General features: G+C 42.1%; 1 protein-coding gene, 2 long non-coding RNA genes and 1 pseudogene across 7 annotated transcripts; 2 read left to right on the top strand and 2 right to left on the bottom strand.

The window, feature by feature from the left end:
* Nucleotides 1-1,988: 1,988 nt before the first annotated feature.
* On the bottom strand, nt 1,989-13,922 carry LOC110220247 (sialic acid-binding Ig-like lectin 10). Of its 3 annotated transcripts, XM_021004215.2 has the most exons (11): nt 13,471-13,922; nt 12,766-13,149; nt 9,076-9,360; nt 8,256-8,303; nt 7,774-8,028; nt 7,292-7,339; nt 6,143-6,403; nt 5,767-6,051; nt 5,152-5,245; nt 4,940-5,036; nt 1,989-2,181 (listed from the first exon to the last, which is right to left on the bottom strand). In XM_021004215.2, the coding sequence occupies exons 1-11, from the start codon at nt 13,505-13,507 to the stop codon at nt 2,035-2,037; spliced, it is 1,941 nt and encodes a 646-aa protein (XP_020859874.1). In that variant the 5' UTR covers nt 13,508-13,922; the 3' UTR covers nt 1,989-2,034. The 3 variants fall into 3 exon arrangements, with proteins under 3 accessions (XP_020859874.1, XP_020859876.1, XP_078002033.1); XM_021004217.2 differs by lacking the exon at nt 8,256-8,303; XM_078145907.1 differs by lacking the exons at nt 1,989-2,181; nt 5,152-5,245 and having other exon boundaries at nt 4,944-5,036.
* A 127-nt stretch (nt 13,923-14,049) lies between these two features.
* On the top strand, nt 14,050-15,379 carry LOC110220249 (small ribosomal subunit protein eS26 pseudogene; annotated as a pseudogene).
* A 25,416-nt stretch (nt 15,380-40,795) lies between these two features.
* LOC110220250 (uncharacterized) lies at nt 40,796-71,262 on the top strand. 2 transcript variants are annotated; one of them, XR_002327818.2, is made up of 4 exons: nt 40,796-41,131; nt 61,541-61,949; nt 66,861-66,957; nt 70,598-71,262. It is a non-coding gene; the product is annotated as an uncharacterized LOC110220250 (long non-coding RNA). The 2 variants fall into 2 exon arrangements; XR_013482630.1 differs by lacking the exon at nt 61,541-61,949 and having other exon boundaries at nt 40,819-41,131.
* On the bottom strand, nt 42,375-51,586 carry LOC144454273 (uncharacterized). Of its 2 annotated transcripts, none has more exons than XR_013482628.1 (5): nt 51,445-51,586; nt 49,111-49,204; nt 48,900-49,002; nt 47,910-47,979; nt 42,375-47,313 (listed from the first exon to the last, which is right to left on the bottom strand). It is a non-coding gene; the product is annotated as an uncharacterized LOC144454273 (long non-coding RNA). The 2 variants fall into 2 exon arrangements; XR_013482629.1 differs by lacking the exon at nt 51,445-51,586 and adding an exon at nt 50,053-51,296.
* Nucleotides 71,263-72,089: the final 827 nt, after the last annotated feature.

The raw sequence follows: 72,089 nt of genomic DNA, 5'->3' as shown, positions 1-72,089 counted from the left end.
TGCTACACAACCCTTCATACATGCAATGTCACGTCCTGATGTTCTGTCCCACTACATCTATTAAAAGCATAACTCACCTTATTGTGCATTGTTTTATTGAACTTCACAGATCTTGCTTTTTTTTTTTTTACAAATTGAAAGTTTGTGGTAATCTTGTGTCAAGCAAGAGTATTGGTGCCATTTTTTCAGCAGCATGTGTTCACATCATGTCTCTGTGTCACCTTTCGGTAATTCCCACAATGTTTCAAACTTCAAACTTCAAACTTCAAACTTCAAACAACATACAAGCTCAGGCTTGATTGGTCCAATCTGCTGAGGCAATGACTTATAAATAATTTTCCTTCCTATTCTCCAAGAGATTAGACATGGGGTTGGGGAATAATGTGTTGTTGCCTTTGCACTGTTAAATACTTCCATCATAACATCTTTCTGTGGCTATTTCCTGAAGTAAGAACCAGATTCAAAATGCATTGTGTGTTTTTGTGTAAGCATATATAGTACATATTTACAGAAGGCTCTGAGGGAATCAAAGAGAATAGACTTCTAACAACCCAAATCTCTATGTCATTGCTCCTGCTGAAGGAGCACTCCAGTTGAAGAGAACATATTGTCACCCTGATGAGCAGGTGACTGAGATGGTAAAAGACCAAACTTGCCCATTGAAGAATGAGCAAAGGGAATCCAGCAGATTGGCCTGTCTAGGGGATATACCCGGCTCTTAGGAGAGGTCATTGGTTTGGCAACCTGCCTAGCCTATCTAGCAATAAGAAGTCAGTGGTAGGGAGGCCTTCCTAGTCTTGTCTGGAGCCCAGCTGCCAAGTGGCCTTGAGCTGCTATAAGGAGCCCTCTTGGCAGCCCCGTGACCCACCTGATCCAGGCCAACAGCAAAGTTACCCTTCCATGACTGTAAGAATTCAGCCCAGGCTGGGCACCACCCACAATGGCATATCTTGAATCAAACTTCAAGAGGACCCTATGGAGAAAGACAAGACTTGGGGGCTCTACAATTCCAGAGCTGTGAGTTGCCTTGGCCACATGTGCCTCCTTGACACTGGACTCTGTGTCCATTCTTCTCTCCTCCTCAGGGACTGTGCATATGTGACAGAATGGGCCCCAGATTTGGGGGGAGGATGCTTTTTAACTACTGATCTTTCTCTGCCATGTTCTGCCATGCCTTTGATTTAAAAAAAATTAGGAGAAATCCACTTGTGAGAGTTTATGAGTTTGTGTTAGGAAGATGGTCACCCATTGGATTTCCATTAGAACCCTAAGGGGAGTAGCAGCCAGTGATTTGTGGACCCAAGGTGATAGGACCAGTGTGAGTGGAGAGTGAACCCAATAAGGAATGTTACACTTGTATGTGTGCATCATGACTCCTCAGGTGGATATAAACTGGGGCCAGGGACTGTTTCATTTTTTGACTTTGTGTCCCCAGTGCATGGCGCAGTGCCTAGAACATGATAGGTGCTTAGTAAGCACTTTTTGCTTGTTGACTAGCTGATGGATTGATGTTAGGAAAAACAACCAATCAGAATGAACTAAAAGTGGAATTGACTACCTTGGGATGGAGGAGGCTCCCCATCACTGGAAGGTCTTTCAGCCAAAATCTGGTTTCTTATTTTGGAAGAATATTGTAAAGAGGGCTCCCACTCCGCTAAACAGTTTGGATGAAATTGGCTTTGAGGTTTCTCTCAACTCTGCTATTCTGTATTCTAACCTCCTTTCAAGCTCTGCTATTGTGTATTCTAAGCTTCCTCCCACATTCTGTGTTCTCAGGGCCCTCCCAATTCTTGGCCCCCTTGACAAGACATGGCTACCTGGAAAACACCTCCTCTGTCTGCTTCCTTGGTTCTCTAGAGCTTTCTCCCTCTCCTCCTAGGTTTAGAGTGAAAAAATACCTCCGGTGTCAGGGCATTTCAGGGTCAATCGATAGAGCAGTCAAGAGTCTGAGGCCTTAGTCTCCCGACAGAATAAGCACCTTCCAGGCATAGAATGCATTCTCTTTATTTCTTCTCCCACCCTATTCGCCCCAGATCAGAACTTGACCTCCGAGTACTCAGTGGATTCCTCTGGGTTCTTCAGGTTGGGTCTTCTGAAGTTAATCGATGCATAATGCAGCTCCTCTGGTGGGGCTTGGGTGACTGGGTCAGAAGGTGGTGGTCTGGGGATTCTACCCTGCTTCTGTAGGAATAAGGGGCAAAGGATCTATCATGAGCATGGGAATGCTGGGGGTCTCAGCCTGACCACAAAAAGTCATCATGGTCTGGAAAGGAAATTGTCATGGCTAGGGAGTAGGGAGTCATTCTCTTTGGGCAGGTAGATGTTACCTGCTTGCTAAATCTTTTCACAGTGAGTCTGAGGGAATCTTGGACTGGGAGTCAGGGGGACTGGGCTTGAGACTAACTTCTGCCTCTAACTCCCTGAATAACACCCCCCCACCCCACCTCACCACCAGACCTCAGTTTCCTAGTCCTGAAATGAAGATCAGTGGAAATTGTTGGTCCCTAAGCCTGTACTTCTGTGACTTTTTCTTTTGATAGAGTCAGTTTCCCCTTCTGTAATAATAGCTGATGTTTATATCCTACTTTAAAGTCTAACAGATGATTTACATATGTCACCTCATGGGGGTCTCATAACCCTGTGAGATAAATATTATAGGTATTAGTATTTCCATTTTGCAGATGAAGACATTGAGGCTCTGCAAAGATGACATGGGCAGTGGGGAGAAGTAAGGGGAAGATGCAGGGGCTAAGTGTTTCAGCCACTCTCACACAGCAAGCAAGTGTCAGAAGTTGTCTTTGAACCAAGGTATTTGTGACTCCACATTGAGTCCACTCTGCCAAGCTGCAGCTGCGCTAGAGGATGTCTAATATTACTGCATGACCATGGATAAGCCCCTTGCCCTCTCTAAGTCTCGGTTTCCCCTGACAAAGAGGAGGGTTGGATTATGTGATATATAAATTTGAGTTTAATTCAGACCTATGGAAAATGAGTGGGGTTGGATTAGGTAGTCTCTAAGGCTCTGCCAGTAACTGACTATGTAACCTTGGGTAAGTCACTTTCCCACTCGTGGCATTCCATAAAATGAGGGGGTGGGATTATTTGTTCCCTAAGGTTCCTTCCAGGTCTAAAGCCTATAAAAGCTGAGTTAGATGAGGCCATTTTTCTCTCTGAACCTCAGTCTCACCTTCCATAAAATTGAATAGGGGTTAATAATGCAATTCTAAGGTTCTTTCCTGCTCTGAAGGGGAGGCACAGTTGTGTCTTAAAAAGAACTCTGGATTTAGAATCAAAAGACCTCAGATTTGAATCTCAGCTCAAGCAGAAAGTAATTTGGATTAACTCACTCCCTCACTTTCAAATTCAGTTTCATTGTTTGTGAAATAAGGAATTTGGAGCAGCTGATCTCTGGGGGTCCTTCTACTCCTAAAGCCATGATCCTGGATGAGGCAGAGGATGGAGGTGTGTTGACTCAGAGCCTTGCCAATGGGTAGAATTATGGCAGGAAGGTGATAACTGGGACCAAGCAGGCTACCACTTTAGAGAGGAAGGAACAGAGTTTTCAGGCCTGTGAGTAACCTGAGAGACCACCTCGTTCTAGCTGCCCATTTTTCAATGAGAAAATCAAGGACAAGAAAAGGGAAAGGACTTGCCCTCCACATCCTCTCCTTGACCTCTGTTCTTAACTCATACGAAAACAGCTTCAACTAGATCACTCAGCTGAATCCATCCTCTCCAAAGCCACCCACAATCTTTTAGCTGCCCAATCTCATGGCCTCTCCTCTATTCTCATCTGTAGTTTTTGGTAATGTTAACCACCCTCTCCTTTTTGATACCCTCTCCACTCTGGATTTTTTATGTCACCGTTTTCACTGAGTTCCCTTGGTCAGACCTGTCCTCAGTGCCCTTAGGTAATCTGCCATTCGCGTCATGCCCTCCAAGTCCTTGACATGGGTCCTTTCCTCATCTCTCTACAGTCTGCCACTTGGTGACTTGATCAGCTCCCATATTAGTCATGAGTCTTATCTCCCTACCCTTGCATCCATGCCCTCCACTCCACTCACATAGCCACCCCCTGAGTTCAGATCCTTCTCCTTTCTGCTGGAGTATTGAAAGCATCTCCTAGTTTGCCTCTCTGCCTCCTGTGTCTCCACATTTGCTGTACCCTCCTCATATGATTCCATCTTTTGCAAGTGCAGCTTTACCCATACCTGACAAGCCCTCACTCTGGCCATTCACCTCTGCCTATCAGAACGCTGAGCTCCCTTTCAATCAGGAGCCATGTCTCCCAAGACGCTTATCTGGATTCCTCCCAGTAATTAATATTCTCACCTTTCCCAATTACTTTGTATAGATTTCATATACTTAATAGATGAAATAATGTCTTTTATCTGTGTTCATGTTGATTCTTCTTCCCCTCCCACAGTAGAAGCAAGAACTAATTCATCTCTGCTTTTCGACCCACAGAGCCAAGCATAGCACCTGATACCCCTTTTCATCTTTTCGACCAGACCCATAATTTTTGTCTGCATAGCTAACTAGCTTCCAATGAGGCTGTTCCCCTATCCATAGAAATCAGTACCTGTTCTGAAACAAACCTAGAGAGTGTCATGGGTCATTCAGAGGTAAAGTAACCTGCTTGAGGCCACACGCCAATCTGTGACTGAGGCCAGCACCCGGTCCATTCCTCCATGCTTCCTCTCACGCCTCACACAGAGCAACGGTTCATAAAATATTTGTTGAATGGAACTGAAGCCAATCCATACCCATCACTGCACAGATGGTGAAACTGAAGCTTAGATTTGGGGAAGGGACTTGTCTAAGGTCCCATAGCCAGTAAGTAAGTGGCAGAGAGCATTCATGGATTTCTTCAGATGCCAATTAACATGAGGTTTGGTGGGTGGGGGTGGGACTTCAGTACCAGGGTCAGCTTACTCACCATATCCAGATTAACATAGTCCGCCTCCATGTTGCTCTGGGAGTCTGTGATCCCTACCTCCCCAGTCTCTAGCTGCTTCATCCTCAGAAACTTCTTACTGAAGAAACAAGCCCAGCATTGCATCAAGGTCCCTGATCAATCACTCCCCCAACCTTACAGAAGCCCCCCTACCAATCACCCTTCTCAGCTCCTATGCCTTGCTCCCCACTCACTAGGCGAGCACGAGGCAGAGAATGAGAAGGGCCATGATCCCAGCTCCCAAAAGTGCCCCTTTGGAGAATTCGAGGGCAGCTATACTTGTTCTATCTGCAAAAAGACAAGATTGGATTGATTGGCTCTCCTGTCTGCCATGCCCTTCCCCCTCCCCCTTCATCATCCCTTCTGTTAAGGCTTTTAGCTTTTTTTTTTGTAGTGTTCTTTACAATTCTCTAGTGATTTGTGTGATGCAAATATTAGTATCTCCGCTTTACAAATTTGGAAATTGTGACTCAGAAAGGGGAAGGAGCTAGCCAGAGGTCAGGCAGCTGGTCAGTGATTGTGCTTAGAAGTTCAGAATCACAGAAGGGTCTTTCTAACAGTTCAGATAGCCTTCTGGTGCTTTCTAAATCTCTGATCCCAGAGCCCTCAGACATTCCTGGCCACTGACTCTCCTTGGCTACTTGCAGGTAGAGAGCCATCCCCTTCCCGTAACTAATTACTTCCCCCCAACACACACTCTTTCCCTGACTCTGTTCCCATACCTGGATTTCCCTTGCCCCTGATCCTATATGTTCCTCCTGGGTCCCATTCCCCTGAGGGGCCCAGGCTCCTGCCCCTCCAGGACTCACCTGACACCATCAGGACAAGAAGACTGTGAGCTCCATGTTGATTCCTCCCCTCACAGCGGAGGCTGAGGTCAAGGTCCCACTTCTCCCTCAGGATCAAGCTGCTGTTGGTCCAGGCCCCAGAGGTGGTGGACATTACCTGGAGGAGGTCATTGTTGCCATTGTCTTCTACTGTTCTCTCCCCCACCCACCAGATTAAAGATGGGGTGGGCTCTGCCTGAATACAGCAGGTACAGAGTAAGCCCTCATCAGCCCATGAGCAAAAGGGGTCGAACAGCCTCGGAGGGTCTGTGGGGAAGGACAGGAATAGGGATTAGTAGGGTTCACTCTCCAACCTTCTGGGCCTCAGGCATCCAGCACCCCATTCCCTGGAACTCACACTGCACAGAAAGGTTCAGGGAGATGTGCTGGGTCCCCCATGGGTTCTGAGCTTGGCAGGTGTACTCCCCTCCATCTCCTGGCTGGACATGGGCCAGTTCTAGACACAGGATCCCAGGACTGGAGGGAAGGGAAGAGTTCAAGGGCTGGCTCCCCTTGGCCCAGTTCATGTAGGCAGGGGGACTGCTCTCTGCAACACACTCCAGCTGCAAGGACTCTCCCACCAGGACCACCAGAGATGAGGCATTTCCCAGGATAGCAACTGATGAAGACCACAGAGGGAAAGACTTAGAAGCAGAAGGAACCTTAGAACTCATTCCATTCAAAGCCCTCTCTTTACAGAGGAGGAAACTAAGGCTCAGGGAGGGACAGTGACATTCCCAAGATCACACAGTCTCATAATCACAGAATCTCAGAGTCAGAAGTGACCTCAGGCATCTTCCAGTCTACCCCACCCTAGAGCAAGAATTAGACCTATAACACCTTCAATAATAGGTCATCTGACTCCTGCCCAAAGACCCTTAGGGACAGGGAACCTAACACTTTTCTGGGCAAAGCCATTCCACACACACAGTCACACATATACACAAACACTCACATACACACACACACACACACACACACACACACACACACACACACACACACACATATATATCACACATACACAAATGCACACTCACATACACATACACATATATACACATCCTCTCTCACACACACACACACACATATATATATCACACATACACAAATGCACACTCACATACACATACACATATATACACATCCTCTCTCACACACACACACATATATATATCACACATACACAAATGCACACTCACATACACATACACATACATACACACCCTCTCTCTCTCACACACACACACACACACATATATATATATCTCACACACATACACAAATGCACACTCACATACACATACACATATATACACATCCTCTCTCACACACACACACACACACACACATAAGCACACGCTCACATGCACACACACATATACACACCCTCTCTCACACACACACTCACACATACATACACACTCTCTCTCTCTCTCTCTCTCTCTCACACACACACACACACACACACACACACACACACACACTCACACACCCCTCCCTGTACCTGTTCTGTTTGGCCCCAAGGCATTGACCTTCAGGTTCTCCGGAGCATCTGTAAGACACACAGGGCGTTGGCCTTTGGGGGAAGTCTGATGCTCCCCAGGGCATAGAGAGAGCAGTAATGAGACCGAAGGCAAACACTGTCACCCAAAGTACCCAGGCTTCAAAACACAGTAGCAATTAAAACACCATTTAATAGTGTAAATCCATTCCCCACTCACCAAACCTTTGAGGAATATAATGTATACGTTATCCACCACTACCTATTTTACAGATGACTTGTTCAAGTCCTCACAGTCAGTAAGTAGCGTAGTGAGAGTCTTTTGAAAGGCCTCCTGATTCCAAGTCCCTTTTTCCCCTCTCGCCAAACACCGCATGTTCAGTCTCTCGAGTACCGCGCTCACACGCCCAGGTCAGATTAAGCACTGATCACTGCCTTCTAAACTCCTCACTCACTGCCCTCCTCTCTGAAATGGGATGACTCACATAGCACAGAGAGGTTTAAGGAGGCATGCTGGGTCTCCATCCGGTGCTGAGCTCGGCAGCTATATTCCCCTCCATCCTTTACCCCAAGGTGGGGCAGCTGCAGGACCAGGGTCCCGGCATCTGAGGACCAGGAGGAGAGCACCGCTCGGCCCCCATGAGCCCAGCTCAGGATGGCCGGAGGGTTGCTGTCAGCCCGGCAGAGCAATCGCAAGGACTCATCCTTCAGGATAGAAAAGTTTAACGAGGACTCCACGCCTGGGATGGGGGGGAGGGGCGAGGGGGAAGGGGAGAGAGAGAGAGGGAGGGAGAGAGAAAAAATAGAAGAGAGGAGAGGAGAGGGAGATGAGACGAGAGAGAAGGTCAAGGGCATTGTCTTCTCTGGCCATCTTGAACTTTCTGGCCTTTTCCAGTGGAGCTGAGAAAACTAGTGTCTGCATAGCCCCAAGGTTTCTCCTCCCCCACCACCCCTCCCTCCTCCATACCTCCTCCGTTTTCCCGATCAACGCTGATTCCAAAGTTCCTTAAAGGATCTACAACAAAAATATGAGCTAGCTGTAGGCAATCGGCCCACCCCCTGTGACGGCGCGCAGGCACACACCACACACACACACACACACACACACACACACACCCTGTAGAGTGTGGCCTGGGTGATAACTATCACTAGTCTACACTGAAAACTGCTTCCCTTGGAGCAGCCCCAGGCCGGAGGGAAAGGATTGTTAGTCTTGTTATCTAGAGGAGAAAGCTGAGGCTCTGAGAGACTGTCACTTGCCTGGAGGTGCCCGGCTAACAGAACAGGACTCTCCTGGCTGCAGAAGCCCTGCAGTTATGACCGTCCTCCTTTTGGGGAGGAATAAATTGAAGCCAAAGGAAATAAAATGACAATTCCTGGAATAACATGTTGGCTCTGACGCTTCTCTCCTCCGATCTTGGGAGAAACCGTCCGCCTCATTGAGAACCACGTCTGCCTGCTCTGTCTATAATGTATATAATGCAGGAAGAGGGTGGACCCGGAGGCTTCTGAGGCCTGCTACATCTCGGCCTGAGGACCCTCCGACAAAATGATGAGCCTGTCGGAGGGGCTGAGGAAGAGTCAGAGGCGGATTCAAACCCAGTATTTCTGACGCCAAGCTTCGCACAAATTCCTCCGTGACATTCCTCATGCGCCCCAGTGACTCCTACCTGCCAGAGGATCCTGGGATTCTGCTTCTCAGCCTTAGATTCCTTTCGACCCCTTCACTGGCATGACTTTCTTACTCTCTCAGACCCAGGTATCCTCTCCCCTGCCCCAACACTCACAGGCCACGTTGAGAGGGACGGTTGTCTCTGTGCTCACTCCAGCCCCAGGGAAGGTCATCCGACAGGTGACTCTGATGCCATGGTCCTGGGATGTCGGGATGAAGGTCAGCTCAGAGAAATACGGAGTCTCTCGACTAGGTCCCCGGTTGGAGAGAGCAGCCCCTGTCCAGGAGAAGGTGGGGGGTGTACCCTCTCGACAGACCCAGGGGGCTGCACACATCAGTGTCACAGAGTGCCCAGGCTCCAGGATCCCTGGAATAAAGATGTCTGGCTTCTGTGTCAGAGCTAGGGGAGAAGAAAAAGAGTGAGCCAGACCGTGGAGGAGGGACATCACCTCGGTTAATAGTCTAAGGACCAGGGGTGGTGTGCCAAAACACATGGGCTCACTAGAGCCAGGTGTTGAATTTTCAGGGTTGGCTTTTGCACCTCAGAAATTGGCAAACGCTATAAATAGAAGGTGACTCGTTATGCAATGACTAAGAATGTTAAACTGAACCCTTCTCAGCATTACGAGGATCTAAGACATCTCCAGAGGCCTCGGGATGGAAAATGCTGTCCACATCCAAAGAAAGAACTATGGAAGTTGAATCGCTCTCACTTATTTTTACCTTCTGTTGAGTTTTGTCTCATCTTTCTGATGGTTCCTCCTATTGGTTTTAATTTTTACTTACAACTTCACTAATGTGAAAATATGTTTAATGGGTATGTAAATGTAAAGCCTATGTCAGATTGTGCGCCGTCTTGGGGAGGGTGGGGGGGAGAGAAAAAGGGAGAAAAAATTTTCAACTCAAAAACATATGGAAAAATTTTTTTTTAATAAAATAAAATAAAAATAAATAAAAACAAAAATAAAAAATAGAAGGTGACTTATTGATTTGTTAATTGCTAAGAAAGTGAAGGGGGAAATGTTAATACTACAGATTAATCTTTTTCTTTTTAAAAAATTTATTTAGTATTTTATTTTCTTCCAATTACATGTAAAAACAACTGTGTGTGTGTGTGTGTGTGTGTGTGTGTGTGTGTGTGTGGCAATGGGGGTTAAGTGACTTGCCCAAGGTCACACAGCTAGTAAGTGTCAAGTGTCTGGGGACAGATTTGAACTCAGGTCCTCCTGACTCCAAGGCTTCACCGGGCCACCTAGCTGTCCCTACAAACAACTTTTAACATTCTTTTTCAAAACTTTGAGTTCCAAATTCTCTACCTTCCTCCCTCCCCACCCCGCATTGAGAAGGCAAGAATTTGATATGGGTTGTATACATGTGTAGCCATGCAAAATATATTTCTGTATTAGTCATATTGTGAAAGAAAACATAGACTCCCCCCTCCAAAAAAAAAAAAACAAGAAAAAAAGTTTAAAAGTATGCTTCAATCTGTATTCAGATGTCATCAGTTCTTTTTGTGGGGATAGATAATATTTTTCATCATCAATCCTTCAGAGTTTTTTTGGATCATTATATTGCTGAGAATAGCTAAATCATCCACGGCTGATCAGCTTACAATATTGCTGTTACTTTGTACACAGTACATTTCACTTTGCATCAGTTTATGTAAGTCTACCCAGGTTTTTCTGAGAGCATCCTGCTCATCATTTCTTATAGCACAATAATATTCCATCACAATCAGAAAGCACAGTTTGTTCAGCCATTCCCTGAGTGATGAGCATCCTCCCAATTTCCAACTCCCTGCCATCAGAAAAGAGCTGCTATAAATATTTCTGTACATACAGGTCCTTTCCCCTGTGGGTTTTTTTTTTATCTCTTTTTGGATACAGACCTAGTAGTGGTTATCGATAGGACAAAGGGTATGCGTGGTTTTATAGTCCTTTGGGAATAGTTCCCAATTGCTTCAAAGAATGGTTGAATCAATTCACAACTCCATCAACAATGCATTAATATCTCATTTTTCTCACATACCCTCCAACTTTTGTCATTCTCCTTTCTGTCCTATTAGTCATCCCAATAGGTATGAGACAGTACCTCAGAATTGTTTCAATTCACATTCCTCCAACTGACAGAAATTTCTCATATGGCTATAGACAGCTTTGATTACTTCATCTGAATACTGTTCATAACTCTTGATCATTTATCAATTGGAGAATGGCCCCTATTTTTACAAATTTGACTCAGTTCTCTATATATTTGAGAAATCGGGCCTTTATCAGAGAAACTTGCTTCAATTTTTTTTTACAGTTATGATTGCTAAATGTATTTCCCTCTATCTTATTCCCACACACACACCAGTTTAATTTATTCTCTCCCTCTCTCCTTTCACCCTATTTCTTCTCAAAAGTGTTTTGCTTCTGACTACCACTATCACCCCCCTTTCTCTTATTCCCTTCCCCTCCTACTTTCCTGTAAGCTAAGACAGATCACTATACTCAATTAAGTGTGTATGTTATTCCCTCCTTGAGCCAATTTTGAAGAGAATAAAGTTCACTCACTCCCTTCTTCCCCCATCTTCCCCTCCACTGTAAAAGCTTTTTCTTGCCTCTTTTATGTAATTTACCCCATTCTACCCCTCCCTTTCCCTTTTCCCCAGCATACTCCTCTTTCTCACACCTTAATTTTATTTTTTTAGATATCATCCCTTCATATTCAACTCACACCTCTGCCCTCTGTCTATATATACTCTTAACTGCCCTAATGATGAGAAAATTCTTGTAAGCTACAAGTATCATCTTCCAATGTAGGAATGTAAACAATTTAACCTTATTTAGTACCTCATGCTTTCCCTTTCCTGTTTACCTTTTTATGCTCCTCTTGAGCCTTGTATTTGAAAGTCAGATTTTCTATTCAGTGCTGGTCTTCTCATCAAGAATGCTTGAAAGTCCTCTATTTAATTGAATATTCATTTTTATCCCTGAAGGATTATACTCAGTTTTGCTAGGTAGGTGATTCTTGGTTGCAATCCTAACTCCTTTGCCCTCCAGAATATCATATTCCAAGCCTTCAGATCTTTTAATGTAGAAGCTGCTAAATCTTGTATTACCTCAGATTAAATTTAAAGATGTCATATATTATTTTAAAATTCAGTCAAATGTGGAAACATATTTTGCATGATTGCACGTGTATAACCTATATGAAATTGCTTGTTGCTTCAAGGATGGGGGGAGGGAGAGAATTTGGAACTCCAAAAAAAATTTAATTGTTTTTTCACATAATTAGGAAAAAATAAAATATTATTAAAAACGATAAAAATTAAAATTTGGAATCAGATTGTTAAAAAGTTATGAGCACACCCCTGCTCAGGACCCTGCCACCAGAATGTCCTTTTCTAGGACCCATCATGATCCCCCCTTTCCCAAGAATCTTCTACATGCCAAAGTCTTGAACCACTCATCCCTGCCTATGGTCCTGTTTCTGCCTGGAGAAGAACCCACCTTATGTCCCCCAGTTGGTGCTGATCATGAGGCTGTCCTTCAAATATTGTCAGACTCCTCACCTTGTGGCCCTCCAACATCCCTGACCCAGGATGTCTAGAAAAGCCCAGGGTACATACCCTCTTTCATCTCCCATACATACACTCTATGCTCTCTCCTCAGCCTTTGTCTGCTTGAGTCAACTCTCACTTGGCCAGATGGCCTGTTTTCCCCTTGGGACATGTAACAAAAGGAGCTTCCAGCCTGGTCTTCCCCCACAGGCTCCCACTGTACTGTGCCCAGGGTCCCTTCCCTGTCCCAGAGATCCCTACCTCTCACATTCAGAGTGACCTGATAATATAGGTAGCTGAATTTTTCTATCCAACTCTCCATGCGGAAGAAGTATCGTCCTTCATCCTTTTTCTGGACATCTGTGATTCTTAGGGAGCAGTTATCCTCCATAGGGTCCCCGACTAGGTGGAATCTTCCCACATCCTCCTTTTCCACCTTTTTGTTTTGGTCATTTGTGGCCACAAGGACATCTTCAAGAAAGTAGGAACCTTTCCTAAACCAGTAGCCATAAATCATGGTAGAACGAGTCCTGATCCAGGAATCAGGGTAGAAGAAGGTGCAGGGGATATAGATGCAGAGCCCTTCCTGAACTGTCTCTGACAATGACACCTCCAATTTGTATCCTTCTTTTTGGGATTGGGACCCTGTGGGCAGAAATAGGTACAGAACACAACACTAAGCAGTTGATGATGATGATGATGATGATAATTATTAATATTAGCATTAAGTGTCACAGGTTTTAGAGAACAAAGAATGTCAATGCTGGGAAAGATCTCAAGAGATACTTCAGTCCAGCCCCATTTGAAGATCAATTGGGAAACTGAGGCCAAAAGCAATTTCTGTAACTTGGCCAAAAGTTCCCCAGCCAGCTCCAGGGGCAGGACTCAGGCCAGGGTCTCCTGGCTCCAAGGCCAGCCTATGAAGGCATTCTTGGACATCCCCATCCTTGCCCTGTTTTCACTCACCCCTCAAGGATGACAGCAGCAGCAGCAGCAGCAGCATCTCTGAACCAGAAGAGGTACAGGCTCTCTCTAGGCACTGTCACTCCCCAAGCCTCATGACTTCTTCTGTCTGGCCAGCACTAAGGCTCATGAACAAAGCAGAAGTTGTAAAGAGAAAAAGGAGGCAGGCCCACAACCCTGGGAAATGATGCATCAAATGAGTGGGGGTTGGGCCCCCGACATGAACTTTTGCTCACATCTAGCCTGGTTGCTCAACTCCTCCCTCAACCTATCTTAGATCCTACCCCTCCTTCCCCCAGCTAAGACAGATAGAGCTGACACTGTCCAGTGTAAGGGGAGGGAAGGAGGAGGGAGTCTGATCGGGCTTTAGCCCTGTGGTGGTGGGGGGAGGTGAGGAGTCGAGGGTTTGGAGTGAGAATCAAATGATGGGGAGAACAGTCAGATTTCTCTACCCACCACTCACCCTATGAAAAGGAGGAGAAGAGGAAGGAGAAGTGAAAGTCCCAGGCACAAACCTGTGACAAGTGGAGATTCTGAGTAGTCCAGGGCAACAGCCCAGAGACTCTGCCTGGAGGCAGAGCGGTCTCAGCCCAGGCTCTGGGAAATCAGCCCCATGCTGAGACTGAGGCTGGAGAACAGAGAGGGGCAGAGTTGGGTGGGAGGTCAGAAGAGAGAATGTCAGAGCTAGGGGAGAACTAGATGGGAGCCCAGAACATGGAATGTCAGAACTGGGAGAGACAAGTCCAAGAGTCACTTAACTAGGTCTGATCTCCTATTTCAGAGGCATGTGATATCCTTCCATAGGCACTGGTGATACAAGGACAAAAATGAAATGGCCCTCATCAAGAAGTCTGTATTTACTGTGAATGTAGCTGGGCCTTCTGATGACAGAGTGCCCTCTCAACACTGAAGGTCTGACGCTGATCTGGGAGGGGCAGGGTTGATGTCGATAACTGTCTCTAGGGCTTTCCCTGCAGTGGTTGCCGGAAGCTTCCTTTTCCCAGATAGGACACTGGCAGTGTCTTACAGGGTTGGAGGATGGGGCTTTGGAGTCTGGGATCTGGAGACAAAGAAGGAGCTGGAATAGAGGTAATAACCCTCAGGTCCTCACTTTATGGCATGCAGGGACCAGAGGACCAGAAATATGCTACAACTATGACCTTGGGTAAATGATTTCACCTCCCTGTGCCTCAGCTTCCCTCTCTGTAAAATGACTAATTCAGGCAAGACGTTTTCTACGTTTTCTTTCAGCTGTACATGTCAAAGTCCTATGTTACCCACAGACATGGCCATACCCTTCATATTGTTACATCTGTCAAGTATTCCATTTCCATGTACAACTACATGGACGATTTGTCTTCTAAAACCTTCTGGACTCTGACCTCCATGCTCTTCATTCTGTTGAAACTTCTGTCTTTGAAGTTATCAATCAGCTCTACACTGTGCAATCAAATGTCCTTTCATGCTTTTTCGGTTCCTGGCTTTCAAGATGACCAAGAAGAGGAGGAACAACGAGTGCGCCAAGAAGGACGGCGGCCACGTGCAGCCCATCCGCTGCACCAACTGCACCCGCTGCGTGCCCAAGGACAAGGCCATCAAGAAGTTCGTCATCCACAACATCATGGAAGCCACGGCCATCAGGGACATCTCCGAGACCAGTGTCTTTGACTCCTATGTGCTGCCCAAACTGTATGTGAAACTGCATTACTGTGTAAGCTGCGTGATCCACAGCAAGGTAGTGAGGAATAGGTCCTGGGAGGCACGAAAGGATCGGACACCCCCACCCAGCTTCAGACCTGCTGGTGCTGCTCCCAGACCCCCTCCAAAGCCTATGTAAAGAGCTATCTGCCCCCATCAACATTCCTGAACTGGTCAGAGGAAAATAAAATGGTTGGTCAACCTTAAAAAAAAATGTCCTTTCCTCAATCCTTACCCTTTGACCTTTCCTATCAACCACCCTCTTCTCCTTCTCTCAGTTTTCATGACATTGCTCTCTCCTGGTTCTCCTCTTACCTGTCTGACCCTTCTTCAGATTTCTTTTCTGCATTCTCATCCAGGTTATGCCACTAATCATAAGTATCCTTAAGACTGCCCCGGCTCTCTTCTCTACTTCCTCTAAACTGTCTTGCTTGGTAACTTCATCAGCTCCCAAGAGTTCAAATTATTATCTCTCTTCAGATGGTTCCCTAGCTATAGAATTAGCCCTACCTTCTCTCATGAGCTCCAGTCTACATTAACAACCACCTCTTTCACATCTCAGATTGGATGCCTCATATACATCTCAAACTCAACATAGACAAAATGGAATTTATTCTTTTTTGCCCCAAATTAGCTCTTTGGATTACTGTCAAGAGTTCCACCAAATTCTTAGTCACTAAAGATTACAACCTAGGAGTTATCCTTGTGACAGGAGGAATCTGAAATGACTAAAGAAACAAAGGTTCTGAGCTTATGAATTTATTAAGCAAAGCATGCCAATTTCATAACAGATTGGGACCAGGCCTCCTCAAATTTGGCGCTAGACCCCAAATACAGGGGGAGACAGATTTTTATGCATTAAAAGATAACAATATGCAGGATACAAAACAAGATGTATAATTAAGTCATTTGGTTCCCAATTGGAGAAAAGATCAGAGACTGTCTAAGTCAAGAGAGGAACAGGTGCAGTTCCCTGAAATCACAACAGGAGGTGTCCTGCTCCCTCACCCAATTGTCTGTATTCAATTGGTGGAACATACTAATTGACCAGAACAGGGCCAATTTTCAGATTAAGACATATGGGTTTCTTGAGATGGATAATTATGAGAAAACTCCTTTACATCAGTCTTTGGATATGAGTTTCTAGTCAGTCATAACTTAGATCCTTAGTTAAGGTTTCTAAGCAGCAGGTAGGGGTGATCCAACTTCCCAGTCATGCATGGCTAGGTTCAAACAATGCATTAAAGTTTTCTCACAATTCTCATAATTGAATAAAATTTTCTTATAAGACAGAAATTGGACTAGGCCCATAATTGAATAGAAAAGGAACTGGGCTAAATTCAAAATTGAGTCACATGGGGCAGCTAGGTAGTACAGTGGATAGAGGACCTGGATTCAGGAGGACCTGAGTTCAAATCCGGCCTCAGACAGATAACACTTACTAGCTGTGTGACCCTGGGCAAGTCACTTAAACCCATTGCCTAGCCAAAAAAAAAATTGAGTCACAAGATGGAGTCAGTGTGATTCATTCAATTCCCTCAAGTCACCATTTTGATTCATGGAGAGGAGGGGCCAGCTATGAGGTTTTTTATATATTCATAGTCAAAATTACATAAGTTGGGTTACAGACCAAACCATTTAGAAGGCTCACAAGATATTAATTTTGAGAGGGAAGATTTACATGTCACCAGGGTAACTAAGAAAACTCAACATGAACACCATGAAACAAAAGTCCAAAGCGATACAAAGATGATCAACAAAATTGAATAACATCAAGTCTTCTTGTATCCTAGTAACCCACTCTCAATGTCCATTTGATCATTTTAATCTTTTCTTGAGTCACACGTGTCTCACATAGTCATCTAGTCCCTGGAAAGATCTTCCCTGGACATTCTGAAACAGCCTAATTCTCAGGACAGCTCTGAAGAGGGCTCTGCTTCTCTTGTTCCAAATCACTTATAGAGATTCCTAGGTAATTCTGCTAAAATCTGCCAGTAACAAGCTCAGTACAATTTAGTACAATCTCTTCCATTTGGTTCTCCAAACCTGAAGCTTTGGAGAATTTCAGTTTTCATATAACACTTGCTGTTTTATCTTCACTTAAACCTGATGTAAGAATCTTAAAAACTAAAAAATTCCTGAGGGTCTAACTTGTAAAATGAACCTTTCTATCTTTTAAAATTACCAGATACTTTAAAATGGGAAAATAATTTCATTTTCTCTACAATTATTAGTGCAATTTTATATGTAAGATCCATAATCCAATTTTGACAACTTATTATTAAAACATATTCAAAGTCTGAATTTTCATACTAGATATATTTGAAAGTCAATCATATACATATAGTTCTTAGAGAAAACAGTCTAATCCTACTGCTTTCTCAAAATTTACCACTCCATTTATTTAGAAAACTTTTGCATTACATCTTTGTCTTATTATTTTGTCTAAACCCCCTTTTGGGAGGATATCATCCCTATATTATAATTTGACCACAAATACAGATTAAAATTGTAAGATTTTTCATACTTGTATCCTAGTATAATAACTCATAGATGTTAGTATCAATCTATTAACCAACAGATTTACTATTGTACTTACAAAACACTTCTACTGCTCACCTTGCCCTGATTATAGAAATTTACTTTGAAAAGAAAAGGAAGGACATAGGCATATGTATATACATATGTGTCAAGACTCATCTCCTCAATGGCACGACTGACTTGAGATATACCATAACAGGGGGGGAAACTCCCTTAGCTCTGTTTGATTCCAGGCACAAGTAATATCTGACAGCTAATCATGGAGTCACAGAGTATCAATAGCCAGTCTAAGGACCATATAGGATATAGCACAATGGGGAAATCAAGTCAAGAACATCCTACTTTAGGTCATGCCAAGATCATCCCCTCACTTTTTTTCCCAGGCACAGACATCCACTTGTAGCAGTTCTCAGGCTGCAGCACATGCCATTTTCTACTGTTAGTGTCATGACAATTCAGACAACCACCCCTGTAATCAAAAGCTAAAATAAAATCATAGGTCCAAGAAATTTTTCCACAAATATCAAACTTTCACAAATCACAGGTTAGGGCTTGTGAATATTACTAATTTTCTCATGTTTCCCTAACAGCTACATTTAATTTATCCTTTACTTATGGATTAAAACTAACTATGTTCTGAGATTTCAGACATATAGGAAATACCTGATGGTGACTTATATTAATGTATTGAAATTACATCTTTAAACCACCCCATGCCTTTTAGCAAACTTATTTTACAATATGTAGTCAGTAGGGCCGTTAAGATCTTATGACCTTACCCAAATACAAAGTCTCAAAGGGCCTACATCACAAATAAGAACATCTTAAAGGGTTTGTGAAACTTTTTTTTCAAACAGCAAATCATCACCATCATCATCATCTATTTTAAAACAAAATATAACCCATTAAATATCCGTTTTCAAGTATCTTTTTTTTACCATGTTCTTTTAATAGCTCAATTCATATTCTAACTACACAAACTAAAAGGGAAGTTATTTGTCTCTGATTTCACAATATAAGAAAAAATTTTAGAAACATAGCATACACGATCTCATGATCTAAAACATGAAACAAAACTTATTACTAGTCAAATGACATCAATTCAGTTTCTCAATTATCTTATAGAGAAAATCATTAGTCTTATTATCTTTGGCATTTTATAAAAATCATACCTAGAACCTGATATAGAGTTATCAAGTATGGAGTAATTACATTCAATTAAAGAAATATTAATAATAGTCAATACTTATATCATGCTTACCATATACAGTCATTCTGTTAAGCATTTGATTATATCATTTGTTAAGCACAATCATTAGATCATTTGACTCTCACAACACAGCTAATAAGTTTCTGAGAACAGAGTGTAAATCAGATTTCCCTGCATTTTTCCAGCATTTTTTTTTGCATTTGATGCCATAATTAATAGGAGAATACATTTCACCACATAATAATTTAGTTACAAGACAAATCTAACCAAATAAAATCTGAATTTACAACCACAAAATTCAGAGTCAAGTTAACAATTAGATCATTTTCAAAGGTTCAGGGTAGTACTCCCAGTTTCCAATGATTTTTTTCTTTATTTCCTTTTAAATCACCCAGAAAGCCAAATCAATTTCTTTCATGTTCATAACCCAGCCCCACCGTCTCTTTCCCACAAGGCTTTTCAGTTACAACCCAGTGAAAAAGACAGGGAGAGATTCCAAGTGGCAGCCTTGTATTCTCATCCTTTTGCTTTGGAACTCATGAGATTCTAAAGACTGGGGAATACACTTCCAGAATTGTCTTTCGGGGACCAAGTACTGTGTTTCCTAATCATATCCCAAGCTATCTAAATAGCGAATCTTTATTCCATAGAATTCCTCATTTGCAATTTAGAACAAAATTTTGCACAACTCTGATTAATTGTAATACTGGGTGGATTCCTTACTGTATATCCTCTCTTTTCTAAGAGAACCCATAACGTCACGGGTGGTGTCTTGATTTGCACATGAATTGGATTTAAGTGAGGCAGAGTTACACAAAGTCATCAGCCTCACTCTGTCTTCCAGAGTCACTGAAGTTCAGTGGCAAGACAAAAGTCAAGATGACTTGTGATGATGGCCCAGGATGACTTAGTGTCTTTGATGTCTGACCGAGCTCTAAGTGCTCCACAGCACCTGCTTCAGCCAGCTTCATGACCATTAGAACAAATTGCTCTCATGCACCCAATTTGCCAAGGGAAGTTTTCACATGCTTAAGGTAGACATCCCCTTCACTCACCAGTGAGTCTGAGGTCCCTTGCTTACCCTCAACATGATTTAGCTTGTCTTCCTAGTAAGTATTAGTGCAGTGCAGTCACTGGACATGCCACAGCTTCTTGGAGCTGAGGGTGAGAATTGGGTGAAAGATGGACACCAAAGGTAAATGAGCAGCCCTGAAAAGGGCTCAGCAAGCCCTCATACCAGAGGTGCTAATCTTCCCTGACACCCTGATAAAGTGCTAGAAATGCTACCTATATAAATAAGATGGGGGGTGGAAATCAAGGAAATGAGCAAGGCAAAGAAGAAACAAAATCATCACTTTTTGCAGATGATATGATGGTATACAACTAAAATTATCAATGACTTCAGCAAATTTGTAGGGTATACAATAAACTCATAATGATCAATGTCATTTTGTAAGTTATCAGGGGACAACACCAATTGTCTTGACCTATGTCTTGCCACTGAACTCTGATGACCCTGGAGGAGTGGGGCTGATGACTCTGCATGGCCCTTCATCACTTGTGTCCAATTCACTTGCAAGTCAAGATGTCAACCTCCTGATGTCATTGTTTCTCTGCAAGAATGAAGGATGAACAACAATATAAGTTATCAAAAAAAAGCGGAAAGATAGAAAGAGAAATTCCATTTAAAATAATTGATTGCACAACATATGGAATCCATGAGAGCCTACCTACCAAGATACACCCAAAAACAATTTAATACACTTTAAAAAAAAATGTTTACACTGTCCTTCTAACTCTCCAACCCGTTCCACCATGACTCAGCTGCTTTCTCACCTAGAACTACCCTCAGCATGTGGAACCTTCTTACCCTGGAGTATCCTTCAGCCAAGCTGCCCCACTCCTTTCATTGACAAATTCCTTCAAGGGCCTCCATTTTGTGAAAGGGCACATGACATCCATGTTTCATTCTCCTCCCAGCAGACTCTTTGAATGTCACCACCATGCCCTCTCAAGGGGGACCTTCTTTTCACCTCATCCACTTTTTGTTTGTTTTTTGTGTGTTTGCTTTTAGAGTGTAAACTCTGTGAGGGCAGGAGACTCAAGAGGCATGGGGAGGGGGAGGATTGGTCTTTTCTTTTTTTGCTTGTTTTTATATCCATGGTGCTTGCCACAGTGCCTGGTTTATTGTAATCTCTTAATAAATATTTATTATTTGCTTATCTATAGAAATCCAGATCAGAATAATTGGAGAAAAACCAACTGGTCATGGATAGGATGAGTTAATATAATAAAAAGTATGTATTATTCATATTAACTTACCAATTTAGTGCCATACTAATTAAGCTACATTACTTTAGAGACCGAGGAAAAGAAATAATGAAACTCACCTGGAGAACAAGAGGTCATGAATTATAAGGGAAATAATGAACAGAAAAAGTGGAAAGAGGACTTAGCCATTCCAGATCTGAAACAATAATAGATGGTAAGGATCATCAAAACATTTTGGTACTGGTCAGAGAGAGACAGAGACACAGAGAGAGAGAGGATAGATAGATAGATAGATAGATAGATAGATAGATAGATAGATAGATAGATAGACAGAGAGACAGACAGACAGACTAGGTAGATAGATGACTAGACAGACAGACAGACAGACAGACAGACAGACAGACAGACAGACAGACAGACAGATAGATAGATAGATAGATAGATAGATAGATAGATAGATCCATCAGTGGAAAAGATCAGGTATTTGACAACACGGAAAATCAGAGGAGTGTGCCATGGTAAGCAGGCCATAGTTAGATTAAGTGAAGCAGAAAAATTTTAGGGCACCTTTTCTATCCATCTCCTCATACCAGGAGGTGAGAAGTGCAGTCCTTTAAAAAGACTGCTCAGACACACATAAAATCCCACCGGTGCTTCAATCCAGTGAGAAAATGACTGACCCAGTGGCCTGGGCCACCTGTGTGCAGGACTGTGACTACAGCTTCCAGTGTATCTACACTTGCCACTTGCCACAGGACCTTGATGTAGGTCACCCAGCTATTAAGTGTCTGAAAGAGTCCAACTCAGGTCTTCCTAACTCCAGATCCAACGTTCTCTTCACTCCTACACTTAGCTGCCCCTCTAGAATCTTTCACCTGACTGATGACATTTTAGATGGCCTAGGTATGCACCAACCTTCCCCCCCATCAATCAAATGTAAATAGATGATAGATGGGTATAAATGGATATATGTGTGTGTGTGTGTGTGTGTGTGTATGTTTCTATATCCATAGATGGAGCAGCTAAGTGGTATAATGAACAGAGTCCTGGGCCTAAAGTCAAAAAGACTCCTCTTCCTGAGTTCAAATCTGGCCTCAGAAACTAACTAGCTTGTGTGACCTTAGACAAGTCACTTAACCCTGTTTGCCTCAGTTTCTTTGCCTATAAAATGAACTGGAAAAGGAAATGGCAAAGCACTCTAGTATCTTTGCCAAGAAAATCCCAAATGGGGTTACAAAGAGTCAGACATAACTGAATTTACTAAACAACAACAAATATCCATAGATACATAGATATAGTCTATAGATAGGTATAGACATACAGAATTATCTGCCTGGATTGAAGAATGATGAAGAACAAATGTGGCCCCAAAGAAGAAATTAGAGAAGATACCACCTCCACTCCTTTGCAGAGTGGAGGATTCAAAGGTGTGAAAGCTGCATATATTATCAGATATTTTAAAATTTATTAGTTCTTCTAATTTTTTTTTCTTTCTTCTCTTTTATTCTTTAAAAATTGCTATGAAGGATGTCTCTATGGGAGGGGATAAGGAAATGGATGTTTGTGGAAATACAGGTGATATAAAGACAAAAAATTTTAATAAAAATTTATTTTTGAAAAATGCTACCGGGTCCGTAGTTCCTCTATCAGGTGTGAATTAGTCCCTTGAGAAACCAAGGAATTTGTGATCAAAGGAAAAGTGATAATTTCACCTAAAGGGGACCTTTGAAAGCCAGTTTACTGAGACAACGAAATAGAACAGAAAAAGGGCCTAGGTCATTTACTAGACAAGTAGAAGATGAATGGAGCTGGGAAAAGAGCAGCTGAAAGATACTACATATTAAGAGTGGAGAAACTTCAGGTACAAGCAACTGAAACCAAAGGGGACTGGTCATCTAGAAATCAGCCTGCTTGAACCAATCAAGTATATGTTGGACAGGATCTCCATTGCTGAAGTCCCTTCTCGCAGTTCTAGATAACTTATCTAAAGGTGACAGCCCTGTATCTCCTTTCCCCCTTGATCCCTTTTATGAGAAACTGAGGATTCTTCCTCCAGCTAAAGTTATTTGTGTTTCATTTCTTAAAATGTTTACTTTATCTTTATAAACAATAATAATTTGGTTGCACTTAATGTGAATGCAGTTAGGAGAAAACTACTTGGAGAAGGCAGGCAGGTGATCCTTAGCAAAGGGCTAGAGAACAAAACACTGAGATATTCTGCCAGAAGTACTGTCTCTGGCTGGGGGCTCAAAGCTAACAAAAAGATAGAGTTAAATACATATCTTTTGACACCACTTGACAGAGTGAAAAACGAACATTTAGACTGGAAAACCCATCTGGGTAATAAGTCAGTAGTAGGATGAGGAAAACTGTTAACTTTTAGAAAGCTGCACTGGACCTAAAGTCAGGAAGATCTGAGTTCAAATTTGGCCTTAGATACTTACTAGCAGTGTGACCCTGGGCAAGTCACTTCATCTGTTTGCCTCAGTCCCTCATCTATAAAATGGGGAAAATAATAGCATATACCTCCTAGAGTTGTTGTGAGGATCAAATGAGACACTTAGCACAGTCCCTGGCATATGGTAAACACTATGTAAATGTTAATTGTTTTCATGGTGGTGGTGGTGGTGGTGGTGCTGCTGCTGCTGTTCAGGCAAGGAGTTTCAAATCCAGGACTGTCGTGAGATAAGGTAGGGCAGGAGTAGGGGGCAAAAACAGAGGCAGGGGACAGACACAAGGAAAGGTTTTCTGGGAGAGGCCAGAGTCGCGGGCTGATAGGCTGGGCTGCTCTCCTTACTGAATCAGCTCCTGGTCTTGCTCTTTGCGGCCACCTGCTGTTTCTTTACAGAATTGACAGAGCTATGTGTGATTCTCTTCCCCCAATCCAATCTCATTAGGAAGGAATTTTCATTTCTAAAACTAGAGGGTCACAGGCTATCCTTGTTCCTTTGCATTTTGAACCTCAAAGTTGCTGATACCCAGGCTAACATGCAGAAGGAAACCTGAATTGTTAATACTAAACCTCTCTGGTTTTAATCTTTTTCTTTTACTTTCTCAGTTACCACTCTTTAAATTCAAACTACTCTTTTAATTAGAATGAGAAAATTCTTTTCAACTCCCTTCATGACATGCATATTACCAATTTAGATGCTTAAATTGGGCAGCAGTGCCATGGAGGCTGGTCAACACATTCATTCATTCTTTCTTTCAATCCATAAATATTTATCAAGCAGACACTTCTGAAAGGGATAAAATTTATGGGCTCCCTATATATAAACAACACTGAAACTCTCGCTTCACTTTCCCAGATACCATACTTCTGTTATTATCACCTATGATCACACTTGCAAACTCAAGATGAGAAAAAGGAAGGCTGGACAGCCAAATAATCTAGTGAAATCTAAATCCAAATTAGAGATTCACAAATATTTTGGGAAATTGCTGGAGAAAAGTTCCCTAAGGTAGCAAGATTAAGGACAGACTACGTAGCAGAATTGACCATCTGTCCACACAAACACTGCATTTGCTATTCTCAGATACTCCTTTGTTAAGCCTCACAGCATCAGTGATAAAGTGAAGATTTTAAAAGCAGTTAAGATATGTCTAATATTAACAAGCACACAGTCTATGCAAGAGCCCCATGATGAAGTCAATGGGAGCATGGGGGATACAATAGGTGCAAAAGTCAGGGAAGTACAAGGTTGAGGCAAAGGAGACATGCAGTACAAGTGCTCTAGGGAGAGTTCAGAAATCAGGGAAGATGATCAGGGGCTGGGCTCAGGGGAGGCTAAAGGAAGGAGGCAGCCTGAGAAGGCACAGAGGAGGAAGGAATAGGGGACAAGCGCATCATGCATGCAGAAGGCAGGTCAAGAGCAGGTCCCAGTCATCACAAACCATCTTTGGCCCAATGACATTGCATCTCTCCAGCTATTCGCAGTTATGGCTATTTGCTGATGTCAGGGATGAGTCCAAAGGGCTTCATTCTTCTGGAGGCCTTCAGTAGGGTCTCCACTGTCCAGCTGGGTCTTTGGGGCTGGTCAAGAAGGATTGACTAGCAAGTCCTGTGGAATGGGTGCTGAGATTTGCTTCTCATTCTTCTGTCTGCAGACCAATGAGGAGGCTGTGACATATAACCCTCCCTTCCTATTTCTCAGCCTCTGCTGCTTCTTCCTTCTCTTGGTCAAACAGAAGGAAGAGGGGGAAGTCTGCTCGCTCTCTTCCTCCTCTTCCTTCCCCTCCTTTCAAATCCTGAGGAAACTGGGGCCCAGACAGGGAAAGTAATTCAGCCAAGGTCACCCCGCAAGTGGAGAGCAGAGTCTGGACTAGAAACCAGGTGTCCTAACTACCCGTTCTGGGATCCTTCCCCCAGGACAGTTCTCTCTGCTCTCCTGTGTCCAGGGATGTGAAGTGACAGCTGGTGGACCTGAGGTCAAATCCTGGCTCTACACATTCTACCAATGCGACCTCGAGCAAGGTATTTCCTCACTCTAGGTCACACTCCTCATCAATGAAATGAGGGAGGGGACAAGATGGTCTCTGACAAAATGATGAGTCACTTGGATGGGCCGCAAAGGATGGAAAGGCCTAGAGTCAAGAAGACCTGAGTTCAAATCCAGCCTTAGATACTGACTAGCTGTGTGACCCTGGGCAAGTGACTTAATCTCTGTTTGCCTCAGTTTCTTCATCTGTAAAATGGGGATCATAATACCACTTACCTCCCAGAGTAGTTGTGAGGATCAAATGAAATGATAATTGCACAGTGCCTGGCACGCAGCAAGCATTATATAAATGTTAGCTATTATAACTGTGATTATTATGTAACTCCAAGTCTCTCCCCGAAACATGCTAGATACTGCTTTGTTCTTTTCAGGGATCTGTACCTTCCAAGGGACCCAAGTGTACTGGTTCTCAGCCTTAGATTTTCCCTCCCTAATTCTCCACCTACTGACCAGATGTCCCCAGCACCCACAGGCCACATTGAGCAGGATGGTCATCTCTGTGCTCATTCTGGCCCCAGGAAAGGTCACCCAACAGGTGAGGTCAGTGCCATGGTCCTGGGGCTTTGGGGTGAGGATCAGCTCAGAGAAACAAGGGGTCCCTCAGCCTGGTCCCAGGTGGGACCATCTCTAGAAGGTGGGAGATGTCCCCTCCCCACTGACCCAGGGAGCTTCACACATTAGTGTCATGGAGTGGCCAGACTCCAGGACACCTGGAATTTAAATGCTGGGCTTCTCTGTCAGAGCTGGAGGGGGTTGGGGAAAAGAAATTAAGTGAACCAGTTCCTTGAGAAGGATCTTGGGAAGGTCCTAAGGGAAACCCCTCTTCCCTTAGCTAATAGCCTCAGCACCATCCTTTAAATGTCCCTAGGAGATCCTTTCCTAGGTCCCAGGTCTGTCTCTCCTTCCCCAGGGATCTCCTGTATCCCCAGGACATGAGTGACTCAGTCCTGCTCTTGGGGCCCATTTCTGCAAAGAGAAAAATGCACACTGTAACCTCTACCTGGTGCAGGCTGGGGGTGGGGGGGCCTCTTACCTCGCCAGATTCCTTTCCTCAGATGCTGCTCCCTCCCCCAACACCTTGGATTCTTTTCCTGGCGTTCTAGGTTATTCCCAAGGTCAGGGCCACTCAGCTCTGCCTAGAGTCATTTCTCCACCTAAAGAAGACCACAGTGCATTCCCTTCCTCAGCTCTGATGCCTGTCTTTGACCTCCAAATGTCCTCTGGTTTTGCTCTTCCCTCTGACTGGGATCCCCACTGTCCCTGTGGCCCATTCTTTCCTTGGGACCCTGAGAGTGAGGTGATGCTAGCACTTTCTCAAAATGTCCCCTACACTCCTCACCAGGGGCCTGGGAACCAACTGAAGTTACCTTCTCCAGAGTTACCTGTGATCTTTAAAATTTTTCAGTTAGTGTGTCTGCCTCTTTGTGCCTCTAAAGAAAACCCATTTAGGGTTTCTTAACAAAGATATAGGAGTGGTTTGCCATTTCCTTCTCCAGCTCATTTTATAGATGAGGAAACTGAGGCAAACAGGGTTAATTGACTTGCCCAAGGTCACACAGCTAATAAGTGAGGTCACATTTGAATTCAAGTCCTCCTGACTCCAAATTCAGCAGTCTATCCACTGCACCACCTAGTGTCCCAGTCTTTTAATTACCAAATCTAATGGCCTTGCCTCAGTCTTCTTTCCCGACCTTTCTATAGCTTTTGACCTTTTACCCCTGTATATTCTCTCTTTAAAAGCCTGACCAGGACAAAGTGCAGCGAGGCCAGCCCTTCCTCACTCAAGGAAACTGTGCCATTCTTAAGGCAGCCCAAGACTGCACGGGCTATTACGGGCACCATATGATGGTGGGCACTCAGTGCTATTCTCTAAAAACAACAGACCTTTTTCAAACACACCGCTATCTAACCAGGCCTCCCCTATTGTGTACTTAATGAGCCACTGCAGTCATTTTCCTGAAGTGTTGATCTGACCCTGTCACCTTCCTTCTCAACAACCTTTAATAGCTCCCTGTTATTGTTTCCAGGCTCAAACATAAAGTCTCTTGTTTGCCACAACCTGGCCCCTGCTTACCTTTTTAATCATCTAACACTTTGATCCCCTATGTACACTCTACTTAGCTATTCTCAAATGGGCTACTTCCTGCCCCATCTCTGAGCCCCTGTACCACCTGGCCCCCATTTCTGGCATGTTCTCCTTCCTCATCTACACTTCCTGACTTCCCTGGCTTCCTTCAAGACTCATCCTAAATGTTACCTTCTGTAGGAGGATTTTCCCAGTTTCTCCCACCCCCATCCTGCTGCCAGTGCCAAGGAAAGCAGACTTCCAACTACTGGTGCTACATCAGAGAATTTAGGAACAGGGAGAGTAAAGCAGATCATCAGAACACTATGGCAGAAAGGAACTGTGCAGGACTTCACCAAGCCTGAGGGAAAGAGCACAGCATCCAACTGGGGCCACCTTTGACCACCCAAAAGGCAGCTGGGGTACAGACCTAAATTGGAGAATTGTGAATTGCCCAGTGTGCTGAGATGCTTTGAGATCCAGCCCCCAAGGAAACCACAATAAGAAGGGAGGGAGTCAGGAAGTGAGTGATGAGGGAAATAAGGGCAGGGGAGACGGTGGAGGGGGAGACCTAAAGTACCAAAGATTTCAAGAAGAAATCTCAGAGAACCTTGAAAATAAACAGAGATATCAATAGGAAAAAATAGTAACAACAGAAGGAAATATGGTCTCCAGATCTAGTACATGACTTCTGGTATCTATGAATAAAGACCCGATAAAAAAAAAAAAGGAAAATGATCCAATACTTGATGAGACAACGGACCCAGTGAAATGTGGGGAGAATACTGAACCTCAATGCACTGTTTCTGAGCAATTGAAAAGATCAATGAAAATTGTAAGAGCCAAATTTATGTCCTGCAAAGCAAAACTAATTAGCAGAATAGAAATGCTTAACTCTGCAATGGTAAACAACCAAAGAAATGAAAATGAGAACAATAGTTTAGGAATGTAAATGCACAGAAATGAAAGACAACCTTTAAGAAGAGAAGCAACACAAACACATTAAAAGAAAATGTGTTCACTACAAAAGCAAAACACACAGACCTCAGACAGGCTGCTGTAGAGACAAACCTAAGCAAAATACACCTCCCAAGAGAACACAATAGGACAAAAAAAACACCATTAACTCAGAATGGACGAATATAATAGAACAGTAGTGCCCAGAACTTCTGAACATAGAAAGAAACATTGCAGTTGAAAGAATTCACAGATAGTTTCTAGAAAAAAAAAAAGCTAGAGATTCTAATTCCCTTCAGAAACAAGTTCTATAAGACACTGGGAGAAAGACCTTTAAATGCAAAGGAAAGGACATTGGAATAACGCAAGACTATTCTAGAAAAAGAAGGATAAAATGAAATAATGCATTTCAAAGCGCGTTAGAGTTCAGGATGCAGCCCAGGGTAACCTCTCCTGCAGATCTTAGCTTAACTGCAGGACAGAAGACAGATATTGAATAAGAAGAGTTGGAAACGTTTGGGAAAGAAAACCAGAATGGAAGACATTATTTGCTCCTTGATCATCCCAAACAACAGAATTGTGGAAGTGAGTAAATGTAGCAGGCAAGGACAGCCGTGGCAAAAGAGCAACAACAGGGACACCAGTAAGAGACTCTTTTCCTAAATGTGCAGAAGGCAGAAAACTAGTGGAGGTAACAGTGAAGAGCCTAGTGACACCATGCCTAGAGGTGAATCAATGCTTTTCAGGGGAGGAGGGGGAGAAGACTACATTACAGTATGGGAGGGTGCATAAAGTGGGGAGGGGAGAAACAAAGGCTAGAAATGGGGGAGGGGTGACCTCTGTTGTCTCAGAAAGAGAAGAACCTCCAGTGGAGTGGGTAAGGAGGAGGGAGGAAGAAAGGAGCAGGGAGAAAAGACTCTTCACTTTGAAGGAGACTCCACAGATTGATTCTGGGGTGAAGAGAGATGGTCGGTGAAGGGAGGAGAGAACCTTGTGCTGGATGAGGCCTGAGGGATTTAGTACTTGAAAAGCCTGCTTGTCCTGGGAATTATTGGGGAGAGGGGGAGACTTCCTGTCCTTGGAGTGGTTGGTTTGTCCTCAGCTCCTCATATGTAGAGAAGATGGAAGCAGTTGGGTCTGAGTGCCCAATCTACAAACAACATGAAGCTGTTCCAGAAGTCTAAGAACAGCCAATAATTTAGTCTGTTGAAGAGGAAGGAGTGGGAGAAGAGGAGACTCTAAAAGGGGAGAGGAGGTCTGCCTGGGGGAGTGGGATGATTGTAACTGTCAACAGAGGGAAGAACGCAAAATGGCTTCAGCCTCATTTGCCTTCTGGTTTTTCTGCCAAGGAGCATGAGCAACCTGGAAATGACAGAACGAAGTTGGCCAACAGGGAGATGATCCTTAAGATAACTGAAGAGGTGGTACAGCCACATCTAGATGCCCTGGATGAATGCAGGACCAGATGATCACATCCTTGGGTCCTGACAGAATGGGCAGATGGAACTGCAGAGTCCCTGTCAGGGATCTCTGACCATGGAGAACAAGAGAAACTCTGCAGGGCCAACAAAAGGCAAATGTCTCGATGTTCAAGAATAAGGAAAATAGTCTGAAGACTCTGGATCTGGGAGCCTGTTTTGAATTCCCAGGATAATTCTGTCTGGTTATTTTTAATGGCTAATGAACATAGAGTAAAGGAAACAGTGATTCCAAAGACCCAGGCTCACCTCACTAACATCCTTGTCAGGGTTACCAAACAAATAGGTTAGGGGAATGGTAGAGACATAATTTCCCCTGATTTTGGAAAAGTTGTTGATAAAGAATCACATGCTATTCTTGCGGAAAACATGGATGAAAAGTAAACAATAAAAAAATTGCACCAACCCAGGGCTGGTCTGGAGGCCACGTCGAAGGATTAGTTGTTAATGGTTTAATGTCAGCATAGAAAGAGATCTGTCATGGGATAAACCATGGATCTATTTGTGTTTAGCCTAGTGCTATTGACCTTTTTATCAATGTCAACCTTTTTATCAATGACTTGGGTAAACCATTAATAACACGCTCTTCAAATTGGCAAATGACACCAAGCTGGGAGGGATAACCAGCATACTGGATGAAAGAGTTGGGCTCTAAAATGATCTCCACACAGGCTAGACTGATGGGCTGAATCTAATAAGATGAAATGTAATAGCCATGCAAATTTCATGTGGAGTTTGGTTGAATGGCATCCAGTGATGCAAGACTGGATCAGAAGAGGTTTTGGCTACTGAGATCCAAACACAGCATAGTAGGGTACAATGATTTAGTCATGGGGAGTCACATGCAGCCTCTCTCACTGCCACAGTCTCATGGGGCATCATGCTGTGGGGGGCATCCCAGAGGAGTAGTGGGATGCACATTCTCTCAAAGGCCCAGAGCCTCTGGGGGCCCAGGTTTGCACAGCATTTCAAACAGAACATGTTACAGCAGCCATCACATCACCAGATAAGCAATGACATCAAGCAGCACAGACCAAAATCAACAGAATAGCTTCTAAAAATGAACTAGGAAAGCCTACTCAGGATGTGGAAGGGGGAATTACAGGCACACTGGATCATCAAGGTTGTTGGAGAGCTTTAACAACCAGTTCTGGCTAGAACTGGGTATAGTTTGAACCGTAAATACACCTGAGTTGTATAACAGGAGACAATCCCAGGAAAGTGGGACAAGAGTCCTCTCTGGTTCTTCAAAAAGAGAGAAATATAAAGTCTTACACTTCATTTCAAGAAATAGACTTTGTAAGTACAACGTGGAGGGGAAACTAGATAACCCTTCAACTGAAAAAGATACAGGGGTTCTGATTGATTGTAAGATCAATAAGAGACTGCAGGCAGAAGTGTCCAAAAATGCTAATGAAAACTTGTGCTTCTTTAATGGAGGTATGTCTTCCAGGACTATAGAGGAAAGGAAACAGCACTTCTGGACTATACCCTTGTCAGGGCTGCATCCAGTTCTGAGCACCACATTTTTAGAAGGCCACTGATATAAGCTGGAGGGTTTCACCATACCATGTGAGAAACATTTGAAAGAATGGGAAATTTTTAGTGTGAAGAAAAAGGTACTTGTGGAACATGATAGCCATCTTCAAGTATATGGAAGGATGTTATTTGTGGGAGGGAGGGGAAAGACCTATTCTGTTTGGCTCCAGAGGTCAGAACCAGCAGCAGTGGATGTAAGCTGCAAAGAGGAAAATGGAATCAGATGCCCTCATTCAACTCTACTCCAGCTTGCTCTCGCTCTCTCTCTCTCTCTCTCTCTCTCTCTCTCTCTCCATTCTCTCTTTGTCTCATCTGATCTATGTTATAAGCTTGTCTTTTTAAGAGCTATCATTTATATAATGTTTTCAGCTTTGCAAAATGCTTCACCTTTATTGTATCATTTGATACTCATAAGAGGCATCTAGGTAGCGTAGTTGATAGATTGTTAAGCCTGAAGTCAGAAAGACCTGACTTCAAATCTACCCTCAGACACTTCCTAGCTATGTGACCCTGGGCAAGTCATTTAGCCTCTATCTGCCTTAGCTTTCTCAACCATAAAATGGGGATAATCATAAAACCTATGTCCCAGGGTTATTGTGAGAATCAAATAACATAATATTGGTAAAGCACTTAGAACGTTGCCTGGCACATAATAGGCTTCATAAATAATTGTTTATGTCCTTTTAAAACTTAAGTAAGAAATGAGTTCCATATCAATTTAGATCATTTCTACTTTTTGCTTCCTCCATGCAATTGTATTTTCTCCCAACTTCATTCTGCAGAACTGCCCATCTTTGCTGGGCCAACTTGCTCTACAGATTTTGAGTTCACGAGATCCTGCCTGTATTCTGACTGAAGTTTTTGAAAACCATCTCCTAAAATCTAGGGCTCCCATCATCTTGTGCTCATTTTTCTCTAACTTTATTTCACAGTTTTAAAGATGGAAGGGTCCCTTCCCCCGAGTTTTCTAGCATTCTTATCTTAGCCACCACTTCCTCTTTATGGATTGGAATCAAGTAAAAAATATCACTTTCCACTGTCACTTCCTTTTGAAGAAGGACATTATGACTAAGGCCAGCCCAAATTTTTTCCACTTCCCTATTTTGGGCAAAATAGAGAATTCCATATTTATGTGGTTAATTGAAGTGTCCCAATACTACATGGCTATGGCTGCATGTCAAGTTTATGGCAAAACCTCATATACTGGAGTCAGGGTCAAGATGGTGGAGCAAGGGGTAACATTTTTGCCTTAGCTTCTCCACAAAAATATAGAAAATGTACCAGACTGAATTCTGATCAGGAAAGCCAAGGGAAAAACACAGGGAGTCACTTTTGCGGCCAGGGCAGCTTAGGGAGATAGAAAAGTCTACAAACACTGGGTTGGAGGCTGAGCAAGAAGGCAATGCAGAAGCAACGTATTAGTGGCAGTGGTAGTGACAATGGTAGAGGTAGCAATGTGGGTTACAGAGGTGGCTACAGTGGAAGCAGTGGCCAGGAACATTTCAGTGTCTGGAAACAGTAAGGGGACTGAATATCAGGAAAGCAAGAACCTTGGCAAAAAAGAGAAGGGACATCTGTACTGGCACTGGGAACAGGAATGGGTGCCATTTGGCAGCTCTGGCAGCCATTGCCCAGACCTGGGTCACAATTCCAGGGCAGAGATTAGTGGTTGTGAAGGAGCAGGGGCCCTGTCTATGCACGGAGTGGGTAACAAACCAGAAACCTAGCAGAGAGGGGACTCAGTTCTAAGTATCAGCCCTACACATAAGCCTACAGTTGAATAAACCAGGGCAAGAGACCAAACCCAGATGGAGTCAGCAGTTCAGTCACTCTGAACCTGTGAGATCTTCCAGTGAACTAACAGGGACTAAGTCCAATAACAGGCTAATGAAACTCAACCACATACAAGCCAACATGCACAAACCAGGGTCAGAAACTTGCAGAGCACAGCCCAAGACGGCAGTGAATAGACTTCTCCCCAGATTACACCAGAGAAGCACAGAAAACTTCTACAGGCTCCCAGATCAAGCTGTAAAATCAGCAGAAGGACAAAAAAGATGGAAGCTCCTACCCCCTCCCAACCCCCCCCAAAAAAGTGAGCATGGCTCTACTCTAAAATCAAGTCCAAAATCAAAAAGTAGACTGGGAAAATGAGTGGAAAAAAAAACCCTGGAATTATAAGCTACTAGGATGACAAGAAGTGCAAGACACAAACACAGAAAATAATGGCTTGAAAATGTCTAAAAGCAAAGTCAAAGGAAAAAATGCAGATTAGACACAAAACCAATAAGAATTGCCAGAAGAATTAAAGAAAAAGGTAAAGAGGAGCCAAAAAAATGCTTTTAAAAATCAAACAAAAGCAGTAGAGGGAAAATGGAAAAAGAAATGAGAGCTATGCAGGAAAATTATCAAAAGAGAATCAACAGCTTGACAAAAGAAGTACAAAACCTGACTGAAGAAAACAACTTCTTAAAAATTAGAATTGGCTAAGTGGAAGCTAATGAAGGTATGAATTATCAAGAAAAAATAAAGTCAAAAATTGAAAGAAAAATAAAAAAAGTGAAATATCTCAAAGGGAAAAAACAACTGACATGAAAAACAGATTGAGGGAAGATAATTTATGAATTATTGGACTGCCTGAAAGTCATGAACAAAAAAAAAAATCCTGCATGTCATATTTCTTTTTTTCTTTTCTTTTCTTTTTTTTAGGCAATTGGGGTTAAGTGACTTGCCCACGGTCACACAGCTAGTAAGTGCCAAGGGTTCGGTCTAAAGCCAGATTTGAACTCAGGTCCTCTTGACCTCAGGGCCGGTGCTCTGTCCACTGTGCCACCTAGCTGCCCCTGGATGTCATATTTCAAGAAATTATAAAGGAAAACTGCCCAGATGTCTTAGAACCATAGGGTAAATTAGAAATTGAAAGAATCTACCAGTCTTCTCCTGAAAGAAACCCCCAAATGAAAACTCCCAGGAATATTATAGTTAAAATCCAGAACTCCCAGGTCAAGGAGAAAATACCAAAAGCAGTCAGAAAGAATTCAAGTACTGTGGAACCACAGTCAGGATCACATAAGATTTAGCAGCTACCACTTTAAAGGAGCAGAGGGTCTGCAATATGATATTACAGAAGAAAAAGGAGTGAGGATTACAACCAAGAATAATGTATTGAGAGCAAATTAGTATACTCCTATAGGTGAAAATGGAAATTTGATCAAGTGGAGGGCTTTCTAGCATTCCTGATGAAAAGATCAGAGCTGAAGAGAAAGTTTGACATTCAAACACAAGACTCAAGAGAAGCATGAAAAGGTAAACCTGAGGGAGAAATCATAGGGACAAAACAAAGTTAAACTGCTTACGTTCTTTAACGAAGAAATGATACATGTAATCCCTTAGAACTTTATTTTTCACCAGGAATCTTATTGGGAGTCTACTTAGAGAGCCTAGGTGTGAGTCTATTATGTTGGAATGGTCTCAAAAGAAGAATGGAAAGATGAGAAGAGGGATGCATTGAAGAGAAGGAAAGGAGAGGAAGAATAGGGGAATTATTTCACATAAATGGGGTGTGCAAGGAAGAGTTTACATAATAGATGGGGGAAGGGGGAGGAGTGGGCAACACTTGGAATATGGTCTCATCTGAATTGGTTCCAGGAGGGAAAATGAACATACACACACAGTTGTATGTAGGAATTCATCTTAATCAACAGGGAAGTAGAAAAGAAAGGGGGTTAGAGAAAGGGAAGAGTATAAAAGGGAAGGCAGATTAATGGAAAAGGTGGTCAGAAGCAAAACAGAGGATAAGTATAGGGTGGAGGGGAATACACAGTTAGCAATCATGACTGTGAATGTGAATGGGATGAACTAACCCATAAAATGGAAGAGGATAGAAGAATGGATTAAAAACCAGAGTGCAACAATATGTTGTTTGCAAGAAATACTTGAAACATGAAGACATATAGGTTAAAATAAGGGGCTAGAGCAGAATCTATTGGGTTTCAGCTGAAGTATAAAAGGCAGGAGTAGCAATCATGACCTCAGACAAAGCAAAAGCAAAATTTACTTAATTAAAAGAGGTAATCAGGGAAATTACATTTGCTTAAAGGTGCCATGTACAATGAACATCAGTACTGAATGTATATGTACCAAGTAGTATAGCATCCAAATTCTTGAAGGAAAAGTTAAATGAGTTACAGGAGGAAATAGAAAGTAAAACTGTAATAGTGGGGGAAATGGATGAACAAATTATAGGATATGAATGTGATGGAATACTATTGTGTTGTAAGAATTGATGAAGGAGATGGTTTCAGACAAACCTGGGAAGATTTATGAAGTGATACAAAGTGAAGTTAGCAGAAGCAAGAGAATAATTTACACAGTAACAGGAATTTTGTGAAGATAATCAACTGTGAAAGACTTATTAACTCTGGTCAACTCTTAGAAACAATGACTTAACACAGTTGCAAAGAGCTCATGATAAAAAATATTATCCTTCTCCCAATAAAGAATTGATGGAGTGTGAGAATTTGAAAATGAAATTGAATTTTAAAATAAATACAAACATTTTTAAAACCTCGTCTATTTCTTTCTGCTGTCCAGGTCATCTGGAATATATTCCCTAAATACTGTGACTTTTGTTTGTCTCATCATTGAGCCTTTTGCAAACACTTTCCAGGATGTTTCCTCCCTCTAGTTTCTGAATCTACTCATGTGATAACATCTTATATCATTATCTAACCTCTTCTTTTGGAATGAGGTATATCCTTCAATTGAAAGTTATGAGTCCTATTACACAAGATCTCAATGCTAGTTCAGAAAGTGTGTTTGTCTCCTTGAATTCACCTTACCTAATTGCCCATTTGTGCATTTCCACATAAATTTCTGTTACCCAGCAAAGGCAACTGTGGCTTGCCTGGGGCATCACCTTCTTTGGAGGTATCTAGTCCTCCTTCCTCCCCTCTGTCTTTAGTGAGTGGAAGAAAACCCCTCAGGTCCTGGTGTGAAAAGACTTGTTTGCTTAAAGATAATGAAATTAGTTGGAAGGGCTTTTATTATAATGCGAAGGTCTCAGTTCTACTTGGCTTCCATTCTCTGAAAAGTTTTTTTAGACTAGAAAATACAAATAATCTAAAGATTTTACAAAACGCTCTGAGCCCCCAAGCCAGATGTTTATTGCAAAATCAAGAGAATGATCCTCTGGACAATTGAATTCAGTACAAAGAGTTATGCATATTTCCTTTCCCTCTGTCACACTGTCCTTAGCAAAAACATAATCTCAGTTTAAATTATTTCATCTCTATCCAGAAAACTATTGTTTAAATAATCAGTAAGAAAAATATTTAAATAGCATGGAAACAATGGAAACATTGTGTAAATAATATCACCAGTAGCATAATAATAAAATAAAAGGGAGAAACAGAGTGGAGTAGATATATTATTCTTCTAGCTTTTTCTCTGAAAAGCCAGAATTCATTCATTCTCTTGGATTCTCTAAATAAAGTGAGATGTCAGGAAAAGAAAAAGCCTCTAGCTACTATAAGCTTCAGAGTCAATCTCCTGGGAAGAGTCATACATCTTCTACAGCCTCTGCTACTCCGTACCACTGCCACAACCTGCCACCTCATCTGCCTGTTACTAATCTCTCTCTCCAGTTCTTCCCCCATTATTCTCTCTTAGACTTCTCCAGAAAGGTGTTTTTTTTTAAAATTCCTGCTGTGCTGGAAAATTCCACCCTCCAGTCTTGCTCCTGCAATAAGAGTTCTCTCTTCTTATTTGTGGCAGAAATACAGCTCCCAGGGTCTTTAGGGACATAAGCCCCTTGCACAGCAGCCAGTCCAAGCCTTGCAAGAAGCAACATCACATGTATAGAGTCTATGTCTGTCTCTATTGATACCTTTTTTCTGGGAAATTGGCCCCTGGGTACTACAGAGATTTTCCACTGCTATCACTATGTTGTATCTGCTGCCCTTATTGTACCTAACATGACATAATAGAGGTGTGGGTTTTTCTCTGTACCTTTTCATCTTCAATTTAAAGATCTCTTACCTGGATTCAAGAGACTCTGGGAAAATCTCCATGGCATGGAATCCCATGGCATGAAGGGAGTTCAGTGGCCATTGGTATATCTAGTGCCAACCAGACCCCCTCAAAAGGAATCTCTACTACAACATACTCAGCAATTTTATGTAGACTAACCTTGAAGATCTCCAAGGAGGAGAAACATAGTCCTTCCTGAGATATCCCTCTCTTTGGGATAGCTCTAATTGTTAGGTAGTTTTTCATGATGTTAAACCAATGTCTGCCATTTTGTAATTTCTACCTATGGCTCCTATTTCAGACCTCTGGTACCAAACAGCATACAACTAATCCCTCTTTCATGTGACAGCCCTTTGAAAACATAAAGATAATGGTCATGTCTTTCCTGAGCCTTTTATTTTCCAGCTACACATCCACATTTCTTCCTAGTGATTCAAAAATTGCTGAGACCCTTCGCAGCACTGGCTACTCTCCTATGAAAATTCTAATTTAATGACACTCTTAAACTGCGATATTTGCAGTATTCCAAATGTGAGATGATCCAGGCAGAGTAAAGAGCCACAGTCACTAATGTCTCTCTTAATGCTGCTGAGCACTACATGAGGGTTTTTGTTGGGGGGGGGGGTCCTGCCATATAACACTATTGATTCATATTCGGCTTACAATTCATTCAAATCTTTAGAATTTTTATCAATAAAATTCTATTGAGCCATTCCTCCTCCATTTTGTACTTGTGAAGATGATTTCCTAAAGTTAAGCATAATCAATCAGTAAACATAGTTGGAGAAGGCTTCTGTAGCGAGGGAGATCAGTAATCAGAATGGAAGAGGGAGCACATGCCAGGCTTGGGGGACAGCCACAGAAAATGCCCAGAGCCAAGAGATAGAGTGGCTTGTTCATGGAACAGCCCAGAAGCTAGTGTCACTGGACCAAAGAGTAGGTGGTAGAGTAAGGTGTAAGAAGACTAGAAAGATAGGCAAGGGCTAGATTATGAAAGTCATTGAATGCCAAATAGAGCTTTTTGTATTTGATCCTGCAGGCAATTGGACGTTACGTGTATGCCTGCCAAATTGTTTCTCATTAGAGTCAATCCAATATTCTCTCTCGATTTTTTTGAACTCTGTTAGCTAACTGTACCAACTTAAAATTTTGATGAGTGTGCCATAAGTCATTGATAAAAAATATCAAAGAGCGTGAGATCAAGCACAGATCACTGGGCTCTTCACTAAAGACCATCTTTCCAGGTTGGCATGGAAACATTGATAACAACTCTTTGAATTAAGCCATTCAACTAGTTCCGAATGAACCTAATTATGTTTATATCTAGACCCTATCTCCATTTATTCCCCAAGAATTATATTAGCAATTCTTTTACTTTTTAGCAAATATTTTACTTTTAGTTTTTTAACTAACTCTTATGAAGTACACTGACTTCATCATTCCTATATTTTAAGCTATGAGTCTAAAATCCAGTACATCTGAGACCAAAGACCTACTGATAAGATATAAGGATGTTGTAAAGATAGAAAGGAGACCAGGCTAAGCCAAAGGCATGTGAATAGAAAGATGGAAAGCTGTTTTCAGGGGATCTAGAAGGAAACTGAGCTATACCAAAAGTACTGGGGTAGGAGGCTTAAAGTGTTGAAAAAAATCATGCAGTGAGACTAGCTAAACCAAAAGCACAAGGAAAAGAAGGTGTGAAGTGAATGTTATTACAAAATGTTATTGGAAATAACAGGAATATTATTGGGAACTGGGACCCTGAACCAAAGAGTAAGCATGGCTTTCATAGAATGAGATCAAGCCAGACACTTTTGTCTGAACTAGATTAGCAGGAGATACAGATAACAAACATTTAACAATGATGATGATGACGATGATGATTACTATCATACTTAATGACAGTAACCATAGCTACCATTCCTAATGCGCTTTAAGGCATACAGAGTGCTTTGTATATGTTATCTCATCGAATCCACACAACAAGCCTGAGTAGCAGATGTCATTAAATTTCTCAGTGATATGAAGCATTTGATATGCAGTATCTCATTTGATCACAATGATGAGATTATGAGGTAGGTGCTATTATGAGATCCATTTTACAGATGAATTTGAAGGCTAGGTAAATTAAGTGACTTCCCCAGTGTCACACAGCTAGTAAGAGTCAGAGGTAGGTTTAAAATCCTGGTCTTCCTGGATTTTAAGTCCAAGCATTTATCAGAGTATAGAAAGTACATTGGATTCACTCTCTCAGAAGGCCAGATACATTTCCCTTTCAGGATTATAGGGGCGCCACTGAGGGATTGATAGGGGCAGCACAAGGGAATCAAGCCCCCTTTCTATGCTCCTCCCACTGTTAGCCCCCAGTAATTAACATCTCAGTTCTACATAGCCACTAACATCAATTAATTTTTGCAAAGAGATGTGCGCTTAAAGTTATAACAGGAACAAAAATACGAATACTCAGTGCACACACTTCCCTATATCACATTGATCTCTGGGGATAGAACATTTGGGTTTAACCCAGTTACTATATGACATTCATCCCACCAAGTTCCCATCCAAATGCGTAATCATTTCTACTTTGAGTTTTCATCTCAGCTACCACTGGGCTGGGTCCTGAAGGTAGCTCCTCCATCCTTGATACATGGATGTGTGCCTGGCTAGAATTGGGTCCTGAAGCTACCTTCAAGACTTTCAGTCCCTCCTTGGGACTTTGTTGGTGGGTTAGAATGCATTCTAGACTCTTGGATTCCTAGAGTCACATACTCATTCATTCCCAGATGACTGTCTTAACCTTTCAAAATCCTAGAAGGTTGTAACCCTCAACCTCAACAAAAATGAAAGAAAAACACCAAGGAAAAAACTGAAGCCTGTGCCACATGTCAGCTGCAGAGGGGAGAACGCCACAAGCCTTATAGCATTTTCTCACACTAGATGCCATTAGTGAAGTAGTCAAAACAAGCAGAGAGATTCAACCAAGAGAACATTGGTCCAACCAACAGAAAGGAAGAGGAAGAAGTTAAGGCCTGCAGAAAGAGCCTCTAGTTCTGGTTATGAAACTGCAACCAACCAGAGGCCACAATCCACCATGTGGTTAACAGATTAGAACTATTTATAAAGTGTCTACACATTCCCCAAAGTCTCTCCAAAGAACATCCATGACACAACTAGCCTAGGAGCGGGCTCCCACAACCTTTGTCACATGAAGAAATGCAGCAGCCAAGCACATCGATGCAGTCTGAGCAGACCCATGAGGACTGGGTTTATTGTTCAGTCCCCCATTGCAATTGCAATGTTTGCAAATTGTATACTCAGATGTCAGCAAGACCTTGGACAAAACCTCTGATGCCGTCTTTGTAGACAACGCAGAAAGGTGAGGCATTAATTTTGTCTCTGACAGAGTTATTTCAAGTGGAATTGGCTACCTGAAGAGATAATGTGTTCTCTGTAAATGGAAGGCTTTCAGAAAAGGGCATATCATCACCTGTTGGGGATGTTGTAGAAAAGGTCCAGTCTCTAAAAATGACCTGGACTAGGTCCCTCCTGATCCAGTTTGTGGGAGCCCAGAGCTGTGGTCCAGACCTCCAGATTACAGTAATATGAGTCGTAGAGGAACTTCAAGGTCACTTAGTGTAACCCTTTCATTTTATAAATAAGGATGGTAACACAGGGAAGACTCTTTTGAAAAATTAGTCAAATAGAGTTAGGTTGATTTTAAATGGCTGACCCATACTTTCATAGGCTAGAAGTAACAGGAGTAGCATTTGAAGCTGTGTCTTCTGGGGTTGGACATGATGATCTCTAGGGCTCCTGGGTTCAGATCCTAATCATGGATGTTTATCTTTTGGCCAGAAACCCTGAGGGTCTTCCCCTCGCAGTTTGATTTTTTTTTTTTTATTAAAAGGGCCATCCCATGACTCATTTCTTAAAGAGGCCTATTCACTGAATGGGCATTACCTCATTCAAAGTGAGAACCTGAAAAGACTTTAGCCATGTCATCATCTCCCTGACATCATGGTCCCCTTTGAGAATGAAGGACAAACACAACCTGTGAATAGTCTGAGCTGCCTGAATGGGTACCCAGCTGGCCAGTTCCAGTTGGATAATTCAGCTCATTGTCCCCTCTCGCTCTGCCTCTCTCTCTCCATCTTCCTCTCCCTCTCCTTTTCCCTCCCTCTGACCTTCTCCTTTTCCTCTCTGGGGTTTACTGGCTAGATTTCTTTCTCAAAGACCAACCCTTAAACCCAATTCACTCTGGAGCTCATAATGAGATTGGACAACAATAGGTCCCTGCCCAAGCACCACTTCGTGGTTATTTGGGGGCCCTCCTTGCTCAGAGTAAATAGTAACCATTTCTCTTTTGACCAGTTGGCACTTAGAGTAAGACAGGGAAATCAGTAGTCAGAGTGGAGAAGGGAGAGCATTCCAGGGCAGAGAGAATGCTCAGAGCCCAGTTAGAGAGGAAGTTGGTATATGCCATTTAAAAATGCAAGTGAGAAAGGAGATGGGGCACTTATGTAGCATCCCCAAACATTGTGTAAAGCTGTGAGTAGATGAGATTAATTTATCACGTTTGGTCTGAGGGGACAGAATTAAGGGCAAGTGTCACAGTGGGCAAAGTTTCACAGAGGCAAATTTTTATTCCAATGAAAGAAAGAAAAAAAAACCCAGCAATTGGTGTTGTCCAAATGTGGTTACCTCCCACCATTAGTACATTTACATATCTGATAGACTTAATTGCTAGAACAGAAGCTGACCTGATGGATAAGTGGGGGTGGGGAGGATGGCACAGCATGATACAGGTGGGAAAGCATTGGTTTAGGACTCAAAGGACCTGAGTTCAAATCTTACCTTTGACCTCACTACCTACATAACCTTAGACAAATCACGTCACATCACGTCCCTAGCTCTCATTCTCCTGCTACATAAAATGTTTCCTCTGTATCAGCTCTTCTTTTCTCTTTATCCCAACAGAGATGCCAATGTTTTCACTCTTACTTCCTTCACTCTTAATCCCCCTTTCACCTTCTTGTTGGTATATAGTTGCTTTACGTCTCCTTCACCCATTAGACTGTGAGTTCCTTGAAAGCAGGGGCTATCTTTTACCTTTCTTTGTATCCCTAAGGCTTAGTACAAAGTAAGAACTTAAGAAATGTTTATTGACTGACTGTCATTCAAGATTGTTGTGCCTGTGACTGTTTTCTTATCAAAACTGCCTTCTCTCTTAGTCCCCTAACATCTACCCTTACTTCATCTCCAATCTGTCCCATTTCCCTTTCAAGTTTAATGTATTTCCAAATGGAAATCTGGTGGAAGGGGAAGGGCAAACTTGCTATCTATTTTCCTTTATTCATGATGAAAGTGAGAAAACATGAGAAATTTAGATCCCTTAAGGCAGAGGAGTGAGAACCACTTAGAAAGAATCATTTGGATGAATAGGAGGCCACCTCTGCCCCCTTGGCCACCTTTTTGGATGGAAAAGGACCTTATGAATTTAGAAGGGTCTGTAGGATGGAGGATTTCCTGTCTTCCCATGAGCATTTTCTTGTTCAGTCTTTTTTTGGTCATGTCCAACACTTCTTGACTCCTTTTAGGGTTTTCTTGGCAAAGATACTGGAGCAGTTTGCCACTTCCTTCTCCAGCTTATTTTACAGATCAGGAAACTGAGGCAAATAGGGTTAAGTGACTTGCCTAGAGTCACACAACTCGTAAGTATTTGAAACTAGATTTGAAGTCAGCCAAGATGACTCCAAGTTCATCACTCCATGCACTATGGCACCACCTAGTGGCCATTAGCATCTTATCAGTGTCCATAGGACATTGATTCAGTGTTTGCCTTGGAAGCCAAGATCAAAAAGGTTGAAGATTCAAGACTCTACGAAGAACCCTGTGAAAACACTACACCATAACTAAGAGGAACATTTTGAAACTCCAGAAAAGGGACTCCCAAGAACTTTGAATTATTTTTTTTCTATGTGTGTTCTCTGAACCTTAGTCAATTTTCTCTGGGCACCATGTGCATCTGTGGGAAAGTCACTCACAGACATTTGAGGAACTAATGTATTTGACCTCAACTGTCAATTGTGGTGGGATGCACACCAGTGAGCATTCATAAGAACTGGAGCAAAACCCAATTCCTAGGGGCTGCTGCCCTGGGGAAGTTAGTAGACAGGTTCTGAGTCTCTAAGTCAATGAAAGGGGGAGGTAAGATGGTGGATCCAAAATATATGTGGCAGAAGTGTCCTCTAACCTCTGACATTCTGCAGTCTGTGATCCCCTGGTCTAAATAGCCAGGGCTTTATCCCCTTGACAAGCACCGTAGAGAAAAAAGGATTGACTTCTTGAAAACAAAACCTCTTCTACTTCCCTGATCCTCTAATGCCCTCTCTCTCCACTACTGAGGCATGCAGAAGGAAAAGTGCTTCCGAAGTCAGGCTGAGCAGAGAAGAAAAGGGCTTGAGGCATGGGCTTCCAGACAGAGGCCCTTCTATGCACTGAGTGAGAAGGCATTCTCTTTACTTCTCCTTCCCCATAGTCCAGATGCTTCCTCATTGAACCTGTCTTTGAGGACTTGGTTTGGGCACCATGGCTTTCTGGGTTCTGGCTCTCTGGGTCACCTGAACCCTGGACGGATGTGTAGTACTGTCCTTCTGGGGGCAGGGGGTGGGATGGGGTGTTGCGTAGCTTGACAATGGCTGGCATCACTTTGCTGATCCTGTAGGGGTGAAGGACAAAGAATCAAATATGGGCCTGGGAAGGATCTTAGCCTGACCATCAGAACCCAGCATTGGAAAGGAAACTGTCTTGGTTTGTGGATGGGGAGTCTTTCACTTAGGGCTCTTTGGTGCACTTTGCTTATGCATGTGACCCACCTGTCCTGGGAGGAGAGAAGAGGTCAGGTAAGTGGAATGGAGAGAGTTGTTAAGAAATACAGTGAGGAGGAAAAAAAAGAAATAAAGTGAGGGGAAAATCTTGGGCTAGAAGTCAGACGGTAAAGTTTCAGACCAGCCTTTTTCCCTGGGTGAACATAGGAAAGGATCTTCCTCTCCTGAGGCCTCAGTTTACCCTGCTATAATAATAGCTGATTTTTGTGGTATTTTAAAGTCTGCTAAGTGATTTGCATACCTCTTCTCATTGGATTCTCAAAATAATCCGGTGAATAAGGTGTTAGAGGTATTATTAGCTCCATTTTACAGATAAGCACAATGAATCGCAGAGGCATTAAATGATTTACCCAGAGAAAATCCCATGAAGCATCAGAATTTTGCTCTGAACCCTCTTCATAACTGCACATCCAGTCTACCCTGCCAAGCTTCAATTGAACTTGAGCATTTAGATGTTCTTGTGTGACCTTTATCCTTTCTGGGACTCAGTTTTACCCGAAGAAAAATTAAGAGAATTGAACTAGGTAATCACTGAGATTCTTGAATAAATTTCTTCCCGTTTGCGCAGTAAAATGTAAAATGAATGGAGTGGCACCAACTATGCCTTAAAGCTATGCCAGTCACTGGCTTTGTGACTTTAGGAGAGTCCCTTTCCTTCTCTGAGCCCTAGCCTTCTCCTCTTTGAAATGACTTCTCTACCATTTCTTCCAAGTCTAAAACCTAAAAAAGGTGACTGTATGACCTTGAGTGAGGCCCTTTCCTCTCTGGGTCTCAGTATTATTCTCTGTAAAACTTAGATGGGTCAATCCAGGTGATCTCTAAGCTTCTTTTCTGCTGTGAAGGGGAGATACTGTGATGCCTTGGAAAGAATACCGGATTAGATTCAGAAGATCTATATTTGAAAACACTCACTCAGTCATGAAGTGCCCTCAGCTAAGACACTTCCTTTCTCTGACAATTTTTAATTTTTTTTGTCTGTGAAGTGAGTAGCTGGGACTAACTGATTTCTAAGGTACCTTCTGTCCCTAAGTCTATGATCTTATGATCCCGTTACATATAGGGGAGGGAAGAGGAAGGGAGGCATGTCTTGAATCAGAGCCTTTCAAGAGAGAGAATTATGGCAGAAAGGAAGTGACCAGGGCCAAACACTTTCCCACTTCAGACTCTCAGGGATATGAATGACTTTAGAGACCAGCTATTTCAAGTTACTCATTGGAAAAACAAGAAAATTGGGGCCCAGGAAAGGGAGGAGACTCACCCCTACTTCCTCTTTTTATCCTCTCTTCTTCCCATCAATCAAGTTTCTGATCTTACCACTCAGCTGAAACTTCTCTCCTTAAAATCACCAGGTTGGGCAATTTCATGGGTGAACTTGGGCAAGTCACTCCACCCTGTTTGCCTCAGTTCCTCATCTGTAAAATGAACTGGGAAGGAAATGGCAAACCACTTCAGTATCTTTGCCAAGAAAACCCCAAAGGAGGTCACGAAGAGTCAGACGCAACTGAAAAATGACGGGGCAACAAAAAGATTATTTAATATTTTAGATCCCCAAATCCACCCCACCCCCTAACTTCCCTATTTCTGTTGAGGACACCACCACTGGATCTTCCAGTTAGTCATACCAACATACCAACCCAGATGCATGATTCAGCATCGGGCTCAATTCCTCACTCCTATACACACACACACACACACACACACCATTTCTCCCATGTTAGTTACCAAGCTTTGTATATTCTGTCTCCACTGATTCTCCTATACCCATGCCCTCCTCTCCCTTCATTTCACCACTATGCTAGCTCACACCTGTATCTTTCATCTCCTAGACTATTACAACATCCTACTATGTCCCCCTGCTTCCAGTCTCTTCTTTCTCTAATCCATCCTCCACAAAGTTGCCATGTTGAAAGTCCTAAAATATAGGTTTGACTAGGTCACTCTTTGGCTCAAGAGACTTCAATGGCTCACATTGTCTCTAAGGTAAAATACAAAGTCTTCTCTGTTTGGCTTTTCAAGGTTTTCACAATCCAGCTCAAATCTGTGACTCTGTGATGATTCCACATCACTCGGGCAATTTCTCCTCCAGCCCAACTAGCTTAGCTGTCATTCCCTGAATGGGCTATTCCATCTCCCACCTCTGCATCTTTGCAGGCAGAAACAGGAAGTACCCCCAGCCCAAAAGAGCCTCATTCTTCCTCCACTGGGCCTATTGGATCTCCTCAAACTCAGCTCAAGGGCCTACAAAAAGCCATCACCAAATAAACATGAGTGTTCTTACCCTACCATTTCTTTGCATATATTTCATATACACAATATATATCTGATTTCTCATTGTTTCCCCATACTAGCCTGTCAGTTCTTTGTGGTCAGGGACTATTTAATTAGTATGTGCTTCCTCTGGCACCAAGCACAGCTCCAGGAACATTCTTTTCTTTTTGGACTGATCTGTCGTTTCCTCAGTCTAGGGAGTTCTCAGTAAGGAATTTCTTCTCCCTAGGAAGATCAGCACCTGTTCTGAAACAGACCTAGAGAATTAGACCTGCGGCACTGAGAGGAAAAGTGATTTGTCTGAGGTCAGGTAGCCAGTAGGAATCAGAGGTGGGACATGAGCCTGTTTCTTTATGACTCTGAGACCAGCACTCCATCCATTCAATCATCTTGCCTTTAATTCCTTGAACAAAGAGAGAGATTATTAAAATCATTGTTGAATCAAATTCAAGTTGGTGCAATCCTATCATTTAGTAGATGAAGACACAGAATCAGAGAGAGGCAAGCACATGTCTAAAGCAACACAAATAATAAGTGATGGGAGTCGACATGGCAGAGTGAGATCTTAGCAATTTTCCACATGTTGCCATGAAGTCTTTTCCATGATAAGGGGGCAGTACTTGACATGCACTCAAACCTGAACTGCCTCAAGGAGGAAATAATACACACACACACACACACACACACACACACACACACACACACACACAGAGTTAGGTACAGAAATTAATCTTACCCATCAAGGAAGTAGGAGAGAAAATGTCTAAGAGAAAGGAGTGGGGATAAGAGGGAGGGTGGATTAAAAGAGGTAATGGGTAGTGGTCAGAAGCAGAACAGACTCGAGGAAGGGACAGATGTATGTATATATATATATATGTATGTATGTATATATATATATATATATATATACATATATATATATATATATATATATATGAATAGGATAGAAAGAAATACACAGTTAGCAATTATAACTAAATGGGAATAGGATTGACTCACCCATAAAATGAAAGAGGATATCAGAATGGATTAGAAATCAGAATCCAACAATATCTTGTTTACAAGAAACCTACATGAAACAGAAAGATACAGATAAAGTTAAAATAAGAGTACGGAGCAGAATCTATTATGCTTCAGCTAAGTAAAAAGGCCAGAGGCAGCAATCATGATCTCAGACAAAGCAAAAACAAAAATTAACCTAATCAAAAGATCTACTCAAGGAAAGTACATTTTGCTGAAAGGTACTATAGTCAATGAAGTAATATCAATTCTGAATTTACACATACTAGATGGCATGGCATCTAAATTTTTAAAGGAAAATTTAATTGAGTTAAAAAAGAAAATAGACAGTAAAACTATAATAGTAGGGGGACCTCAAATTGCCCATCTCAGACCTAGTTAAATCTGGCTAAAAAAAAAAACAGGAAAGAAATGAAGAAGATAATTAGAATTTTAGAAAAATTTGATATGATAGACCTCTGGAGAATACTGGACGGGAATAGAAAGTAACATACCTGATTCTTAGCTGTGCAAGGCACCTTCCCAAAAATCAACCATTAGGGTATAAAAACCTCATGAACAAATGCAGAAAAGCAGAAATATTAAATGGATCTTTTTCTGACCACAATATAATAAATATTATATTCAGTATAGGACCTTTGAAGCACTGATTAAAAATTAATTGGAAACACTTAACAACAAAATCTTAAAGAATGAATGGGTCAAAGAACAAATCAAAGAAACAAGTTCATTAGAGATCATGACAACAATAAGATAACAAGACAAAATTTGTGGGCTGCAGCAAAAGCAGTAGTTGGGGGAAATTTTCTGTCTCTAAATGCTTATATCAATTTTTTAAAAAGAGAGAAAGAGAAAATCGGTGAATTGAACATGCAAATAAATGGCAGGAGTCACTTCTGAATGTCTTAACTCCAGCTACTTCGACTTTTAGTGAGTGTAAATAGGGTATCAGTAACATAGCTCACTCACCAAAGCGACTCTTTCAGGAACCTGATTGATAGAATCTACCTCCTTCCTGTCCTGGATATCTGGGTCCTCTACCTGCTGCTTCATCTTCCTCAGGAACTTCACACTGAAGGAATGAGCCCAACATTTGACAGGACCCTTGGTCCCTTCCATTCTCCACTTCTACCCCCGCAGAGGTCTCTCTTCCCTTTCTTTTTGTTGCCTCCGCACTCACCATGCCAGGATAAAAAAGAAGGTAAGGAGGGTCGTGATCCCAGATCCCAAAAGTGCCTCTTTGCAGAATGTGAGGGTGTCTGACCTTGTTCTAGCTGCAGAGAGAGAAGATTAGATGAGAGAGACTCTCTCAGGACCCAGACATCCTGTCCCTCGTTCCCCACACACACACCCTTATCTAAACTTCCACGGGGACATGATGCTTTATTAAAACACTCCTCACAACTCTCTTGGGAGTTCCATAGTGCAAATATTATTCTCTCTATTTTGCAGAAGAGGGTACTGTGGCCCAGAAAGAAGAAGGGATTTACCAGAGGTCAGGAAAGGAGATGAGCCAAGTTTTAGATTTATCATTCCTGAAACCACATTCAGAGGTCTTTGGTAGTCCACACTGTTTCTCACTGCTTTCTAAATTTTTTCCATATCACTGAAACCTCAGACTTCCCTGGTAATTGAATTTGTTCATCTACTTGGACATAGAGAGCCATTGCTTCCAAATTCTAATTTCTTCCCCTCCCTCCTCACCACATTTCTTCCCCTCTGTTCTTATATCTGGATGCCACTTGCCCCCGATCTCCCATTTCCTTCCTGCATCCCAGGAATCTGGGTCCAGGTCCCATTACTCTCAAAGACCCAGGCCCCCTGCCCCATAGTACTCCCCTCCACCAGACAACAGTTGGATGCTAAGGCTCAACACTCCATATTGGTTCTTCCCAACATGGTTGGGAGGTTGAGGCCAAGGTTGTCGGGCTTCCCCCTCAGATTCAAACTGCTGTTGGCCCAGGGTGCAGAGGTCTCTTGACTTTAAGATATACCACAGGTATTATTATTATATAGAGAAAGAAATTGGAATCCAAGGAAATGGTGTGACAGATGACCTGGGTCCAAATGCTGACTCTACTATTTACTCCTTATGTGACCTTGGTCAAATTGCTTCACTTACTTGGGCTACAACTTCCTTCTTTGTAAAATGAGGAGCAGGGAGTGGACTTGATTGATTCTGAGGACCCTCATAGATTGGAACGAGGATCCCCTGACAAACTGATGAGCCTATTGGATGGGCTGAGAAAGGTCACAGGTCACATTCAAGTCTAGGGCACATGACCCCAAATCCTACACATTTGCTTCCTCTGCTATGCTGGACACTGCCTTGTTGTCTTTCTCCAGAAATCTGTACCTTCCTAATGTTCCTCGTATTCTGTCTCCCAGCCTCATATTTCCCCCCCATATCTACCCACTTACATGATCTCACTATTATTGTAGACTTCGGGTGTCCTAGCCCCCAACACTCACAGGTTATTCTGAGCTGGACAGTTCTCTCTGTGCTCACTTTGGCCCCAAGGAAGGTCATCTGACAGGTGAGGTTGGTGCCATGGTCCTAGAGCTTTGGCGTAAGGGACAACCCAGAGAAAGACTCCCAGGAGGAGTCTTGGCTTCATCCTTGGGTAGAGATAGCAGCCCCTGTCTAGGAGAAGGTGGGGGTTGTCCCCTCCCCACACATCCAGGAGCTGCACAGATCAGGGTCACCAGCTGATCCTCCCCTACAGCCTCTGGAATGTATATGTTTGGCTTCTCTGTCAGGGCTGGGGGTGAATAAAGAAAGTGAGCCAGGTGATGGAGAAGAGACCCCAGCTTCCAGACCCTCCATTAGCTAAAAGCCTTAGGTCAATCCTTTAGATGATGCTGGGGTGTCCTAGCACTTAGGTGACTGCTCCCAGCCCCGGTTCTGTCCTGAATCTTTAGCATCTGAACCACTCTGCTCTGCCTGTGGTTTTGTTTTTTCTCACAGTGGTTCACCCATTTAATGATGGCCTTAAGACCATCCCCTATATTTACCACCTCCTTACCTCAGGTGTCCCTTCTTCCTCTGACATCCCTGGCTCTCTTCCTAACTCTCAAGGCATTCAGGAGAGTACTCAAGGCCTGAATCATTCAGTCAATTCTGGGGTCCTGTTTATCTACAAAGATGACACCAAACAGTGCCCCCTCCTCCACCTCTTATGCCCTCCATACATTCCCCTAGCTTTGTTACTTGCTCTGATTCAAATCCCCATGGACCCATGGGGTCTTTCCCTTATGACATGGATCCTGAAAGGCCTAAGAGATCAAGGGTTTTCCCTGCCCCATGGCTTAGGTCCATTCCCTGTCATACCTCTCACATTCAAATTGAATTTATACTTTAGTTAATTGAATTGTATTTTCATTTCCCTCTCTATCTGAAAAAAGTATTGCTCACTGTCTCCTTTCTGTGCATCTGTGATACGCAATGAGCAGTTGTTCTTCTGAAGGTTCCCACAAGTGCAATCACCCCCTTGACTCCTCCCAAACCTTTCACCTCGGGTCATTTGTAACCACAGGATTTTCTGTATCAGTGTTGGCCCCATTCTCGAACCAGGATCCAAAAGCCCAAGAAACACTGGTCAGAGGGTGACAGAAATTGCAGAGAATGTTGATGCACAGACCGTCCTGCACTGTCACTGATCCTGGGACATGCATCCAATACCCTGAATGCTGGGACAGGGACCCTGTGGGCAAAGAGAGATTCAGGCAACAATAGTGGACTCAACAGAGAATATCAGAGCTTGGAAGGACCTTGGAGAGCTAAGTCACAGCTAGGAATGACCAAGCCTTAGAACACTGAAAATAGGAGAGCTACCATGAACCTTACTTAGAAGATAGAACTTCAGAGAAGGTAAAAACATTAGAGTTCACTTAGTCTGACCCCCTTATTTACTGACAAGGAAAAGAAGAACCAGAGAGATTTTGGTGATTTGCCCAAAAATCTCTACGCCAATTTCAGAAGCAGGATTCCAGCCAATGATGATGATATTTCCACCATCCCATATTCCCCAGGCTTATGGGAGTGTCCTTGCCTGTTCCTGACCCTACCCTGTTCCTACTTACCCCCCAAGGATAGTAGAAACAGAAGCAGCAGCATCTCTGAGCTAGGAGAGGGACAGGTTCTACACTGGGTCATTTCCCAGGCCTCTGTCCCAAGAAGGATTAAGAACAAAGGGAAAAATGGAATGAAAAATTCAGGTGGATTCACTGCCTCCTTGAAGAACAGTGTCTGAAATAAGATGGGAGTTGAGGGCTCAAAGGGAATTTTCATGTCTTCTCGTCTGGCTACCCTAACCGTCTCACACCAGCTGACACTGTCCAGTATAAGGCCAGGAAAAAGTTTGATTAAGCTGTAGCAATGTGTGCATGGGAAAGGGGTGATGAAAATAGAAAAGGGGGAAGTCCCAACTTTCCCCAACCCAGAAGGAGAGAGAAAAAAGAGAAGTGAAAGTCTCAGGCAGAAATGTATAATATCTAGAGGTGCAGAGTAGCCTAGGGACACAACCAAGAGGCAGGCCTAGAGTCAAGAAGGCCTGAGTCTAGATCTAGACCTTCATGTGCTTACTAGCTGTGTGACCCTGAACAAGTCACTTAACCCCTGTCTGCCTCAGTTTCCTCATCTATAAAATGGGGATAATAATAGCATCTACCTCCCAGGGTGGTTGTAAGGATCAATTGAGATAATGTTTATAAAGCTCTTAGCCCAGTAACTAGCATGTAGTAAGCACAAGATGAATAACAGTTATTGTTATTCTTACCTCTCAATGACAGAGAACTAGCTTCGTCCTGAAGGAGCCCACTCCACTGGTGGATAGTTCTTTTTTAAAAATTATTTGTTCATTTGCTTGTTTATTTTTAACAAACACGTGTTATCTCTCCATCCCACTGCCCCCCCCAGTGAAAATTTTATTAATGAAAAATTAAACCCTCACAGCAAATAAGCCAGGTCCAGCAAAACAAATTCCTAATGCATTTGTATCCCAAAATGTGTGTCTCATTCTGCATTTTAAGTCCATCGCCTCCCTGACAGGAGGTAGGTGATCTGTCTAATTTTCAGGCCACTTTAGAATGTTGTTGTCATTGTAAAAATTGTTTTCCTAGTTCTGCTTACTTCACTCCAAAACGATTCATAGAAGTTTACCCAGTTCCCTCTAAAAAAATTGTCTATTTTATCATCTCTTATAGCACCATAACATTCCATTCCATTTGTATGTTGTCATTTTTGTCATTTTTCCAAGAGGTGGACCTTCCCTCCCCCCACCCCATTCATTTCCAGTTTGGGGCTAATAGCGAAAGAGCTGCTATACATATTTTTGTACAAGTAGACTGTTGTACAAGTAGAAAGGAAAATTTCATTGATTTCTTTGGGGTATCAGCCTAGTAATTGTATGGTTGGGTGACTTTTGGGGGCATAGTTCCAAACTGCTATCTTGAATGACCAGACCTATTCACAACTCCACCAACAATGCATTAGTGTGACTATTTTCCTGTGGACCCTCTCTTATTTGTCAGATTCTTCTTTTAACATCTTTGCTAACATGATGGGTTCGGGTAGCAGATCAGAGAGGTTTTTGTTTGCATCTCTGTGATTACTAGTAGTTTAGAGCATTTTTTCTCACCTGATTCTTGGAAGAAGTCATATGTTTTGACCATAAGTTTTGGTTCCCCTTTCAATTTTGCTTCGGACCTTCTGGACTTGGCCACCAAGCCCCAGCTGCCAGCTTCCCCTAGACCTCCCCTCAGTGCCTTGGGCCTCCTTGCCTGGACCATCCCTCTATCATGTCAGCCTTCTTCTATTTGTGAATTCCTTCTGGGACCTCCATTTTGAGGAGCAATCATGGCTGACCAGACTTCATTCCCCTCAAAGCTCTGCTTTTGACTTCATAGACTTTGCCACCATGGTACTTGGGAACCATCTCACCCTAGAATTTTCCTCATCCTCACCCTGAAATATACTCCTGCCATACCAGCCTCATTCTCCTGTGGGTGAGTTCCTCCCAAGACCTCCAATGGTGGGATGCATGGGGAAGGGGGAGCAAACTTCCTAGATTTCAACACTATCCCACCCTTCCACCCACTGCTCACCCTACCTCCAGAGGACATCCTCCTCCACTCCCTGCTTTTTAGCTCCCTTTTGAGTGTTCTCTTCCCTCATTAGAATATAAGCTCCTTGAGGTCAGGAGCTATCTTTCATTGCTTGTATTTGTATCCCATGAGTTTAGCAGAGTATCTGGCACATAGTAAAGGCTAAAAATGCCTTTTGCTTCTTTGACCATTTATCTCTTGAAGAAGGGCTCTCTATTTTATATATTTTAATCAATTCCATAGATAAAAAGGCGATAGACAGGACAGAGTGACAGAGACAGAGAGAGACAGAAATAGAGAGGAGAGAGAGAGTGAGAGAGAGATGGGCGAGGGGCACTTTGGGGCCTGTTGCTACTCCTCACTAGTTGCCCCACCCCAGGAGGAGGGTCTTTGCCTGGATCAGCCACTTAACTCATCCTCCTGATACTCATTTTTGTTTTTGTTTTTTGTTTTCATTGCCAGGCAATTGGGGTTAAGTGACTTGCCCAGGGTCACACAGCTAGTAAGTGTCAAGCATCTGGTCTGAGACCACATTTGAACTCAGGTCCTCCTGACTCCAGGGCTGGTGCTCTATCTGCTGCACCACCTAGCTGCCTCCCCTCCTAGTACTCTTGCTAGGCCTACTCTAACTCCTTATCAGTTGTTTCCCTGCCTTCCTTTCCAGCTCAGGTGACCCCACTGCCTGATGCCCTAGGAGGGCTCAGGCCCTAAGGCTGACACATTGATTGAGGCTGAATCCTTGACTGGAACCACCATATTATGCGAAGACCCAGCTAGCTATACTGCTCCTTCAATACTACCAGCTTACTCTCTAGCCTTTACCACCTCCATACCGGCTGCCTGGATCCCAGAGGATGATGCAACCTGCTTAAACTTGTTCCTTAGTGATTAGCTTACTCCCACTCTATCATACTCTCCCCATCCCAGTAATTCTGAAACCCAGGCTGTCATACCAATCTTATTCCACATCCACTTCAACCCAACTCCATCAGTGCCCCATTCAAGATCTACCCATCCTTTTCACCAGGCTCTCTGGAATAGTTTCTCTAAAGAAAACAAACTGGCTTTCATCTTAAACTTTTCCTTTCTCACCTCTTCCATCTTCTTATACCCACTGAGACCTGGCTCCTTCCTGATAACACAGCATTCTTACCATTTCTAGAACTGTTTACACTTTTACTCACATCTCTGAACTCACTGATTTTGGCAGAGAACTTGAAATATCCCTTGCTCCTCATTGCCACTTCCAGATTGTCTTTCTGTCTGTACCACCATCATTTATTATTACTCTGACAGTAACTTCTTCCTCTCCTCCTTTAAGGCTCATTCAATCATATTTCTCAGCTAATCAAAATTCTTGTAGGTGTTATCTACTGACCTCTAGCACCCTTTCCTCCTTTCCTCAATGAGTTCATAATCTTTCTCTCCTCCTCATCTCATGCCTTCTCGAAAGGGGCTGCAACATAAATAGTTTCTCCATCAAACACTCTAATCTCTCAGTTCTTCTACCTACTCATTTCCCACGAAAATGCCCTCCATTCCACCTCAGTTATGCACTAGGATGGTCATACCCTTGATCTTACCGTAACTTATCAGCATATTTTTGTACCATTCCGTGATTATAAACAGTGACATTCCTTTGTCTGATCAGAATTATTTGTCATACCACCTTACGTGCTGAACTTGGGCTCACAAAAACCTGAGTAAGCACCTTAAATAATCCTGAGATGAATGACTGAGAAGAGTAAATCATTTAATATCTTTTAGCCTCAGTTTTCCAATCTGTGAAACTGGAGAAATAATAGAACCTACTTCACAGGGTTGTGATGAAAGTCAAATGAGATAGCATATGTAAAGTTCTTTGCAAACCTTAAAGTGCTATCTAAGTTCTGACTATTATTATTATTATCCTACCATTGATCTTGCCCTGCCTACCTCTAGCCTAGGATTACTCTGACCATCCCCTGCATTCAATGCTTTTCCAGTGCTACTGAACCAAGCTAGAAGAAATCAGGGAACCATGCAGCCTGTGTCCACTACAAATACACACACACACACACACACACACACACACACACACACACACTATATATATATATATATATATATACATATATATATGTATATATATATATATATATATATATATATATATATATGTATATATATATAACTTAATCTCAACTAAAGCAAGGCAAACCTTTTACTCCTCCTTAATCAGTTCACTATCCCACTCACCACAGCAGCCCTATCAAGTTTTTTTTATCCCTTCTCAAATCTCCCATGAATGCCCCTCCTACTGTCCTTTTAGCTGAGAATCTTGCCTCATATTTCACTGAAAAAATTGAGGCTGCTCAGTGAGGGATCTCTTCTCCTCATCTCACTTTACTCAGATGTCTTCCCCTACCATCTCCTCCTTCATTCCTGTCTCACATGAAGAGGCTGACACTCTCCTTACCAAGACAACCCCTCTACATGTACAAGTAATTCTACTCCATCCTCCCTTCTCCAGATTGCTCCCTCTATAAGCCTCACTCTCTCACTTCTCTTCATTCTCTCCTGGTCCACTGGTGCCACACCCATATCATCACCAACACTCAAAAATCCCTCACTAGATCCTTAATATTCCTCCTAGCTGTCTTCCCATATCTGTCCTCCATTTTTTGGCTAAACTTCTTGAGAAGGCCACCTACAATTACTGCCTTGACTTCCCCCCCCCTTTTTTTTTTTAACTCTCTTAACTATCTGTAGTCTGGCTTCAAAACTCAGCATTCAACTGAAAGTGCTCTTTCTTAATGATCAAATCTAATAGTATTTTCTCAGTCCTCACACTCTTGATCTCTTTGAGGCTGGTGTTATTGTTGATAACCCTCTTCTCAGTTTCTTCTCTCTAGGTTTTCATGACTCCTCTCTCCTGGTTATTCTCCTAGCTCTCTCCTTTATCTCACCTAGTAATAATGGGCATCCCCCAAAGCTCTGACCTGAATCTTCTTGTCTTCTTATCCTATTTCACTTGATATCATCAGCTCTAACAGAATTAGCTATCATCTCCATGATAGATTCACAGATGTCTTTGTCCCTAACCCCAAACATTCTCCATACCACCAGTCTTTTTTTTTCTTTTTCTAAATTTATTTTGAATTAACAACAATCACTTCCATAAGCTTTTGAGTTTAAAATTTTTCTCCCCCTCCCTCCACACTTTCTCCCCAAGCTGTCACGCAATCTGATATAGGCTATACATATACATTCCTATTAAACATATTTTCACATTAGTGATGTTGTAAGTAAAAATTAGAATCAATAGGAGGAACCACCAGAAAGAGGAAACAAAACACAGCAGAAGAAAAAAATAGCAAATGTTTTGATCTACATTCAAACTCCATAGTTCTTTCTTTGGATGTGGATAGCATTTTCCATCATGAGGCCTTTGGAGATGTCTTAGATCCTTGCATTACTAAGAAGGGTTAAGTCTATCAATATTAGTCATTGCACAACGTGGCTGTTATGGTGTATAGCGTTCTCCTGGTTCTGCTCACTTCACTCAGCATCAGACCACACAAGTCTTTCTAGGTTTTTCTGAAGTCAGCATGTTCATCATTTCTTATAGGACGATAGTATTCCATTACATTCATATACCACAACTTGCTCGGCCATTCCCCAGTTGATGGGCATCCTCTCAATTTCCAATTCTTTGCCACCACAAAAAGAGCTGCTATAAATATTTTTGTATATGTGGGCCCTTTTCCCATTTGTATGATCTCTTTGGGATATAGCCCTAGAAATACTATTGCAGGGTCAAAGGGTATGCATATTTTTATAGCCCTTTAGGCATAGTCCCAAATTACTCTCCAAAAATGGTTGGATCATTTCACAACTCCACCAACAATGTATCAGTGTTCCAATTTTCCCACATCCTCTCCAACATTTATCATTTTCCTGTTTTGTCATGTTGGCCAATCTGATAGGTGTGATGTGGTACCTCAGAGTTGTTTTGATTTGCATTTCTCTAATCAATAACGATTTAGAGCATTTTTTTCATATAACTATAGATGGCTTTAATTTCTTCATCTGAGAATTATCTGTTCACATCCTTTGACCATTTATCAGTTGGGAAATGGCTTGTGTTCTTACAAATTTGACTTAATTCTCTATATATTTCAGAAATGAGGCCCTTATCAGAGAGACTGGTTGTAAAAATTCTTTCCCAATTTTCTACCTTCCTTCTTATCTTGGTTGCATTGGCTTTGTTTGTCCAAAAACTTTTCAATTTAATGCAATCAAAGTTATCCATTTTGAATTTCATAATGTTCTCTATTTCCTGCTTGATCATGAATTCTTCTCCATAGATCTGATAGGTAAACTATTCCTTGCTCTCCCAATTTGCTTACAGTATCAGTCTTTATATCTAAATCATGAACTGATTTTGACTTTATTTTGGTATGTGGTGTGAGATTTTTATGTATGCCTTGTTTCTGCCATACTCTTTTCCAGTTTTCCCAGCAGTTTTTGTCAGAGCGAGTTCTTATCCCAGAAGCTGGGGTCTTTGGGTTTATCAAATAATAGATTATCATACTCACTGACTACTGTGTCTTGCTACTTAACCTATTCCACTGATCTACCACTGTATTTCTTAGCCAGTACTAAGAAATTTTGATGATTGCTGCTTTATAATACAATTTAAGATCTGAAATGGCTAGGCCACCTTCCCCTGCATTTCTTTTCATTAATTCCCTTGGTATTCTGGACCTTTTGTTATTCCAAATGAATCTTCTTATTAATTTTTTTCTAACTCTATAAAATAATTTTTTGGTAGTTTGATTGGTATGGCACTGAATAAGTAAATTAGCTTAGGTAGAATTCATACCTCCAGTCTTGCACTTCCAACTGTCTATTAGATTAAATTTAAAATTTCAAAACTTCAACTTACCTCCTTTCCAAAGTATCTCTTCTTTTTAGCATCCCTCTTACTGTTAAGGGCTCCACCATCCTACCAGTCACACAGATACACAACTCTAGCCTTACCCCTGACATCTAATGAGATTCCAACTCCTGCCATTCCTTCCTTCTCAACATCTCTCACATGTGCCCCCTTCCCTTTGTCTGACACTGTTATCCCCCTGGTCCTATCTATTATTACATAATTTCTGTATTATCACAATATATCTGGTGGTCAGTCTTCTTGACTGAAGGGTCAACATTCCAGTCTATTCTGTAGCCACCTATCAAAGTGATTTTTCTTAAATCTCAGGTTTAAGTATGTCACTCTTTTATTCAGTAAACTCCAGTGACTCCCCATCACCTCCAGGATCAAATATAAAATCCTCTGCTTGGCTTCTAAAGCCTTTCATAACTTGACCCATTTTTACTTTGTCAGGCTTTTTACACCTTACTTACTTCCACATGTTCTACCATCCAGTGACACGGGCCTCCTTGCAGTAGCTCACTCAAGACATTCCACCTTCCAACTCTGTGTTTTCACTGCTTTTCACTCAAAGCTGAAATACTCTCAGTCCTCGCCTCTACCTCCTGGCCTCCCTCATTTCTTTAGAGCTCCAGCTGGCATCCCATTTTCTATAATCAGCCTTTTCCAATCCCCATTAATGCCTTCATTCTGAAATTATTTCCAATTGATCCTACATATACCTGTTCAGACACAGTTGATTTCAAGTTGTTTTTCCTACTAGAGTGTTAATTTCTTGAGAACAGGGACCATTTTTGCCTTTCTTTGTATCTCTAGTGCTTAGCATGGTTTCTTTCATATCATAAGTGCTTAAAAATGCTTCTTGACATAACTTTATCAGAGAAATTTACCAAAAAGATTTTTCCCTATATAATTCTCCCTTCCATTTTTAACTGTATTAGATTTATTTACTCAATAAGATTTTAATTACATACAGTCTTAATTGTATGTTTTATCTTCTGTGATTTTTTCCACCCCTTCTTTAGTCATGAATTCTTCCTCTATTTCTTTTGTGCTTTTTTAATTTGCTTATGGTGTCACTTTTCGTGTCTAAGTCTTGTATCCGTTTGCAGTTTATCTTGTTATATGGTATGAGATTTTGGTCTGTGCCCAATTTCTGCCGAATTACCTCTTAGTTTTCTTTGCACTTATTGAACACAATGCTACTGTGTTCATTTACTTTTGGATGTTGTATAACTTATCTGTTCCACTAAATGACCTTTCTGTTTCTTAACCAATACCAAATTACTTTAACAATTACTGCTTAATGGTATAGTTTGAGATCTGATACCGATAACACCCTTCCTTTCCACTTTTGTCTATTATTACCCTTTAAATTTTTTACTTTTTGCTCTTGTAAATGAATTTCATCAGCTTACCTAACACTCATCATCTAAACAGGACATATCCTATTTCCTGTCTGCTTAAACTTTTTGTTTCCTCTTACCTCAGTGCTTCATTTTAAGATGTTTGGCCAGGAGTAAGCCTGTTGTTATATTTGAAAATTAAGGTAAACTGAGAGACAATGATCTGAGCATGATCAATTTATTAGTTAGGCTAGCAGTAACCAATACATTTGGTCAATGCCTCTCTCAATTACCAAAGACCACTTACTAGGGCTTGCTAGCCTTCATATAGATTGGGGACGTACAAGAAAACAAAGAGCAGAGTTGGGTAGATGGGGAAAAACAGTGTAATTGGTTAGAGAATAGACAGCATCATGTGGGCAGGAACCACATGACTGGTTACATCAAAAAGAGCAGGCTAGCACTCATGTGGGGCTAGTGATCACCCCTCTCTGTCATATAGGAATGTGTGATTGATTTATAGGTCCCATCTGCATATTGCAGATCTTGTTAGTGGATCTGAGTTAGCAGACTCCCTGACACCTAGAAAGGTTTGTTAGGGAGATAAGGCTTTCTTCAAGGGTGCAAGGACAGTTCAGGGACAATGTATCTCTTAGAGCTAGCTTCAGGATAACACCAGGTGTCTTTGTATTCTCCCAGAAGCTGAACGTATGATGAATACCAAGTTTCCTTTTAACTAACTCAGAGGGAAAACTGAACTGCTATGACTAAGAAATGTTCATTTGTTACCTTCAAGGTTAGAAATAGTGGACTAGACTCCCTGGTGTCCACCTGTACACCTCAAGGATAACAGATTTCCTTGAAGCAAGAATAGCATGGTGATTAACAGGGCAATTGGACCTCTAAATTTGGCTAATAGGCAAAGAGACAAAGAAATATGGTTTCAGCAATCATACAAAATGAAGGATTAATATAGAATAGGATCAATTACAGAATAGAATCAATTATAAAATGATACAGAATCAATTTAATTTCTTCACCTGGGCAATACGATAGAGCTAGAATAATAAAATAAAATAAAATAAAAACAAAATGAAATTAAATGAATGAAAACTCCTCTGCATAGAATTTAAATCCTTTTTCAATCTTATCTGTCTAATCTGCTGACACATTATGGTCTTAGATACATTCTACTGTACAGTAAAGCTGGCCTTCTTGCTGTTCTCCATATATAGCATTCAATTTCCTTCCTGTCATCGATATACGGATTCTTCTTCCTCCTCATTTATGTCACATACACTCTAACCTTCTTCAAGACTCAAGTCAGGGCAGAGACAAGATGGTGGAGTGAAAGAAGTGACTTGCTTGAGCTCTCCCCCAAACCCCTCCAAATACTCATAAAAAATGGCTCTAAACAAATTCTGAAGCAGCAGAACCCATAAAAAGACAGAGTGAAACAAATTTCCAGCCCAAGACAACCTGGATGATTGATCAGAAAGGTGTATTGCGCCGGGCTGGGAGCACAGCACAGCATGGGCGTGCAGGCCGCAGCAAACCTGGAGCAGGCCTCAGAGGACTGAATCGCGGGCAGCTGTGGAGGTTTCCAGACTCCTCAATCCACGAATGCCAAAGACAACTTAGAAGGTCAGTGGGAAAAGTCTGTTTCTGTCGGTGGTCAGAGAGGAAGGCAGGGTTTCAGCTCCATTCCCCAAGAGCATGACCCGGGGGTGGGGGCAGCTGCTTCCTGACCTTCCCACCCACAGACTGAGGGGGAATCCAGTGGCTGATCAGAGAGGGACTGCAGGGATCTCTTTGCCAGTGCTAAGGCAGGAATCTCTTGCTTTGCCCGTGTGTGGATCTGGGTCACAGTTCTGGGTGGCAGTGCTGGGGTTAGGAGGAGCACTGGAATGATGGAGCTTGTAGTGGCTGTGAAGAGGAACCCCTCCTCACAGTTACGGGACAGAAAGGAGTACTTGTGGTCACAGGCCAGGAAAGGAGTAAACACCTTGCCCCTTATCATACCACCTTGGAAGAACTGAAAATTTACAGGTCCCTACAAGTATCTCTGAAAACAGCTACACAAACCCCTGAAGCTTGGGACAGTACACTCTCCACATTGGAAGCAGACTCTTACCTTAACAAAGAGTTTAAAACTCAAGTAATTGGCTGGGATCATGAGCAAGCAGCGCAAAAAGAGTCAGACTATATTATCTTACTTTGGTGACAAAAAAGATCAAAATATACAACCAGAAGACAACAAAATCAAAGCTCCTACATCCAAAGCCTCCAAGAAAAATATGAATCAGTCCCAGGCCTTGGAAGAGCTCAAAAGGGATTTTGAGAAGCAAGTAAGGGAAGTAGAGGAAAGAAATGGGAAGAGAAATGAGAGCGATGCAAGAAAATTATGAAAAACAAGTCAACGGCTTGCTAAAGGAGACCCAAAAAAAACTGAAGAAAATAACACCTTAAAAAACAGCCTAACCCAAATGGCAAAAGAGGTCCAAAAAGCCAATGAGGAGAAGAATGCCCTAAAAAGCAAAATTGGCCAAATGGAAAAGGAAGTCCAAAAGATTACTGAAGAAAATACTTCCTTAAAAATTAGAATAGAGCAATTGGAAGACAGTGACTTTATGAGAAATCAAGACACTGTAAAACAAATCCAAAAGAATGAAAAATTAGAAAACAATGTGAAAATCTCATTGGAAAAACAACTGACCTGGAAAATAGATCCAGGAGAGAGAATTTAAAAATTATTGGACTATCTGAAAGCCATGATCAAAAAAAGAGCCTAGACATCATCTTTCAAGAAATTTTCAAGGAAAACTGCCCTGATATGTTAGAACCAGAGGGCAAAATAGAAATTGAAAGAATCCACAGATCTCCTCCTGAAAGAGATCCCCAAAGGAAAACTCCTAGGAATATTATAGCCAAATTCCAGAGTTCCCAGGTCAAGGAGAAAATATTACAAGCTGCCAGAAGGAAACAATTCAAGTACTGTGGAAACACAATTAGGATAACACAAGATTTAGCAGCTTCTACATTAAAGGACCGCAGGGCATGGAATATAATATTCTGGAGGGCAAAGGAGATAGGATTACAACCAAGAATCACCTACCCAGCAAAACTGAGTATAATCCTTCAGGGGAAAAAATGGTCATTCAGTGAAATAGAGGACTTTCAAGCATTCCTGATGAAAAGACCAGAGCTAAACAGAAAATTTGACTTTCAAATACAGGACTCCAGTGGAACATGAAGAGGTAAACAGGAAAGAGACTTATTAAGATTGAACTGTTTACATTCTTGCATGGAAAGATGATATTTGTAACTCATGAGAACTTTGTCAGTATTAGGGTAGTTGAAGGAAAAAAATTGTATGTATGTATATATAAGAGCCATTTGGCTTAAGGACAGAACAACATACACATTCAATTGGGTATGGAAATCTGTCTTACCCTACAGGAAAATAGGGGGAGAAGGGGACAAGAGAGCAGGGGGGTGATAGAGAGGAGGGCAGAATGGGAAAGAGGGTAATCAGAAGCAAATACTTCTGAGGAGCGACAGGGTCAAAGGAAAGAATAGAATAAATGGGAGGGCAGGATAGGATTAAGAGAAATAGAATTAGTTTTTCACAACATGTCTACTAAGGAAGTGTTTTGCATAACTGCACATGTACAACCTATATTGAGTTGCTTGCCTTTTCAATGAGGGTGGGTGGGGAGGGAGGAAGGGAGAAAATTTGGAACTCAAAGTTTTAAAAACACGTGTTTTAAAAAAAATGTTTTCACATGCAACTGGGAAATAAGAAATACAGGAAATGGGGTACAGAAGTCTATCCTGCTCTACAGGAAAATAGAAGGGGAAGGGGATAAGAGAAGGGAGGGGAGGAGAGATAGAAGAGAAGGCAGACCAGGGGAAGGGGTATGCATGCCATCTTGGGGTGGGGGGAGGGGTGAGAAATTTGGAACTCAAAAACTTGTGGAAGTGAATATTGAAAACTAAAAATAAATAAATTTATATTAAAAAAAAAGACTCAAGTTAGGTGTTACCCTCGACAACAGACCTTTCCAGTTCTCCTCAATCATCTTATATTTATTTTGTACATTCTTATATATGCACATGTTCTCTCCCTAGAGAGAATGTCTTTCTTTTTGCTTGTATTTTTATTCCCAGTGCTTAGCACAGTGCCTTGTATAGAGTAAGTGTGTAAAAAATGATAGTCAACTTGGTAATTGTAGAAGGTATAGACAGCCCTTTATCAATTCATTGAAATAATAGAAGACAATTTCCTGATGGACCATGAAGAATCCTAGTTCTGACTCTTTGCTGACCCATTCACACCCCTACTGAAGAGAAGTGCTTAAGTCTCAGCATTGGAGATGTTTTGTCCACTTATGCAATGGTGGATCAGGGGTGAGACAGATAGACCAACAGAAAGAAAGACAAAGAGAGACACAAACAAAGACAGAAAAAAGAGAGAGAAAGAGAGGAAGAAACAGAAATATAAAAGAGCTCATCATAAAACTGGGTTCCATGAGTGGAGGATGGGGAGATGGGATGAAGCTCATGTCTACACATCACCTACCCTCCTTAGACCACTTATAGCATCTTAGATGAAGATATAACAGAAGCACCCCAATACATTGACCAACATACATCTCAGCCTCATGACCAGAAATGTAATAGCAGCCAGGGGTGTAGATGAGTGGAAGAAAAGGTAGATAGAGACTCCTGGAAGTAAAGAAAAAGTCAGGGACTAGGGAACAATGCAGAGGAGCAAATCAGGGCTTTGTCTCTTATTACTGCTCTGAGTTAAAGCAATGCAAGCCTAATGGAAAGAGATTTCCCTATTGAACAAACCCAAATTAACTTTCTCCCACCCTAGATGCTTATATCAGCCACCAGCCTTATACTGTTACAGAAATATTTGGATTAACTCCAAATGCAGATGAGTGGCTAGTCATCCCTTCTGCTTCTTCACATGCAAGTGAGCTGTTCAAGCCTCAGACCTTTTCTAGTTACAGAACATTTCTTAACATTTCTTCTGTATTACTGTGGTGTTTAAAAAGGTTCAAGAGACATAATTTCTGGGCAATTTCATTGTTTTATCAATAATACTAGCATTTTAATAAAAAGATGGTCATTTGACCATCTCTCTCTTAGACCTAAGACAATCATGGCAGCAGGCTCATGGCTTATATGGTCTTTTGGAAGAGATGTGTTCCTGAGGGTGGCAATTGCCTCTGATTGGTTAACAATTAATGAGAGAATGAATAATATAATGAGGGGCTGTACTTTGATTGCATCATTTACTTCTAAATTAGGTCCAGCCTTGGGCAATCCGATTCAAAGAATTTATACCCACCCAAGCCTGAATAGAACACAATGGCTGTCCCATCTGGGTGGGGTCTGGATATAGGAGGTTGGCTAAACCTTCAGAGACTGAGGTCTTGAAATGTGGATAAAAGAAAAAGGGGGAAATCTGAATCTCCCCGAATAATTGGTTATTAATAATCATTTCTCTCAATTATAAAGAGCTTCTGCTTTACATGTTGATGGCTGTTTTGCCCCTACTATTCTCTGCTTTATTAAGAAAAGATTTGGAATAGCTGCTATGTGCTAGGGCAGAGCAGTCAAACTCACACAGAAATTGGGACCACTTTGCCATATATAAGTATCCCTGTGGCTCACAAATGGATTTAGAAGACTACACATGTTTATATATTTCCTTTTTATTAATACATCAACACATTAAATCAGTTAGGACTCCATCTTAGGTTTAGTTTGGTTCAGGAGTATTGTGGCCCATATGCTGCCTGTGGGCCACATTTTTGTCACCTCCATGTTAGAGAATCAAGTGAAAAGGAGAAAAAGGATGCCTTGTCAGGCCCCAATTGAGACCAAAGAACATGAATTTACGTGAATCAGTCGCCTAACAGTATTAAGTGCTTACAACACACCTGGCACTGTGCGAAGAGCTGGGAATATGAAGAAAGAGAAAAAGCTGCCCCTGCCCTCAAGAAGTTTACATACTATTGAGGATGATTACTTATAAATAAATAAATAGATACATCTAAGATCCTTGCAGAGTCGAAAGGGTAATGCCCCAGTAACTTGAGGGACCAGGAAAGGCATCCTGCTGAAGGTGACCTTTAAGCTGAATATTGAAGAAATCTAAGTATTCTACTGGGTACTAGTGAGGGGAGAGAGAATTCTAGGCATGGGGGACATTCAGTGCAAAGGTACAGAAGTAGGAGACAGATCTTCATGTCAGGAAGCACTGGTAGATCAGTATAGCTAGACCATAGAGTACGTGCAAGGTAGTGATATATTAGAAGGCTGGGAAGGTAGGAAGGGACCAGACTGGGAGGACCTTTAAAAACAAAACAAAGGAGTTTCTGTTTAATCTTAGAGATAATAGGGAGCCACTGGAGGTCATTGAGGGGGGAAGAGGGGGCAAGAGTGTGCTGGTAAATATTTAACAACTGACTCTGATAAGTACAACTGATGTTTAGGTTTAATCTGCATAATTAACATTTTCTTCATCACTTTCTTAAGTCTAGGCAATCAATGAAACAATGAATCAAGCTGAAACAATAAATCAAGAGATATTTGCTGATTCCAGGGGTATAAATGTTCACACTGAAAATTTAATGTAAGTACTCTCAAAAGCTATATGAACTGGCTTCACCACACACCTCGGGGAAGGAGGTGACAGAGTTAGACCCGTACCTTAGCAAATCTCTTTGGAAGCCGAACAAAGTATGGAATGAGAAAAAAAAAATGAGAAACTTGAGGCAGAGAAATAATGAGAAGATTGTTGCAATAGGACAAGATGATGGGACTTCATAGAGATGGTGGCAGTGTCAGAGGAGCATAGGAGTGTATAAGAAATGTTACAAAGGTCGATACACTAAGACTTAGCAGCTAATGGATATGGGTAATGAGAGGGAGTGAGGAGTCAAGGATAGCATCTAGGTTACAATCCTGGTTGACGGGGAGGATGGTGGTACCCAAGAATTGGAGAATTGTGGGAAAAGATGAGTTTAGTTTTGAACACATGGAGTTTAAGAAATTTGAGAGTATATCCAATTCAACGTGGCCAATAGGCAGAGATTCAAAACTGAAAGTTTGGGAAAAGATTAGGACTGAATGTGTCAAATGATTAATCCCTGTGTCAAATGATTAATTTAATCCTTATTTTATTAACCCCTATTTTATTCCAATCAGTATTATTCAGTTTAGTGTAATTCCACAGGGGTAGTGACTGTGCTGTTAATACTTGTTTATTTATATACATTTAGTTATAGCTAAGTTCACTTGCTTAACTAGAGGCTAGTTAATGAGTTAAGCTAGTTAACTTGCCTAACTAGATGCTAACTAGAGGACCTCCACCCTTTTTAATGTACAGTCATAGTGACTGAGTCCAGGCATGGCCAAGATGACCTAGTGTAGCAGAGGTAACCTAATGATATGGAAAGTCCACTGGCTTATTTTTGCCCCCCAGCATCCTTCTACTGCCCAACATAGGGAAACAGACATGACTACTTAACCAAGATCCAGAAAAGGAGACAGAAGAGTGGGCAGATAGGTAGAAGAATAACCAAGGGAGTTCCCCTCCCCCAACCAAAAAAAAACTAGAAAGGAGAGGTTAAGAAGATAAGTATTGAAAAGTTTGGTGATTAAGAAGTTATTGGTAAAACTTTGGAGAGGGCAGTTTCAATTGAATCATCAGGAGAAAAGCCAAACTGCTTATGAGTAAAAAGAGAACAAGAGGAGGAAATGGGGGCACCTATTGAGGTTGGCCTTCTCCAGGAGTTTAGACATAGAATGGAAGAGAGATATGAGATGATATCTAGCAAGGATGGCTGCATCAAGTGCAGGGGTTTTTGAAGCTGGAGGAGATATGGGCATATGTGTGAACCATGGGGAAACAACCAGATAGCAAGGAGAGACTGAAAATTGCCAAGAGCAGGGATGATAGAGATCACAATCTACTAAAGACCATGGCATGGAATGGGATCATTTCTGCATGGAAAGAGCCTACGCTGAGCAAGGGGGAAAAGCCACCTTTTCAAGTGAAATAAGGGTAAAGCAAGAGAGAGAAAGGTATTTGCGTGTTGTGAGATGAGGAGAAGGAATAAATGAGAGCTATGAGAATGATTTCCAATTTTTTCAGTGATATATGAGGTAAGGTTGTCAACTGAGAGTACAGAGAAAAGGGAACCATTTGAGAAGGGATAAAGAAAATTAGGAAAACACTCTATGTTGACTTGGGATGGTGAACCCAATGGGAAGGTGTAAAATGATTGACTTGCCACAGTGAGGGCTCAGTTAAGATTCTGGAACATGAATTTGTAATGGACCTAGTTGGCATGGTTTAGGGGTACTGGGAACCCCAAAATGTCACGGTACAGGGTGGTATCTGCCTGGAATGAATTCACACACTCAAACCATCTTCTAGTCAAAATGGCAAAGTTTATTATAAAGCTAATAAAGGAGTCATAACCTGCAAATTAATAAGGATGATACTGATGTTTATATACAAAAGAGACAGTGACCAATCTGGGTGGGATTAAGGAGTGGTAAATTGTCTGGGGTGGGCCAGGTGTCTTGGGCATGAGGCTCCAGTGGTCTAAACTGCAGGAATGTATTGGAAAATTCGGGAAGTCCACAGAGATAGCTTTCTTAAAAGGACAAGATAGTTCTGTTTATACAAAGGTTTGCCAGAGACATGGTCCTTGGGCAAGCATCCTGTGCCTGCACTGGTAGCTTTTATCTGAGGAATTACAGGGTCTGGCCTGTATGTGATTGGGTTGCTTTCAGAGACATGGTCTTTTCCTTTAGGGGTCCAGGTCCCATTGGTCCATGACAGTCAATACATTTTTTTTTAATTTTTCTACAGCTCAATTCAGTAACACATGAGTAGGAAGGTAGGCAGCTAACGGAAGCAGTAATCCAAGGCTAAGGATTGACAGAGAAATATCAGCAATAGAATAAGGGAGAAAGGGGACTCAAGAGAAGAGGATCATGTGGAATTATAGTTGTTGACCAAAAAATCAAGGCAGGGAATGGGTGAGAGGATATTCAGTGGCATGTGAGGCATGGGATTGAAGGTCATGGTGAGGACAAAGTAGAGATTAAGAGAAGCAAGAAGCAAGGAGGAGGGGGAGGTGGGACAACAGTGAATTGTGGTTTGATAAGGGAATTTCAAAGTTCAGAAACGTGGAAGTGAACCACTTGTGAGGAATCTTACCATCTCAGTGTGTAGTTGGAGTGTTCAAAAGAAATAAGATAATGAACTGAAAAGTTAGAGTGTTTGAGGAAATATCAATCTATAAGCCAAAGATCCCTATCATAAGGGCAGGAGCCAGGAAGGAGAGAAAGTCTGTGAGCCAAGAATGGAACTCATTGGGAAAAGAAGAGTGTCTTGAAGATGAAGAGATAATAACTTCCAAAATCATTATTGAGTGGTACTTATGGATTGTGAGCCTCAAAGAAAGAGAGGTTCCTGAGAGATGTGCCTGGAAGTGTCCAAGGAGCATTCCAAGTCCTCCACCATGACCAGTTTTGGAAAGGATGACCAGGGAAGCTGTGTCCTAAGGACAGGGCTGAGTTTTAATGAGTGTAAGAAGATGGACAGATGGGGCAGGTAGTGGCACAGTGGATAGAGCTCCTGCCTTGGAGTTAGGAGAATCTGAGTTTAAATCTGGCCTCAGACACATAATACTTACTAGCTGTGTGACCCTGAGCAAGTCACTTGACCCCATTGCCTAACACCCCCTCCACATACACACACACACACACACACACACACAGAGAAGATGGACAGATCGGGAAAGGAAAAGGTTTAAATGAAAACAAGATTTTTACCTATGGACGAAGCATTCCAAAAAGCAACATGGAAGGAGCGGGTAACTAGATTTGGATGTTTGGGGTGAGGCTGGATTAAGCCAGATGGGAATAAGGGAGCAGAACAGGGAAGCAGGTTTAAATAATGACTGATGGGGTTTGTGATGTGGAGGGTATGATAGGACAGAAGCCTGCAAATCACTGAGCAAGGAGCTCAGGTAGGTTTTTGGCATCCCTGGGAATTGTGCCACAAGGCTGGCATCAGTTTATACTTGGAAATGCCAAAGTGGATGGGAGAGAGGTAAGTCTTGGGGCATAGGACCAAGCAATTAGGCTAGTAGAGGGGATGCAATGAAATGGCAATTTCTTCCTTCTCCCAGCAGGCCTAGGAAGATGACTGGCAGAAAGAGCTCGATAAAACGGCATTTCTCTTCTTCCTTCAGCAGTTCCAGGAAGGCAACTGCTGGAGAGAGGCCCATAGAATGATGCCTAGTCAAACCCATTCTAGCAACAGTTGACCAGGAGCCAAGTGATCTGCTTTTTCCAGGCCAACAGGAATCAATCCTAATGAGTATCCAGTTCAGCAGCTGAGTGACCTTCTTGATCCAGCCTGGCAGGAAAATGATCCATTCTGCTGAGATGCCACAGGCACCTGAAAGGAGCCACCCCAGCTAAGCAGTGGAGCAACTAATGCTATGCCCCACAATGAAGTCTGAGAAGGCTCTCCATAAAAAGAAAAAACATGAGGCCCTTCATTACCCTGACCCCATGCATCCTCTACACATGCGCTTCCCTACCAGCATGCTGTATGTCTATTCCTACTCCTCCCATTGTTGATTTTGAATATGTCTGTGGTAAATTATGCCCAAGTTTTTCATGCAAAGCGTACTTTATTTTTTCCAGTTCCATGTAAAGATAGTTTTCAACACTCATTTTTATAGGATTTTGAGTTCCAAATTTTTCTCTCTCCCTTTTCTCCCTCCCCAGCCCCCTTCCAAAGATGGCAAGCAATCTGATATAGGTTATACATGTTGCACCTAAGGTTTGGGGAGGAAATTGTAACTACTATTATTCCCATGTCATTTGAATAAACACCTTTTCTAAAGAACTGAGTCTACAGACTGATTGTAAAGAGCACACCCGTGGGGGTTTCTGAGCTATGGTGTCAAGTGGATGGCCAGTCACAGGGTTCCTCCTAGACCACCGAAAGTAATAGCAGCTGCCCATCCTGGGTATCCAAGTTGATTAGTGTTACTGTGGATTTGAGGAGTGAACCCAGAGGGTGATGTTACACTTGCGTGTGTGTGTGTTATCACATTTGATTTAAGGGAAGGTCCTTGAGAGAAAAGACTGTTTCATGTCTGTCTTGGTATCCCTCGCACCAATCACATTTCTTATGATGCAATATGTGCTTAATAAACAAATGCTTGTTGCTTGTTAACTGGCTGACTGATTAATGTTAGGAAAAACAAACAGTCATCTAAAAGTGGAATTTGCCACCTTGGAAAGGAGTTGTTTCCAGTCTCAGTGGATGTGTTCAGCCAAAATCTGCATTAATATTTCAGGGGAATATTTTGGAAGGGATTCCTATTCAGTTAAGCGGTTTGGATGGGATGGTCTCTGAAGTCCCTCCCAACTTATGTGTAATTTTGCGAAACTGATGGGATGTACTAAGTGGTCTCTAAGGGCCCTCCCAGCTCTCCAATTGTATATTAGAAGGAACCTCCCAAATCTGACATAACTCTATTCTAAAAGGTGTCCCAATTTTCATATTCTATGTCCCAAGTTTCCTCCTCACTCTAACATTTTGGATTCTCAGGGGCCTCCCAGTTGTCAATTCTATAACCTAAGTTTCCTCCCATCTTTCAGGCTCTGTGTTCTAAATGTAAAGATGGAGATCCACTAAAAAGTAATGACGTTGTCAGGAAATAATTC

The sequence above is a fragment of the Phascolarctos cinereus genome, unplaced genomic scaffold (assembly GCF_003287225.1).
Source record: "Phascolarctos cinereus isolate Bilbo 61053 unplaced genomic scaffold, phaCin_HiC Scaffold_726;HRSCAF=1367, whole genome shotgun sequence".
Lineage (NCBI taxonomy): Eukaryota > Metazoa > Chordata > Mammalia > Diprotodontia > Phascolarctidae > Phascolarctos > Phascolarctos cinereus.
The sequence above is the reverse complement of the archived record's forward strand: the minus strand, read 5'-3'. Positions and strand labels throughout refer to the sequence as shown.

Coding starts and splice junctions, on each gene's coding strand:
- LOC110220247 (XM_021004215.2), bottom strand. CDS start 13,507: ATGCTGCTGCTGCTGCTGCTGCTGTCATCCTTGAGGG. Junction 8,304..9,075: donor CGTCCCTCTCAACGTGGCCT/GTGAGTGTTGGG, acceptor TTTTTGTTGTAG/ATCCTTTAAGGAACTTTGGA. Junction 5,246..5,766: donor TCTTGTCCTGATGGTGTCAG/GTGAGTCCTGGA, acceptor GTCTTTTTGCAG/ATAGAACAAGTATAGCTGCC.